Raw genomic sequence first — 58,154 nt, 5'->3', positions numbered from 1 at the left:
GACTCACAGCTGTCCATGGAGGTGCAGGTTAACTCTGTGTCCAGGGCAGCTATCTATCATCTCCACCTGATACGCAGGCTAAGAGGCTACCTGCCCGCGGACTGTCTCGCCAGAGTGGTGCATGCTCTAGTTATCTCCCGCTTGGACTACTGCAACGCACTCTGCGTGGGGCTACCTTTGAAGGTGACCCGGAAACTAAAACTAATCCAGAATGCGGCAGCTAGACTGCTGACTGAGAGCAGCCTCCGAGACCACATAATACTGGTCTTGAAAGACCTACACTGGCTCCCATTACATTTCTAAGCACAATTCAAAGTGTTGGTTCTGACCTTTAAAGCCCTAAACGGCCTCGGTCCAGTATACCTGAAGGAGCGTCTCGACCCATATTGTTCTGCCCGGACACTGAGGTACAGTGCCGAGGGCCTTCTGGCGGTTCCCTCGCTGCGAGAAGCCAAGCTACAGGGAATCAGACAGAGGGCCTTCTCAGTAGTGGCACCTGCACTGCAGAATGCCCTCCCACTGGATGTAAAAGAGGAAAAAAAAAACTACAGTGGTACCTCGGGTTAAGTACTTAATTCATTCCAGAGGTTCATACTTAACCTGAAACTGTTTTTAACCTGAAGCACCACTTTAGCTAATGGGGCCTGCTGTTACTGCTGCGCCGCCGGAGCACGATTTCTGTTCTCATCCTGAAGCAATGTTCTTAACCCGAGGTACTATTTCTGGGTTAGTGGAGTCTGTAACCTGAAGCGTATGTAACCTGAAGCATATGTAACCTGAGGTACCACTGTACCAGACTTTTAGAAGACATCTGAAGGCAGCCCTGTTTAGGGAAGCTTTTAAAGTTTAATAGACAATTGTATTTTAATATTTTGTTGGAAGCCGCCCAGAGTGGCTGGAGAAACCCAGCCAGATGGGCAGGGTATAAATGAATTAATAATGACAACAACAACAACAACAACAACAACAACAACAATGACAATAATAATAATAATATGTTTGAGATAGCTAAATTCCTGGTATGACTCAGCATTCCTCATTAAAAATATAGCCTTGTATTAGTGGAGTCATGATGTGATTAATGAAGATAGGGAAATTATTATGCTGTGCATATACAACATGAGTGGCTATACTATGTAACTAACACCTTTGAAATCTTTGCTCAGTATTTCCAAGATGATGTGTGTTCTAGCCACTTGAACATAGAAGGAAATATTCTAATAGCAGTCAAACTCCAATCGTCTCAAAGTGGTATTCATTCAGTGTACTTTCTGAAGAAGAGTGGTTCTGTAACAGTGGCTCCCATTGTGGTGAAATTGGGGTGGGATAGACTGGAAAGTTATTTGGCGAATTTTCATGGGCTTTCCAAAGGTGATTTAAGGATTTAAAATATATGTTTCTTATCCCTGAGAATGCAAAAGAAGAGGCAGCTGTCAGAATTTCATACAGTTCTCAAAAATGACTTAATGCACTTTCTAATCCATGCTTTGTGTTCCAATATAAAATTACAAGATGTTTGGGAAAGCATGCAATCTTTACTGTCATCATTTCCCACCCCCTCACTGGATCAGTTCTGCCTAGGGCTCCTCTTCTAAGCCTATAAATCCCCCAAGGCAGCCTCTTCCTTCATCAGTTGCCTGCTTCTTTGAACTGAGTTCTCCTCAGCTTTTGATCTCTCCAGCACTATGAAGATCTTCCTGAGTATTTGTCTCTTCTTGGCCATCCTTTCTGAAGGTGAGTAGGAAGCTGCAATCTTGAATTGCTTTTTCAAATGGAGGAGGGGATATGCAGTGGGCTAGAGAAGGCAAACTGATATTGGCTCTAGGAAGGATAAATGAAGCTAAAGATATTGGAATACTGAGAATATGGACTCCAAATTTTGAAAGACAGCTTTGTGGAGTGTAATTCTGTTTCATGAGGTTGGCTTTCTTCACATACATAATAATAATAATAATAATAATAATAATAATAATTTATTTATACCCCGCCCATCTGGCTGGGTTTCCCCAGCCACTCTGGGCGGCTTCCATAAAAACCAAAAATACAATAAAATATCACACGTTAAAAACTTCCCTGAACAGGGCTGCCTTAAGATGTCTCCTGAATGTCAGGTAGTTGTTTATCGCTTTGACATCTGCTGGAAGGGCGTTCCACAGGGCGGGCGCCACTACCGAGAAGGCCCTCTGCCTGGTTCCCTGTAGCTTTGCTTCTCGCAATGAGGGAACCACCAGAAGGCCCTCGGCGCTGGACCTCAGCGTCCGGGCAGAATGATGGGGGTGGAGACGCTCCTTCAGGTATACTGGACCGAGGCCGTTTAGGGCTTTAAAGGTCAGCACCAACACTTTGAATTGTGCTCGGAAACGTACTGGGAGCCAATGCAGGTCTTTCAAGACCGGTGTTATATGGTCTCGGCGGCCGCTCCCAGTCACCAGTCTAGCTGCCGCATTCTGGATTAGTTGTAGTTTCCGAGTCACCTTCAAAGGTAGCCCCACGTAGAGTGCATTGCAGTAGTCCAAGCGGGAGATAACCAGAGCATGCACCACTCTGGCGAGACAGTCCGCAGGCAGATAGGGTCTCAGCCTACGTACCAGATGGAGCTGGTAAACAGCTGCCCTGGACACAGATTTGACCTGTGCCTCCATGGACAGCTGTGAGTCCAAAATGACTCCCAGGCTGCGCACCTGGTCCTTCAGGGGCACAATTACCCCATTCAGGACCAGGGAATCCTCCACACCTGCCCGCCTCCTGTCCCCCAAAAACAGTACTTCTGTCTTGTCAGGATTCAACCTCAATCTGTTAGCCGCCATCCATCTTCCAACCGCCTCCAGACACTCACGCAGGACCTTCACCGCCTTCACTGGTTCTGATTTAAAAGAGAGGTAGAGCTGGGTATCATCCGCATACTGATGAACACCCAGCCCAAACCTCCTGATGATCTCTCCCAGCGGCCGCATGTAAATGTTGAAAAGCATGGGGGAGAGGACAGAACCCTGAGGCACCCCACAAGTGAGAGCCCAGGGGTCTGAACACTCATCCCCCACCACCACTTTCTGAACTCGGCCCAGGAGGAAGGAGCGGAACCACTGTATAACAGTGCCCCCAGCTCCCAGCCCCTCAAGACGGTCCAGAAGGATGCTATGGTCGATGGTATCAAACGCCGCTGAGAGATCCAGCAGAACTAGGAAACAGCTCTCACCTTTGTCCCTAGCCCGCCGGAGATCATCAACCAGTGTGACCAAGGCAGTTTCAGTCCCATGATGAGGCCTGAATCCCGACTGGAAGGGATCCAAATGGTCCGCTTCTTCCAGGCGTGCCTGGAGTTGTTCGGCAACCGCTCGCTCAATCACCTTGCCCAGGAATGGAAGATTTGAGACTGGGCGATAGTTGGCCATCGTGGCTGCATCTACAGATGGTTTTTTAAGAAGCGGTTTAATAACCGCCTCTTTCAGTGGGTCTGGGAAGGCTCCCTCACGGAGGGAAGCATTCACCACCCCGCAGAGCCCATTGCCCAGCCCTTCCCGGCTCGCTTTTATCAGCCAGGATGGGCAAGGATCCAGGAGACAAGTGGTTGGTTTCACTCGTCCAAGCAGCCTGTCCACATCCTCGGAGGTAACAGATTGGAATTGATCCCACTCAACTTGACTAGACAGAACTCTAGCACTCTCCCGCCCCGGCCCTGCTCCCACGGTGGAGTCTACTTCTTCCTGAATCTGAGCGATTTTATCTGCAAAAAACTTTGCAAAATCATTGCAGGAGAACATGTGGCCCGTACTGGGCCCCGATGTTGCAGGTGGTTCCGCTAAATTGTGAACCACCTGAAAAAGTCTCGTGCTGCTATTTTCTGCAGATGCAATAGAGGCGGTGAAGAAATTCTTCTTCGCCGTCGCTATCGCCACTTGGTAGGCTCGACGTTGAGCTCTAACCTGTGTCTGGTCAGATTCGGAATGAGTGATCCGCCACCGGCGCTCTAGCCGTCTCAACGATTGTTTCATTGCCCTCAGATCCGTGGAAAACCACGGGGCTGTCCGGGCTCCATGCAATCGGAGAGGGCGCTTCGGAGCCAAACAGTCGATAGCCCTGGTTAACTCCACATTCCAGCGGGCCACCAGGGAATCAGCTGAAAGGCCATCAACATGGGATAAAGCATCCCCTACCACTCTCTGGAAACCATTTGGATCCATTAAGTGGCGGGGGCGGACCATCCGAATTGGCCCCACCTCCCTGCAGAGGGGATGGGTCGCAGAGAAGTCCAGTTGCACCATGTGTGCTGCCTGTGTGCTGCCTGTGAAAGTATGCAATGGGACTGCTAAAATCCCATTGTGCACCTCATTGTGTGTTGTGGGGGAGGACATCCCTGCTTTAATGTATGCATTCATAATAGTAAAATGGATGAAGACTGTGTGTCTCTACATCTTTGTGTCTGGAGATGTTCCTGTGTGTGAGATAGGGGGAATATATGTGTCAGTGTGCATACCTACATCAACCCACCACTTCATGTGGATCCTGAGACCAATAAGGTTGCTCATGTCCGGCTTGGAAGATTGTATCCAGGTGGGAATGTAGATTCCATTTCTCAATGCCTGAGGAACTGATGTATTTGGTGCTGAATATTTCTTTTGTCTCTACAGTGACAGCTGAGACATGTAAAGTAAAGAAACTAAATGACAGTGTTTCAAATGGCACCTGTGAAACTTCCGAAGGTGGCAGTTGCTTTTTTCGTGTTATTGGCAGAAGATTTAGTGAGTATAAATCCTTTCTGTCAGATTAAACCTGAGTGTGTGGGTCCATCATTTGGACCCTGGCATATCTGGGGGGGGGGGGGACAGAATGCGGATCTCACCCAGTGTTGAGAAATTCCCCCCCAACAATTAATTAAATATTAGTAGAATTAAAACTATATGAAATGTGTGTAAAATGTATCAATGATTGCAATAAAAGTGGTATCAACCTTTTCAATAAAAACAGTAATTCCTCAAAAGCCTGCTGGGACAAGGTCTTCACCTGCCAGGAGAAGGACAAGAAGGGAGGCAATCTAGCTTCTCCTGGGAGGGATTTCCAGTGTTGGGAAGCAGGCAGTGAGATGGCTCTTTTCCATGTCAATAACTAATAAAGTGTGCAGCCTCCCCCACACCTTTCCATAGGGCAGCCTCTTAGCCTTGGAGAACCACTGGCAACCTTCTTCTGAGCTTTGCCACCTGATTACTGTTAATACATTATGCATGAATATTCAGGCCTCATCTTTCTCCGGCCTTTGCCTCACAGCTCCATCACCAACTGGTTTTCCCAATGGCCAAATCCTAAGTAACAATACCTCACTGGCAGGTCACTCTCCACTCATTAGTACCCAACATAATCAGAGTCTACTCTTTGTGGGTTCAAACACAAGTGATGCAGTGGTTAAGTGTGTAGCCAGTGATGAATACAAGAAGACATGTGTTCAACCAATGATCAACCAGTCCTCCTGTTGGTTGAAAGACAGTTGGGAATGACCAACATTAGAGTTCACCTATGGCAACATCTAGCAAACCGCAAGAAGCTATTGGTAAGGGTTGCTCTTTTTCCCTGATCCCCTGAGCTGGGTGTAGGGACAAAGATTGCAGTCTTTCCAGATGGCATGATGTTTTGGGGGAAAGGGGCTTCCAATCCCATTGTTGGGAAAATTGAAAGGGTTCATAGACTGGAGGTATGTCTCCCAGAAAACCATAGGTCCTAGGCTCAAAAGAATATGGAATAATCCAAATGATACAGTTCCATGAAATTAATATTTTCCCAATCGTTTCCCCATCTTTTTTTGGAAAGGAATGATTCCATATTCATTTTAAGGCAGAATATTTTATACTCACACAGGTGGAAGGACATACATTACATAACAAATGCGAATCAATATGGGGGAAATACTCAGACTCACTCCCCACATATCCAGTAGTGACATCTCAATATTTTCCAGCTTGCAGCAACCATATGATGGTTGGACAACATGGAATGACTGTGCTACTTATGCCACCCTGAAAAGTATTTTATGGGACCTACGCGGGTGGCGCTGTGGGTAAAAGCCTCAGCACCTAGGGCTTGCCGATCAAAAGGTCGGTGGTTCGAATCCCCGCGGCGGGGTGCGCTCCCGCTGCTCGGTCCCAGCGCCTGCCAACCTAGCAGTTCGAAAGCACCCCCGGGTGCAAGTAGATAAATAGGTACCGCTTACCAGCGGGAAGGTAAACGGCGTTCCGTGTGCTGCGCTGGCTCGCCAGATGCAGCTTTGTCACGCTGGCCACGTGACCCGGAAGTGTCTCCGGACAGCGCTGGCCCCCGGCCTATAGAGTGAGATGGGCGCACAAACCCCAGAGTCTGTCAAGACTGCCCCGTTCGGGCAGGGGTACCTTTACCTTTACCTTTATGTTTGATTTATGGGTGGTGTTTGCAGTGATTTTATTAAACTCACAATTTAAGATTTTATTTGGGATGAACCCAGAGGCATAACTTGCACACTGTACACAATTTACCCTTCCTTGACTAATGTAATTAGCAAAACCAAGAAATTACCTTGTGTTATGTGGCAACTATTGACAAACCCAGCATAATGCACAACAATATTCAATATTTATCATTTTCTTCCTTTTCCCACTCTTGTGGCCTATGAGATACCTGAGCATGCTTATGAACCAAGAGCAGGAATAACATTTAGGTTGACATAAACATCACTAGGACTAAATTAACAAAAGCATTTTCTTTATTTTTTCCCTTTGGGGGAGAAAACTGCAATCACTGAGGAATAGAAATCTTTTTAGTTATAAAGTATAAAAAAAATTCATGAAACAGCCAGGAACAGAGCCAAGAGCAGCTGAATGTTTGGCTCTCCTATTTCCTAAAAGCAAAATATTTTCATTTTAAGATATAGAAAAAGGGAATAAATGAGGAACCAAAGTATGTATAGAAAAATCCACAGAAATAAGAAAATTAATCTCCCCCCACATTTTGGCACACAGAATGGTACAGTATCATAAACAATTCTCCAGGCATGGTGTAGGCATGAATAGAAGTGATGACCTCAGGAATTTGGGCACCTTGAAGAATTTCATAGTCAGATACCACAACATAACCAGACATGAATTTATCACGGTCATTTCTTTTACAAAAGTCATCAATATACAGAATCAAGTTGAAGAAAGGAACATCATTAAGATATGGATGAGGTGTGACACTGAATCGGAACCTTGTTTGCTACTTTTACAGGAGCTATTAATCTATAAATCAAATCAGGTTCAGGGTAAAAACAAGAAAAGGAAAATGAACTACATTTTGTGGGGGGGGGGAGTTGCAAGAATAGGCTGATACAGCAAACAGTGGTTACAGTAGTAAAAGCTAACTAAAAATTAAATTAATTTTTATTAGTTTTCAGAATTTTAACAAATCAATCCAGATCATTTAAATTTAATACTTTTTTTTTTTTTACAAAAAAGGTTTCCTGCTCCTTTCACAAACATATGTCCATTGCTTCCTGATATTGCCACATTCATTCTTCTCTTTTAATCACCTCCTTCTATTAGTCATAATCCATTTCCCTAGCTAACATTCTTGGGTTTTTTTTACACACAGCACCATTGATATTTCCCAAACATATAAAATAACCATCTCACATGTGCAACCTTTTCAGAAGTCTGTTCACAGACTTAGAGTGGAGAGAGATTAATTGCCAACTTTCTCAGTCCATTCCATTCCTTTGAAAACATCCCTTCCGTTTCTCAAGGACGTTCCGAGTTATAAATAACTCCCGAAAAGATGCCTTCTCTGCCATTAAAATCCTGGGGATTGTTTTCCACAGCTCACAGTTAAAAATCAAAATCATATTTATAAACTCCTGGGAAGTCTAATTACCGTACTTTTCTCTCTATAACACACATATTTTTTTTCTTAAAAAGTAAGGGGAAATGTCTGTGCGTGTTATTGAGCGAATGTGTGTTCCCTTGAGCCAACTGGCCCGAGTGCAGGGGCAAAAATCAGACAAAAATCTGATCGCATGTGTGTCAGGGAGGAGGGATGCCTGAAGAGAGTAAGCTGTTGCTTTCCTGCATTCTGCCTCAGGGTCTTACTACCCACCCCCTTCTGTTTTGGTTGCTGTTTGCTCAAATGGAACAAAGAGCAGGGAAATCCCCTCCCCTCCAGGCAAGCAGAGGGGAACAGAAAGGATTGCATCCTTCCTTCTAATTCCTCTCCGTGCTCCGGTGCTGCTGTGTCCAGGGAAGCATTTTAGGGACTCGCAGGCAGCAGGAAAACATGCAGGTGGGAGGGAGGGAGAGAGAGAGAGAGAGAGAGAGAGAGAGAGAGAGAGAGAGGGATGGCTTGGGTGGTTGGGTGGGGAAAATTTTTTCCCTTCCTTTCCTCCCTCCTGTTAAATCCCTCTCCTGCATTCTTAGCCAGCTGCTTCTCTGCACACCCCTCTCGTGCTCCTTGTCTCTTCTGTGTTTTTCCTTCCCTCCCCACTTAAAACATGGTTACAAAGCATGGATCTGCATGGATCCTCAGGATCTTTGCATTGGGTCACCCCAAATTCACCATCAGATCACATAGCATGTCCATGGCTACAGCCTGCACCAAAAAAATCACGCACCCACTGTTGCCTGGGGCTGCAATGGTGCAAAAACGTGGTTACAAAGCACAGATCCACAGGGATTCTCAGGATTTTTGCATTGGGTCACCCTAAATTCACCATCAGATCACATGTCTGTGGCCACAACATGAGGCACAAAAATGATACACCTACTGTTTCATTCAGAATCCCCCCCCCCTTGTTTTCCTCCTCTAAAAACGATGTGTGTGTTATGGTCAGGTGTGTTATAGAGCAAAAAATACAGTAGCAGTCCTTAGGAAACCACTCTCTCATCCACTCTTTCTTCATCCAGTTCAAAGAAACTGTATATAAAATCCATTCCTCTTCAGTCGAGAGAGGAAGATATATATATATATATATATATATATATATATATATATATATATATATATATATGCAGGTTTTGGTGTCTTCGGGTGTCTTCCCGTGTAAGAGTTGGGGTGTCTAGGCGACGTTTCGACGAGGTCTCACTCGTCATCTTCAGGCTGGTGCTTTCGGCTTCTTGTTACTGGAACAGAGCAGGATCTTAGTGTTTGAGTTCCTATAAATACTGTTGAGGGGGTGTGGTGTATAGCCTCCAACGTTCTGGGCAGAGAGGAGGCTATGAGACCTCGTCGAAACGTCGCCTAGACACCCCAACTCTTACACGGGAAGACACCCGAAGACACCAAAACCTGCATTCCTGTACCCGTGAAAATCTACGAAAGCAAATATATATATATATATATATATATATATATATATATATATATATTTGTAAAACCCTTAATTGGGCATAAATCATTGGTCCTCTCTCTTCCTCCAGATAACAGATCACCTCTAAATGTCTGCACATTATTCTTTCGTGTTGCAGGAAAGGTCAACGGGGGGGGGGGGGGGAGCCATTTAGGAACCTTCAGAGTAAACATTGCTTTGCCTCCCCTCCCATTCTGGCTATTGTAAGTCTTTTTGCGCTTGTTGAAAATCATTAAGATAACTCCAGGGCTCAAGTTCAGTCCTTTTGGCAGCTGATTAGTTGCAGCCCTTTACCATATGCCATTACAGGAGTGCCCCATAATTAATGCAATATTCCGAATTCTTGAGGAACTGATCACAGATCATGCCAGAAATGGAGGTTTGTCCATGGCAGGGACACATTTCCCAGGCTGCACCCGCACTGCCTTTCAAGCTGGGAGATATGAGTTTAAGTGACACCGTGGGATACCGTGCACTCCCCAGACCCCTGGGAAGCATTGCCAGGAATTTTACCTCATAAATCCTGGCTTTCCCCTGTCCAGGCAGCTACCCTGCCCTGGAGGGCAGAAGAGCTCAACCACCATGACCATGATGTCAGGCCGGAAACCAAAACCTAATTAGTTTTAATTAGTTTTGCCTTTTGTAATTTTTAAATTATTTTTATTGAAAGTTTTCAGCATAAAATACAATAAAAGCCAAGCTAATCTAAAGAAAAAGGAAGCATACAAGGAAGAATAAGAAAGGGATAAAATAAAGAAGTGAAGGAACAAGAAATGAAGAAGAAATACAAAGCTCTCTATCACAGTTATCAGACGCCTGACATTTCAAACAAGTTTCTTAGAATGGAGGCTTTCCTCCCAGAAACCTAAAAGGAAAGGATGTAGGCGCCAAGTGAAAAGATAGGCCTGTAATGAAATGCAAATCTGCATAGGCACAGCCTCAAAAATAAGGAGGAGACTGTAAAGAACCACATCCAAATCAATGTTGGGTTTTTTAATACACTTCTAGATTACACGTGATTTCATTTCACCAATCAAAGGATCAAAGGAATCTTAATAGTTGAAACCAATTCTCTTTCTGTGCATACAATGGCCACAATAGATTCTAACAAGTTGTCCTTTTCACTGTTATGGAAATCACATTTGCTACATACCATACCCAAAAGTACCTAGTTCTGTACTCTAAAAGGCAGGCTGATTGCCTCCCTTGTTCTTTTGAGTTTCTCCTTCCACAGGAATGTCTGCAAGAAACCCATCAGACAACCAAACCAAACCCATCCACAGTCATGCCGGGCTGCAAACTGCACTCCTGGAAAGGAGGGATGGAATGGAGATTCTCAAACCAATCAGGAAGAATCTACCCGATCCAGGCCAGCCCACCTCTTGTCAAATAGGCCTGTAATATATAGAAGCAGCACAAAACTCCAGACCCTTTTGGTTACAATCTGACAGCAGCTGAACCTACAAAAATATTTTTCATGAAAAAGGAAAACTTATTCAGACATTTCCCCAAAGAAAGATGCATGGGAAAAGATTTATTCCCTTGAGATATGCAGTCAGAAGTTAGATCAAGAGAAGGAGAAAATTAGAGGAAAGAGAAAACTGTATTCTCCACTCTCTAAGAACGATCCTGGAATATTCACATGGTTTGGCAGAGTAATTTATACTGATTCAGGAAGAAACTACTTTAACGATTAGCTTGCTTAATTCAGTACTTGCCAGATTCTTTTACTTTATTCACCCATTTGCACAACGTATGTTTATAAGGGAGCATCGAAAAAAAATCATTCAGGAGAGTAATGATTTGAATTTTAGCTGATCTAGGTATTCCAATTATCTCTCACAGATGGCTCTACAAAGCTTGAAACTGAAATGGGATGTACTACAGATTGCACCTCAGGGAACTACATTTTCACTTCAGGAAATGATCATTTCTTGCGGGATATCAGGTTCTGCTGTCATGCTAAAGACTGCTACAAGAAATTTTTTCAATGTAAGTATATGCGTGTTTGTCTATATCCTCAAGCATAAATAGCATTGAGGCTTTAAGGGTTTTCCTTGGTTGCCGTTGGAGATCTTTGATGAAGACCAAGATAGATCACAGCTTCCCTGTAGCTGGTTAGAGGACACCAAAGGTAGTCCCCATGATACCTCATAGTAAGGAAAAATGTAAAGGTAAAGTACCCCTAGACAGTTAAGTCCAGTTGAAATTAACTATGTAGTGCAGCACTCACCTCACTTTTTTAGGCCGAGGGAGCTGACATTTGTCTGCAACAGCTTTCCAGATCATGTGGCCAGCATGACTAAACTGCTCCTGGTGCAATGAGACACTTTGATGGAAGCCTGTAAAGGTGGTGTTTCCCCTTCGCAGTAACACTCCAGCACAGTCAGCTTCGTATTGACAGTCTTTATTACATATATACAAGAAATAGCTACTGTTCAGAATAACACTTCCAAACCCGTTGAGTCAGATTTGGGGAGTGGCTTCCTATGATTCCCATGCCAACAAAGTAGGTGTGGGAATTGCGTGAGACATCTTTGATCCTTGTTTCATTTCCCTCCTTGTCTGTGCTGATTTGAAAGCCCCCTCCCTTCCTGAGTCTGAGCTTCCTTCCGAAGCCTCTGGGTGCTTGCAGGGCGCTTCAGCATTCCTGAGCCCCTGCTCTCCCTGGCGACTCTCCACCCCCTCTTCTGCTACCTCTGTCTCTGGGTGGTTGCGGGGCTCTTCAGCATCCCCGAGCCCCTGTTCTGCCTCTTCTGTCCTTTGCTCCTCCAAATCCTTCTTGACATAACCCTCCATCTCTAAGCCCTCCCCAATCCCCTTCCTCCTCTCTGTCTGCAGGGGGGAGGTCCAAATCTTCCAGTAGCTCTTTCTCTTTGTCACTGTCCAAACTACTCTCTGGCTCTGCCCAATTCCTAGGTTTGGGCTTGTGGGGGTGTCTCCTATGAAACTCCCTCTGCAATCGTGGCACATGGACATGCTCCAAAAGTTCCCAGGAGTTCTCGGCTGATGAAAAGCTTTTCCAAGCTACAAGGTATTGTAGTTACCTCCTGTGCCATCTGGAATCTAAGATTTCCTGAACTTCGTACTCCTCTCCTTCTACCAGTGTAGGAGGGGGAGGATGTTCTGTCCTCTCCCCCTGGTACCTGTGTGCTGGAATAAATGGAGACAGCAGAGCCCTGTGGAATACTGGGTGTATCCTCATTGTCTCTGGCAACCAGAGCCTAAAGGACACCTGCACCACCTCAAACGGCCCCAGCCTTCTTGGCTCTAGCTTCTTGCACCTCCCTTTGAATGGCAACCCCTTTGAGGACAACCACACCTTGTCTCCTACCTGGATTTTCTCTCCCTCCTGCCTATGTGCGTCTGAGGACCTTTTGTAAGCTGCCTTCGATGTTTCCAGGTTTTCTTTCACTATCTTATGCAAGTACTCCATTTCCTCCACAAACTCCTCAGCTGCTGGTACTGACAGCACCTCTTCCCTACCCAGAAAGGCCGTGGGATGCACATCCTAGTTTGCCACAAAAGGTGCCATGTCCATGGATGTGTGCACTGCGTTGTTGTCCGCAAACTCGGCCAGGTTCAACTTCTCTACCCAATCGTCTTGCTGGTAGCATGTATAGCACCTCAAGTATTGTTGCAAGGTGGCATTGGTCCTCTCTGACCTCCACCCCTAACAACTGCATTAACTTCCTCCAGAAATGCAAAGTAAACTGACTTCCGCGATCCGTGATTAGCCTTAATGGCATACAGTGCAACTTAAACACATGATCCACGAACGACCCTGCTGTCTCCTGTGCGGAAGTTATCTTAGAGCAAGGTACAAAATGTGCCATCTTTTTCAGCACATCTACCACCACCCAAATAACTATTTTTTTCTGTGACACTGGCAGGTCGGTAATAAAATCCATGGACACCACTTCCCACAGTTTACTTGGGGTGGGTAACAGTTGTAACAGCCCAGCTGGGGCTGTCCTTTGCCCTTTGGCTCTCTGACAGACTTCGCACCCCCTCATGTATTCTGCGGTATCCTCCTTAATCTTGGGCCACCAGAATTCCCTAGTGACTAGGTATATGGTCTTGCTGTGACCAAAATGCCCTGCAGTGGGGCAATCATGATGCTGCCTGAGAACTTTGGCTCGTAGCTCATCTCCTGGTATATACAGCGCCCCCTTGTAATAGAGAAAGCCTCCTCTCTCTTCAAAACCACCTTCTCTACTTCTCCCTTGGCTCAGTTCAGCTAACTTCTTCCTTGCATACCCATCAGCAGCAGTTAACGTCTGTAGCTCCCTATCATTTACTACCGTTGCTGCACACTGCCACTGCTCTGATTCAAACGTGTGCTTTACTGTTGGAGGCGACTGCTCCTCCAAATACTCCGGCTTTCTCAACAGCACATGTGCCCAAGCATTTTGCTCTTCTGACACATACTCTAGCTTAAAATTGAACCCAGCAAAGAATTCTGCCCACCTGATTTGCCTTTGGTTTAACTGCCGAGCTGTTTTCCAGTATTCCAGATTCTTATGGTCTGTGTGAACCTTTAACTGCCATTGCACACCTGCCAAAAATGCTTCCAATTTTTGAACGCTTCAACTATCGCTAACAGTTTGCTGTCCCAAATCATGCAATTCTGTTCAAAGCGGTTTAACTTCCTAGAGTGAAAGGTGCATGGTCTCCAGTTTCCTTCCCTATCCTGCTGCAGTAACAGCGCCCCTATGGCCTGATTTGATGCATCTGTTTCTATTCTCCCTGACAAAGCCAGAAGGCATGGAAAAACTGTTTACCTAGAAATAACTCCACTTCTGGAACACCAGCTACATTGTGGCATCCTGGCCCTTCTAATATGGTGTTGGCACAGTTTTTTTCTGAGGGGATGCAGGGGTACACATACTTAAGCAAGTGTTAAGAAACTTAATACATGAAGATCAGACAGGAGTTCTTCCAACAAGAGAATTAAAAGATAAAGGTAGAATTGTATGGAATGCTATTTGAAAAAGAAAAAGTGATTAGCAATTAGCTATGGTTTTAGATGCAGAGAAAGTATTTGATAATATTTCTTGGTGTTTTAGGGGGAAATTACTGGTTATAATGTGGTTTGGGGATAGAGTTGTGAGAGGAATAAAGGAATTATATATAAGGAGCAATTTGCAAACATAATAGTATTATCTATCAGAAAAATGCATTATTGTTAAGGGAACAAAACAAGGTTGCTTTCAATGTTAATGCTTATTATAGGGTAAGAAGTGGTGTGTATTAGAGAAAATAATGATATATGAAGCCTCCAAGTGGGCCTTCAAACTTACAAACTGAGGGCATTTGCAGTTGATGTGGTATTGTTCCTGGAAAACATGATGGAAAGTGTGGTTAAGGTATTGAATGTAATAAAGCAGTTTGGTAATTTAGCAGGAATTTTATATAACTAAGAATAAGACTAAAATGTTAACAAAAAATATAAACCAGCAAGGTAAAGAGAAGCTGCAAGAAATAACTATATTAAGATAGAAAAGAAGGTGATATATTTGGATATCTGGATAACAAATATGAATGCAAATCTGTTTCAAAATTATTCCCTGAATGTGTGGAGTAAGATTAAACAAGAAATAGGAAGAGGGAGTAGAATGAAACTTTCTCTTTTGGGAAGAATCTGTTGGGATACTGCCAGGGAGACAAAGTCCATCATGGCCCCCAAGCCGTGACAAACACACACGGATCAGCTTTGCCCTGGTGAAAACCTAGAGAAAGCAATGTCTCAGTGAGTTTTGTGTTCCAACACCTGGCACTCTGCTTGAGACCATATAAGGAGTTCTGCAGTTTACAGACCATTCCCTTCTGTATCTGCATTCCATCAGGTGGAAGCATAAACAGCTCCTCCCCCAAAATTCCGTACAAAAAAAGCTGTATTAATGTCATTATGGGAAACATGCAGTTTCTCCTCCGCAGCGATCTTGAGCATAAGCCGAATGCTCTCATATTTGACTGTGGGAGAGTAGGTCTCGCGGTAATCCTGTCCTGGTACCTCTGGCAACCAATCTGGTACACCAAACCTCTGGCAACCAATCTGGCTTTGTGTCTAACTACCTTGCCATTCTGGTCTGTATTGGCCTTGAAGACCCATTTGCTGCCAACCAGTCTCATTCCTGGGACTACCCGTACCAAGTCCCAAGTTTGGTTCCTATTCAAGGAATCAACTTCAGCCTTCATGGCATTTAGCCAAGGCTCAGCATCTTTAGAGGTTAACTCCTGAACCTCTTTGAAGCTTGAATGTTCCCACACCTTCTCTGAGCTACTAAGAACAGCAGTTGCTGTCTTAGCAAACTCATCAGCAAATCTCTTTGGAGGTCTGCCTTTGGTCGCCCTTTCAGATCTGCGTACTAGACGCAAGTCTTCTGGACTCATCTCCTCCTTCTTAGGAGAAAAGTGACCAATGGTGAACAGTGGTTCTTCCAGTTCATTGTCAGACGTATTGGATGGTCTGACTGAGGCCTTTGCGCTCTTGTAGTCTGCTGTGTCATCACTGTCGCTGACACCAGCAGCAGCGCCGCCCACTGAGCTGGAATCCGAACTCTGATCATCATCATCATCCTCAGCTTCCTCAGCTTCCTCAACATTATCTGCTTTCTTCACATCACCTTCATCTTCCTCTGGGTAACTCTGTAAAATTCCCACATTCCCCCCCCCTTAGGATTGTACTCAACACTCTTTGTGAACTTAATGGACTTAGAGTCAGTCATCCATACCCTGTATGCACCTTTTTCGTACCCCATGAACAAACCATGTGCCCCACGCTTCCCAAGCTTGTTGCTCTGTGGGGTGTGTACCTACATGTCACAACCAAAGATTCTCATGTGCTTGATGTTGGGTTTCTTACCAAACATCTTCTCATAGGGGGTACAACCAATAGGTGATGACAATCTGCGATTAAAAGTGTAAACAAAAGTCGACAGAGCCTCCCCCCAATACTTATCAGGGAGATTGGCATCATGCAACAATGTTTTCATTCCTTGCAGCAACGTTTGATTTGCTCGCTCCGCAAGTCCATTCATCCATGGCGATCTGGTCGTTGACAAATCATGCTGGATTCCCTTCTCAGTCAGGAAAGCTTCAAACTGCTGAGAAGTGAATTCCCCGCCCTGATCAGTAAAGAGACAGCTGATACGTTTACTGTGAACATTCTCCAACCAAACACAAAATGCCTTGAACCTAGGAAACGCTTGCGATTTCTGCTCGAGCATAAACACATGAATGTACCTGGAAAAAGAATCAATTAGAACCATGAAGTACCTTGCTCCACCCAAAGAGGGTGCAAGCAGACCAACCAGGTCTGCGTGGACTAGCTGGTAGGGTTTGGAAGCCTGCCTGCTAGACTCCTTGCCTTTTGGAGCAACCTTCACCTTGTTCTCTGCACAAGATACACATTTCATGTGAAACTTACAGGGTTTGATGTTCAAACCCTCAACCAACTTAGGCATCTTGGCCAGCGCCTGCCAAGACATGTGACAAAATCTTCTGTGTGCACCATGAATGCATTCTGCAAGAAGAACATTGTTAGTTTGTGCAACACAACAAGAATCAACATTAGACACAACAGCACCATCGTCATCATAAGTTATACAGAACAATCCATCTATAAACTTTGCATGCAAAATGTCCTCTTTGCCTTTCCTGATGACACAGACGCTCCTCTTGAAGGAAATCTCAAAGCCACGCCCAGTCAACTGTGGGACACTGAGCAAAATGTCTGCAGCGCCTGGAACATATAGTACTTCTTTGATGGTAGTGTGCAGACTTGTCAGTTTCACAGTCCCTTCTCCTGCAATTCATAACGTCTTTCCGTCAGCCAGGTGGATCACACCTTCTTGAGGTTTGAAGGAGATGAAGAGATGCCAGTCTTTTGTTACATGGCGGGTGCATCCAGAATCAATAATAAATCGGGCCTTGGCGTTTGGAGCAGCTTTTCCAGCAAGCAAAACCTTGTTTTCCACCAGCGTGGGCTTTTGCTGCTTGCCCCCCTGCTCCTGGCCATCAAACTTGCCTTTAGCCTTTGGTGAAGCTGTGCCAGCAAACAAAGCCTTGTTTTCCACTGGCGTGGGCTCTTCACCCCCCTTCTGCTTCGGGCCATCTGCAGGCATCTGCCTCTGTTTACCTCTGGCGTTCTGGCCTCTGCAAAGGCGATGACCTTGGTTCTCACGAGAAACAGAGTTCTCAGCTGCCGACTCCTTGGCTCCCCCTGGAGGCTGGAATGCTGCCTGGGATGACATCACAGTCAGCTCCCCCTGCAGCTTGCAACTGCTGCCCTCAGCATCCCTGCATTCACTCGCATTCTGGGAAACAGCCAGGACCTCCGATGCAGTCAAACTCTGGGCTGGGATGATTGGCAGATGGGCTACTTTCAAAGCATTCCACATCTTACGTGCAGTTGCATTGCCAGCTAACATTTTAATTTCCTCCAGAGAGACGGACAAGACTATTACGTCCATGGCCTTCGAATTTTCGGCCCTCCATCTATCTGTCAGAGGAACTGGAGGGGCTTCAGACACAGTATGCCACACTCCAAACTGACACAGCAAACTCTCACACCACACAGCCCAGGTCTCATAATTGTGCCCATTTAACTTTGGGCACTCAGCAGCTTCTGAGGAGTGTAAAAGATCCATCTCAGCTATTCACTTGAGCCAGGAGCCCTATTCACTTCAAAGACTCCTTATCTTGGCACCCATAAATCACGAAGCCTCTGGCGCAGCTCCCAGACCAATTAGGCCAGCCGGACATCAAAGAGACTTTGCCGCGGCAACGAAAAGCCTCACTTTCGCTTTTCCTCCACATACCTCTCAGCAGTCCGTCGCAGTCTTACTCTCCTGTAAGTGCCGTGAATCTGGGCCCAAAACCTGTTGTTGGGATACTGCCAGGGAGACAAAGTCCATCATGGCCCCCAAGCCGTGTCTGGTCCATCGATCTCCCGTAGACACGCAGTATCAGCAATTAGCGACATGAGCTCCAGAAATAGCCTGCCACATTCTAGAGCCGATGCACGCTCTCTATCAGCAGATAATGCACAGCAGAAGTTGCACGCAGGAGAGCATTATTTACAAGTTTTATTCAGCATTGATCAGGGCAAAGAAAAACATGACTGCCTGCTTCAGTGTCTCCAGACACACAGAGAGAAAACGAAAGACACAACAGAAACATCCTGTGAAACAGGAAATACGCAGACTCTGACTCACAAAGCCTGCTCCCTTTTAAGGTGGAACGGAAATATCCTAACAGGATCTTGGTGATAAAAATGAATATTTTGCCTAAGATGTCATTTCTACTTCACACAATTCTGGTAATAAGTGACATGGACTTCTTCAAGCAATGGAAAAAAGAATTATCGAAATTCATCTGGCAGGGGGAAAGACCAAGGATCAAATTTAATATACTAACAGATGTTAAGGAAAGAGATAGATTCTCATTGCCAGATTTAGAATTATATTATGAAGCAGCCTGTCTGATTTGGTTAAAGGAATGGATATCTTTACAGAATACAAATTTGTTAGATTTGGAAGGATATGGAAATCGGTATGGGTGGTATGTTCACCTGTGGTATGATAAGATAAAGGCACATTGAGAATTTTTAAATAATTGTATAAGGAGAAGTTTGTATAATGTGTGGACCTGATATCAAGACTTACATGAAAGGAAAACATATTGTGTTTTTTAGGAAATGCAGGTTTGGAAAAGTTAGAAGAAAATGGAGATGGGTGATACCCAAGCTCACATTTCTTCTGACTTTTCCAATATTTTCAAATTAATGCATATTTTTGAAAACATGTATTAAAAGGTCTTATGGATCGAATTTCTGACGTTGAAAAAGTTCTGCTTTAAGGAAAAGAAAAAATGATTTAAAATGTATGAAATGTTACTAGAATGGACAACAAAAGATGAGCTGGTTAAATCTGCAATCATGCAATGGGCTAAAGATCTAGCACATAATATAGAAATGGATGCATGGGAAAGGTTGGAAAAAATTGATATGAAATGTACTGCCTATTATATTCTCAAAGGAAATTACATGGAAATAATGTATAAATGGTATTTATCAAATTGGCTAATAGTTGTAAATAATTGTTGGAAGTATAAATGGGTACATGGAACTTTCGTTTATAAGTGGTGGACTTGTAAGACAGTGAAGTTTTTTTTGGAAAATGACATATGATGAGATAAAAAAGATGTCTGAAGTAATTACATACAAAAACAAAATCTGAAGCTTATGGGGAAAGAAGTTCAAAAAAATAAGATTAATTTGTTTCTGAATGTAACACCAGGGGTTAGGATTCTCTATGCACAAAAATGGAAGGAAATAGAAGTTACCACCAAAGAAGAATGGATAAGTAAGGTGATGGATTATGCAGAATTGGCAAATTAACAGGCAAAATAAGAGAATCTAAGAATGATTGCTTTGTGGAAGAATGGAAGCCCGTTTAAGACTATTTAAGGAATTATTGTAGGATGAACTCACGAGCAGGATTTGAAACATGAGCAGCATAAGAAATTAAAGAATAAAGTATTGATGTGTTCGTATATACGATAGAAGGTATTGTGCAGCAGAGGGAAAGAAGTAAAAATACCATGGAAAATGGGGTGGGGAGTCTGAAAAATTGATGCATAGATATCAATTTTTTGAAAAGGTAATAAGAAATTATTACACTGCAACAAAAGGAAGGTAAGGAGGGTGGAGAAATGGACCGAAACTGTGTGTTGATTTTAGTGGTTGTTTTCCACAGTGCGACAACCTGAGTTAAATGGGCAGGAGTGTCCGACCTGTTTTCCTTCTTTCTCAAAAGCCTGTAAGGGCTCAGAGACCATCAAGTGTTATGATGATCAGACCCAGTGCATAGAGTTTGTTGTTGATCATGGTAAGTAGCACAGCCAGCCAATGAGGTGGAGACAGGGTGGTGGGCTGCTCTCTTCCTCTGTTGGTGGCTTTCTGCCAGAAAATGCACTATGTGTTGGTAGGGTGAAATTCTCTTTTTCTGAAAATATAACTGCGTTAAATTATCTTTGTTCTGCATATATATAGATGAGACACCATATTTCTGGGGTAGGGGTATGAGAAAGGAAGCAAAATAATCTGTTTGTTTAATCATGTGTAAAACTGCCTTTTAAAAGAAAGTTTTCACTAACCTTTTAGAAGAAGTAAAGACAGCCATGGACCACCAATCTGGAAAGCAATATTGATGAAGATGGGCCCCTGTAACATAATAAAAAAATGGATATTTCTTTTTCTAAATTTTAAACATTGTGTCAAATTGATCTCATGTATGATTCTGAGATGCCTTCTATACTTGCTCAATACACTTCACAAAAATTAAAATGCTCCTATTCTCTCTTGTGCACACAAACTCACCTGTTACTACCCAGGAACTCATGTGAAAATGTCTCTTTTTCTTTACTAGATAACAGTGCAATTCCTGAAAAGGATTTCTACGGCTGTGCATCACCAACCTTTTGTCCAATGGCCAAGAATTCAATGCATTTTGATGCCTTTTCAGGCACTATAACCAAAGCACGATGCAGTGATACTCTGCCTCTCCTAGAGCAGCTGAACTTTGAAGGGTAGTTAGGAGAGAACAATGTCTTCTTCCTTTTGGTTCCCACTGTTTCTTGCAGCAGTGGAGGTAGAGGTTGCTTGCCTGGTGGTGGGAGAGGAAGAGCTACTGCACAGGACTCCTGAATCCTCTATTTGGCTTTTAATGGAGGGTGAAAGGGATTCAGGGATGCAGGGAATAGATAAGTAGGAATGTGGGGCTTGAGGGCTCTATCTCATGATAATATGGTATAGGGTTAAATTTATCTTTGTTCATAATCAAAATAAATTGGTGTGGCAAATAAAAACTGTGTTTTGTGTCTGTATTCATCAAATTAATAATATTTGTTAGCTGCAGTGGCAAAGAGGAGTGTTTTTAAAAGGAACAAATGGGTAATGATTAGTTATCTTATTGATTTATGAAATGTTTATACCACTCTATATTTCAAAGAAATATTTGAGTGGTTTACAATATCATAAGGGCATCACAAAAGATCAAACAAATACAGTAAAAAGGTTCCCACCCAACTTATCAAGAGGAAAGATTGAAGAAAGCTCTAAAATGCAGTCCACCGAGGGTATTTGTAGCTGCTTTTTTTTGGAGATTTGCACCCAGTGCTGCCTACTACTGTTTAGCAGAGCTCTGGAGAGCCAGCGAGAGATTCAGGAGTTAGGAACATAAGAGGATTTTTTGCTGGATTGCATCAAAGGCTCCTCTAGTTCAGCATTCTGCTCCCAGAGCGCCTAACAACAGAAAAGAAGACATGAGCCCAATAGTCCTCTTTCACCTGGGATCGCCACTAACTAGTTTAAAGAGTGGTGGAAGCTGGTCACCATGTGTGGCATAACCCTCCCACTGAAAACGTCAAGCAATTAACAAGAGGCACTCCCAGAAATCCCAAATCTACACACTATGTTTCCATTTCTGGTAATCCCTTATTTTCTGGCAGACCAACTTTTTGCAATACAGGAATCTTTAGCCCAACATGGGGTTCGCTCCCACAAACCAGTCTCATGCTCTGCCAAGTGAGCTATCCCACTGCTTGAGCATTTCCTCCTGGTCTAGTGCAAAACTGCAGTATTTCAAGTGCAGAAATCTTTTAATAAATGTATTGTTGCAATTAGGGAAGCATGAGGGGGGGAAGAAAGCCCCAGATTAATAAATGCAACTAAGTGTTAGTTTCTGATTGCCACTGAGCAGTGCTTTAGAGTCACAGGGCTCTGTTTCGATTCCACACATTCCATACTGTTGGAAGTCACACGGGAGACAGGAGACGGATGTGACGTTAGTGGTTTCCTGTTCCTTTGTTCCTTTGTTTCAGTTGCTCTCTGCTTTCATTGAGAGAGGATGTATTTTTCTTTGCTGTCTGCGTAGAAGATAATAAAACTCTTTAGCCATGTGGCTCATCCTTCCGCATGCTGCTGGAAACTCTGCTGAATGGGGGAACATGCCTTGGAGCCTTATCAGAGGCTCAGGTTGTTAATTATAGTCGGCAGGGTGATTCCAGAAGCTCGGCCGGAGGAAATGAGCTTTATCAGCTCGGTCATAGCGGAGATCCCGACACTAAGTGTGTGTATGAGAGAGTGTGTGTGTGTGTTTGTACACAAACACATTAAACAATAAATACAACTTTATAAAAACAAACATTAAAATGCAACATACATACATACATACATACATACATACATACCCTCCAACATTTCTCCATACAGCAGTCTTGAAAAAGGCAAATTCCACACCTAGGCTCATCAGGAAAGGAATTGAATATAAAAATGTCAATATCATTGAGACCAGTGTAGAAATATATGCTGTGACCATACTTGCATTATTGTGTACATTCACCTCAACTCAAAAAGGGTATTGTAAATTTAGAAAAGTTGCAGAAAAGGGGAATCATGATGCTGAAGGGGATGGAATAACACCCACACAAAGAAAGGTTACAAGATGTGAGACATTTTTTTACAGGAAAGACAAAAGAGAGAGATGGGAAACGTATTTAAGATTATGCATGTAATCTTCGACACCTCCCTTTCCATGGTCACCTCCAGACTGGATTATTGTAACGTGCTCTATGTGGGGCCCTTGAGACTGACTCAGAAACTCCAGTGGGTGCAGAATGCCGCAGTGAGACTCCTTACAGGGTCCTCACTGCGAGATCACATTCACCCGGTGCTATACCAGCTGCACTGACTCCCGGTGGAGTACAGGATCAGGTTTAAAGTGCTGGTTTAAACCTTTAAAGCCCTGCATGCCCTAGGACCCTCGTACCTACGGGACCGCCTCTCCTGGTATGTCCCACAGAGGAACTTATGGTCTTCAAACAAAAACCTCTTGGAGGTCCCAGGCCACAGAGAGGTTAGGCTTTTTCGCCTCTGGCTCCGATCTGGTGGAACACTCTGCCACAAGAGATTAGGGTCCTGCGGGACTTGACATCTTTCCGCAGGGCCTGCAAGACAGAGCTGTTCCGCCAAGCCTTTGGCCAGGGCACAGCCTGACTCCCTCCTTTGGCAATCTTCACAGAACTCTAGCCTGATGGTTGCCATCAATTTGATTTGAAGTAATTTTTTAATGAAATGATTTTAGAATGTTGTATTATTTTATTGTTGTTAGCCGCCCTGAGCCCAGCTTCAGCTGGTGAGGGTGGGATATAAATAAAAAAAAATATTATTATTATTACATAGGCAATATCAGTGAAAAAAATAAATATGGCTACGTATAGAAAGTTGTTAACAGAAATAGGAAACCAATTAAAATTGAAAGAATTTAATGAAATTAGGGAGAAAGTAACAAAGTGGCAGCAATATTTTCAGTTAAATGAAACGTTTAAGAATGATAAAAAGAAAGGATTTCAGTATGAAATTTCAACTTTTCAGAGAGAAATAATAGAAAATGATAGGAAATTAATATTGAAAATGTACAATCTGTTGCTAGAATGGGAAACAAAAGATGAAGAGGTTAAATCAATCATGATTAAATGGGCACAAGATGTGGGACACAATATACAGATGGAGGAATGGGGGAAAACTGGGGAAGAATGAGATAAAATTTACGGCATGTGTAGTGATGAAAGAAAATTATATGAAAATTATAGATAGATGGTATCTAACTCCAGTAAAATTAGCAAAAATGTACAAAAATAAAGAAAGTAAATGTTGGAAATGTGAATTAGCAGAAGGGACATTTTCCTATATGTGATGGGATTACAAAATTGTAAAGAAATATTGTTGTTGTTTAGTCATTTAGTTGTGTCCGACTCTTCGTGACCCCATGGACCAGAGCATGCCAGACACTCCTGTCTTCCACTGCCTCCCATCACTTTGGTCAGACTCATGTTTGTAGCTTCAAGAACACTGTCCAACCATCTCGTCCTCTGTCGTCCCCTTCTCCTTGTTCCCTCCATCTTTCCCAACATCAGGGTCTTTTCCAGGGAGTCTTCTCTTCTCATGAGGTGGCCAAAGTATTGGAGCCTCAGCTTCACGATCTGTCCTTCCAGTGAGCACTCAGGGCTGATTTCCTTAAGAATGGATACGTTTGATCTTCTTGCAGTCCATGGGACTCTCAAGAGTCTCCTCCAGCACCATAATTCAAAACATCAATTCTTCTGCGATCAGCCTTCTTTATGGTCCAGCTCTCACTTCCATACATCACTACTGGGAAAACCATGGCTTTAACTATACGGACCTTTGTTGGCAAGGTGATGTCTCTGCTTTTTAAGATGCTGTCTAGGTTTGCCATCACCTTTCTCCCAAGGAGCAGGCGTCTTTTAATTTCGTGACTGCTGTCACCATCTGCAGTGATCATGGAGCCCAAATCAAAGAAATATTAGGAAATTATTTACAATGAAATGAAGAAGATGTTTAAAATAACTTTTGTTAAAAAAACCCATCCAACTAGGAGCCTACTGAGCAGCCTACTTCCCCAAGGCATTTGGGGTAACCAGTCTCCTATAATTCTGCTCACCTTATATAGTGGACAGTGCTTTGGTTGGACTACGGGCCCAGTAATTCTTCTGGTACATCCCAATGATGTCCATTTGTTGGGCTTCAATTTTGAGGGCAACGGGTACATGGATAAGGGTATGCTTACGGGTTGTTCAATTGAATTCATGGCCTTCAAGGCTTTTGGAACATTCATTGACTGGGATCGTTTCCATATAGGCTTATCGGGGATCATCCATTATCAAAATGATTTTATACTGCTTGGGACGGCAAACTACCCAGCTTGTAGTAATGTCTTGAGGGGCTTGGCTTCTCTGGCAGAAGAACTATGAGTTCGCCTGGGCACAGTAAAAATGGGGAGGGGTGAGATAAAATTATGGAATGATTCTTCAACAGGTGCAGCAGGTGAGCACCACTTGGAGGCAATTAGGAGTTTGGCTGCTGTAAGAAGAGTTTCCAAAAACTGCAACTAGCCAGAACTTGCATCAGCCTGTTAAACCAGGCCATCTGCTCAAGAAAACTAGGCCAGGTAAACTTCTTGCTTGGCAGATAAAGAAAAAAACAGAAAGAGAGACAAATAAGCAAAGTAACTCATGAAGGGAAGACACTTGATACGGAAGAAAAAGTAAATACCATAAATGTTTTGTAAATTACTTTGCTAATCTATACAGTAGAGGATCAGAAACAGAACAAAAAATAATACAAATATACAGGGCAAACAAATTCCCAAAACAAGTGAAAATAAAATGGAAAAATTACATGCACCAATCACGATAATGAAAATACATCAAGCAATTATTAATCTGAAATTAGAGAAAGCACCAGGCCCAGATGGGCTTCCTGCAATACATTTTAAAAAGTTAGAAGATTCTATTATGTTAACTTTAAAAACATTAATGAATGCTATAATGAGGGAAGGAAGAACTCCAAATTCTTGGCAAGAAGCAAATATTACTTTAATTCATAAACAAGGAACAGACAGAGAATCAATTAATAATTACAGACCCATATCATTGCTTAAGGCATTTCCGTGCGCTGCTCTGGTTCGCCAGAAGTGGCTTAGTCATTCTGGCCACATGACCTGGAAGCTGTACGCCGGCTCTGTCAGCCAATAAAGTGAGATGAGTGCAGCAACCCCAGAGTCGGCCATGACTGGACCTAATGGTCAGGGGTCCCTTTACCCTTTATCATTGCTTAATAATGATTATAAGCAGGGGGGCCGCTAGGGGTACCTTGGAAGATGGCCAACAATACCATCTTTCCGGCTCGCACGAGGTAATTTAGAGGCTGATTATGGGGAGTATATCAGCCTCCCTTCTTCTTCCCAGGGAGTGGGAAGATTCTGCCTCGCCCATGGTTGCCCATAAATCACCCCTGAGTTCAAAAGAAGGAGGGGGTGGGGGTACTGGGCGGAAAGCCCTCGTGCGAGCTCCGGAGCTCCCGGAAGTAGCTTTCAAGAGCGAAACTAGTTGCATTGCTTAATATTAAAAAAAATGGAGAAAGCAAATGCACATGTTTCGAGTGAAGTCAGGGGTGTATTATCTGCTAAATAAATCTACCACTGAGAAGAGAAGAGAAGAGAAGAGTGATGGGACGGAATGAACAAAAGATTACATCAAAGAATCACAGCCATGTCAGTATGTTGAACGGAATGGAAAGGGGGGGGGCTTTCTTTTTCATTATGATTTACCTAACAACCCCCCCCCCTTAGATGAACCGTCGCAAAGACTGATAGCAAGTGAGACTGAAAAATAAACTGTGTGGAAACAAAATAACTAGCAAAAGGTTTTACTTTGTGAAAGATCTGGAAAGAAGAAAGGCTTTCTTGTGGCTTAGTTATTAATGCGATCCGCCATTAAGAGACAGACCTTGTTGCAAGATTTACAATCATGGGGGGGGGGGGTGAGCCACGGCTCTGGTATTAGGTTTGGATTGTAAATTTGAAAGGGAAATAACCCTCCTGGAAAGACTGATTTATGGTGCAACTGGTCTGGGAAAATTAGGGAGCGGACACCTAGACTGTATTTCACCGGAACTGACTAAAATGGCAACGGCCGCTTGAACAGGATTTTTGGACTTTTGGATCCACTTGAGATAAATTATGGGAGAGCATTACAAAGTTCACACAGAAATATAAACAACGTTCCTTTTAACTTGCTTGTGGAAACAACTCGGAGGTTATTAAGAAGAAAAAGGATATCAACAAGGAGATGGGAAGATGGGACTGTGAATATCAAAGCAGCAGAAATATAAGATGATTGGACCCCTACCGAACTCGAAGCATGGGTACCCCCCACAAAAAAGTAAAATTCGGTTGAATATTTGGACTGTATTGGTATAATTTGGAATAATTAATATGATATGATTGGTTTGGTAAATGGAAATTTAACAAAAAATATTTTTTTAAAAAATGATTATAAGCTGTTTGTGAGTATTCTAGCAAACAGATTGAAATTTTTAAAGGACAAGATAAACCAAGATCAAGCAGGATTCCTTCCAAACAGGCATATAAAGTCAAATATGAGAATAGTGATTGATTTATTGGAATATTTAGAATTAAGAACAAATAAAAGAACGGTGTTTATGCTGATAGATGCCAAGAAGGTTTTTGAAAATTTATCAAGGATATTCCTAAAGAAAGTATTGGAACTAGCATCATTGGGTGAAAATTATTGCAGAGGTATAAATGTGATTTGCGAGAAGCAGCAGGCTAGTCTAATAATTAATAGTGTCAAGACAGAATGCTTTCCAGTAGAGAAGGGCACCAGACAAGGATGTCCTCTCTCACCTTTACTTTTTATATTGACATTAGAAATATTGTTGTCGGAAATAATGAAAGACAAAGAGATCATAGGAATAACATTGGGGAAAGAAGTTTATAAGATCAGGGCCTTTGTGGATGATATTTTGTTAACAACAGAAGAACCAGAAGCAAGTATCGCTAAAACAATAAAAATAATATATGATTTTGGCAAGGTGTCTGGCTTTAAAATGAATATGGAAAAGATAAAACTTATGGTAAAAAATATGCAAGAACTAGCAAAAAGAACTTCAGGAAAAGGTTGGCTTACAGATTGTTAAGAAAGCAAAACATTTGGGTAAAGATCTAACTATGAAGAATATCAATCTGTACAAAAATATGTAAGTATGAGAAAGTTTGGAAAGGAATAATGAAAGATTTTGAAACCTGGAATAGATTAAAGTTATCATTATGGGGAAGAGTCTCCATAATTAAAATGAATGTTCTGCCAAAAATGCTATATTTGTTCCAAATGATACCAATTATAAATAAAGAGAATTACTTTGAAGAATGGTGGAAAGATATAATGAGATTTGTATGGCAAGGAAAAAAACCGCAGATAAAATTATAAATTATTGACAGACAGAAAGAAAGGAAAGGGGAGGATTAGCATTTCCAAATTTAAAATTATATTATGAAATGGAATGTTTAATTTGGGTAAGAGATTGGATTAGATTGGAAAAAACTAATATACTGGATCTTGAAAGTTTTAATAATAGAGCAATGGGAGAAACTCTGCTGAGAGGATATATGATTCACTGCCTCATACACAATTAAATAAAATTTTGTAAAGGTGTTCTATAGGTGGTACTTAACGCCAGTTAAGTTGGCAAAGATATACAAATTGAAATCCAACCTATGTTGGAGATGTGGTGGAGAAATAGGAACAACAATACATATGTGGTGGAGAAATAGGAACAACAATACATATGTGGTGGAGGTGTGAGGAAATTAAGAAATTTTGGATAGTAGTGCACGAAGAACTAAAGAAGATGTTGAAAAATTGTGCTTTAATGGGACAAGATTCCCATTCTCATGGATTTTTGTTGGCAGCAGCTCATTGGAAACAGATTCTGAAATGAGAGAGTGGGGGGATGATTTTGAGTTTGGTAGTCCTGGGTGATTTTAACATCCATGCTTCCACAGCCATACAAGGGACCACTCTGGACTTCATGGAAACCATGGCCTCCATGGGGCTGTCCCTGAATAAATCTGGACCTACTCATTGCCATGGACATGCCTTAGATCTGGTGTTTACCTCTGTGGTCATGGGTGATCTGACACTAAGTTTCAGTGGAACAAAAGAAGTACCATGGTCAGATCACTTCCTGGGGCAACTGGACTTCACCGCAACCCTTCCTCTCAGCAGGCAGGTGGGACCAACTTGAATGGTTTGCCCCCACCACTTAATGTAGGTTTCTTTGCAGATAAAGTCACAATATATGTAGGAATATTTATGTGTAAATGAATGGCGGAAGTAACACACTCTATTAGTTACTGACAAGGAAATGAGCCATCTCAGTGACTGCTCCTGGACTCCTGAGTGTTTTAATGAAAGACCATGCTGAGACCATGCTGTTTTTACTGTAATTATTGGTACATTTTAAACTGATTTTTAATATAGTTTTAATTCTACTAATATTTTATTCTGGAAAAAAGTTGAGTTCCTTGACATTGTGTGAGATCAGTATTCTGTGGTCACCCCTAAATACCCCAGAGACCAAATGAAAACTCACAAACTCAGGTTTAATTAGACAGAAAGACTTCATACTCACTGAAATAGGTTCGAGTCGTATTTATAAAGCAACTGCCTCCTGTGATCTGACATGTTTTATGTGGAGCTCTACCATTTTTCATTGCAAGACACGTTAGAATTCCCTCTGCAGAGAGTAAAGAAGAAATGTTCAATGTCACATACTTGAGTTTTTCCATCTTGGAGAAATGGAATCTATATTTCCAGTTGGATATAATCTTATTGGTCTCAGGATCTGCGTATAGTGGTGCATTGGAAGCTGCATGTACACCGACACACAACTGGCAGACAGGAACATCCCCAGACATAAAAATGGACAGACACAAAGCCTTCTTCCCATTTATTATTACGCATGCATGCACTAAAGCAGGGGCATCCCTTTGTTGGGCAGTGAGGTGCACAATGGGATTTCAGGAGTCCCATTACATACTTTCACATGCAGCACACATTTTGGGTCCTGGTAATTGTGCTCCTCTCAGCGAAACAAATAGCTTTTGGCTACATGAGGAGAGCATCAAGGCAATGGAGAGAATGGTACACCAAGAGTCTTTCATTCAGCATTTGGGCCCACCACAGACTTTTCTTGACAAAATCAGGGAGCAATGGGCCCTGAAATTGCATGTAGAAACCCAAAAACCTTTTCAGTATAGGAAGAATCTTCCCTATGCATATAACCCACAACAACTCCTTCAGGTATCCTAACTGACCTAGGGTTTCCCCAGGCGTGGCTTTTTCCCTTGAGCTTTCCTAACTCCACATCTGGCTGGTCTCACCCTGAGACAGGCTGTGAATAGATGAGGAACTCTGAAAAAGGAGCACTCATGCCTAGCTTAGGCTTGTCTGGGCAGTAAGTGCCTGTTGTCAGTTCTATCCCCAAATATGGTAAGTGCATGAGACATAAAATGGAGCCATCAGTCAGAAACCCTTTTCCTCATTGCAATGTAGGCTCAATAGTCACTCACTTATGGAGACTTCCGGAGGCGGCGCGAAACAGCAATGGTGGTCCTCTTCGGTCTCTGAAGAGGGGCTCCGCAGGAAAGGGTCGTCTGCTGCGGCACAGTGACGACCCATCAAGAAAAACCACGGGCAGAGCGAGCCCGTGGCCGTGGGACTCGGCAGGCACGTGGAGCGACCCCCAAAACGAAGAAGGGACCCCGTAAGGGGCTCCGGAAGCGTGGAGGGGAAGCGGTGCTGTGAGTTCATTGCTCTTTCTGCGGGAGTGAAGCCGCGCGGCTGCTGCTGATGAGCGCTGACCTTTCTTCCTGAAACATCAGGCTCCAAATTACTTACTCGTGAGTAAGGACTATTCTTTTTGGGATTATAAATTTTAAATTCGGCTGAAAGCGGGGGACGAAAAACAGGAAGTCCGTCTCCCGGCAGTGCTTAAAGATCAAAGGCAAAGAAACTGACAAGCGGGAAGCAATTTAAAAGGATTATAAATTTGGAACTATCGTGCGTTGGCGGAACTGGCACACAAAAGGGGAAAGGCAAGTTTCTTTTTTTTTATTGTATCGGACTTTAATTGGGACTCTCCTCCCCTCTATGGATTTTACAAATTTAAGACACCAAATACCAGTCTGACAGGCGAAAAGAGAACTGTCATTGCGGAAACTGTATCTAAAATAGAAACTGCTACAGTGGAGTGTTACTGGAAGATACAATTAAGGAACTGTAACTGGCATCTTTTAGATGAGACTTTGTGGCAACTTGGGAAGTGCTCTGTAAGTTAAAAAAGTTTAAAGGATTATTGTTAAATTGTTTGGGACTGCAGGGACTTTAATGGTGGACAAACTTCTTTCTTTCTTCTTTGAACTGTAACAATACTCCCCCTAGTGGATCTTTGGATTTACAAGTGCTTGGGAACAAACTTTATTTTGACTCTCTGCGGTTTTGTTATTTACATTTGGGAACTGTCTTTCCCATGGGATATATACAATTTGACCTTGACTCATAGACAGGTGTGGAATGAGTGGCCCACCGAAAACAAGATCTGCAAAAACGAAAGCAAGGCAAACTCAACTTGTGCAAACAACTTTGACTGCTCAGTCACGCAGATCATCTGTCCCAGCTGTATTGGGAGTACAAGAAAAGGAAGTTGAACAGCCAGCAACAGAGGATATGGCTGCAGGAGGATCTGATACATTATTAAAAGAAATGCTGGAACAATTTGCAATCTTAAACAAGAAGGTGGATGACCAAACGGCAAAAATTGACCTAGCCACGTCCTCTATCACAAAACTGACTGAACAAGTTGCACAACATACACAAGCAATTGGGAACCTTAAAGAAGCAACTGCTGAGAATCGGAAATTGGCTGAGGCAGCCAATTTAAAGGCAGATCAAGCACATCAGAAAGTTGAGGCCATAAAAGGGGAGATAAGGCCACTTCACAAACACATCAGTGACCAACAGGCCTACCTGTCTATGGTGGAATTGAGAAATCGGGAAAATAATTTGAGACTAAGATCTATCCCAGAGCTTGAGAAAGAAGATTTGATTGGCTATCTGACAGTAGAATTTTCTAAGTTCTGGGGTATAGAAGCAGACAAAGATTTTAAAATAACAACTGCGTTTAGACTGGGAAGAGCTGCAAGGAGGGACAGGCCCAGAGACTGTTTGATCATTCTGAGATCTAAACAGGAGAGAGACAAAATATTAGACCTCCATTTCAAGAAATCATTGGATAGAAGAAGAAGAAGAAGAAGAGTTTGGATTTGATATCCCGCCTTTCACTCCCTTTTAAGGAGTCTCAAAGCGGCTAACATTCTCCTTTCCCTTCCTCCCCCACAACAAACACTCTGTGAGGTGAGTGGGGCTGAGAGACTTCAAAGAAGTGTGACTGGCCCAAGGTCACCCAGCAGCTGCATGTGGAGGAGCGGAGACGCGAACCCGGTTCCCCAGATAACGAGACTACCGCTCTTAACCACTACACCATACTGGATATTCAAGACAAAAGGGCGGAAATCTACAAAGATATACTAAAACAACTTTTGGACCTTAGAACTGAATATACTGATCTAGCAAGACTACTGAGAGGCAACGGGATCCCTTACAGGTGGGAGTTTCCCCAAGGTTTATCCTTCAACTACAAAGGAAAGAAAGTTAAAATTAAAACAACAGAAGACAACCAGAAGTTCCTGCACGACCATGGAGAGGACTTGCAGAAGGGAATAGCAGGTCCTTGGCCACCGCCACAACCCGGAATAGTACCAACCCCTACACCTCCGGGTCCAGGCGAAAAGAAGGACACCCCATAAAGAGGAACAACAGATTGATTCAGGATGTCTCTGCAGCTATACAGCTGGAATATTCATGGAGCAAACTCCCCGGAAAAAGAAGAAGGATTTTCCATATTTTGAAAAAAGAACAATTGGACATTATTTGCTTGCATGAAACACACGTGACTAGACTCCACAGGAAAGTGTTAATCAATAAAAGACTAGGCCAAGAATTTATTTCTTCAGACAGAGTTAAAAAGAGAGGCGTGGTGATATATGCAAAGGAGAACTTGTCACCGAAATTTTTGTTTAAAGATGAGCAAGGAAGAATCTTGGCAATTGAAATACAAACCCTAGGAGAAAAATTTTTGATATTAGGAATTTATGCACCAAATGAGGGGAAATCAGAATTTTATAAGAAGCTACATGAGACATTGCTGGACTATCTGGATTATTCCAACATCATTATGATGGGCGATATGAACGGGGTGGTCTCTACTCACATGGATAAGTCACAAGGTCAAAATCTAACTAAAGATGGCAGACTACCAAAAACTTTTTTTGAATTAACTGACAATATGGATTTGATTGATATTTGGAGGACAAGGAACCCTTTAGGTAAAGAAGGAACATTCTTTTCTGAGGCCCACCTGTCATGGACAAGAATCGACCAAATTTGGATAACTAGAGGGCTGGCACCTAAGACTAGAAGAGTGGAAATCTGCCCAAAGACTTGCTCCGACCATAATGCTTTGAAAATGGAATTGAGACTTACTCCGGCCGGTTCCTTCAGATGGAAAATGAATGACAGTCTACTAAGAGATCAAGAGATTGTAAAGAAGGCCCAAAAAACCTTAAAGGGCTATTTTGAAATCAATTTGAACACCTCGGTGGAAAAGAGAACAATCTGGGATGCAAGTAAAGCTGTAACGAGAGGGTTTCTGATACAACAGAATACGATCAAGAAAAAATTTTGGAATGGAAAAAAAGATAAGATATTAGAGAAGATAAGAGATGGAGAGAAAAAATTGAGACTAAAACCCAAATCAAAAGAGATCATAAGAGAAATTAAATTCCATCAAGCACAATATGCGAAACTAATAAATCAAGAAGTGGAATGGAAAATTAAGCAAATGAAACAAAGATTATTTGAATCGGCGAATAAATGTGGAAAACTGCTAGCATGGCAGTTGAAAAAGAGACAAAAATTGAACTTTGTTACTAACTTAGAGGTTGAAGGGAGAAACATTCAGAAACCAGATGAAATTAGAAAGTGTTTCCAGAAATATTTCAAAAAACTATATACGCAAGGGCCTGAGGAAGTGTCTGAGATAGATCAATTTTTAAAAGGTAATGGCTTACCAAAACTATCTCAGGAGAAGAGATCAATATTGAACTATAAAATAACACAACAGGAAATTGAGGCAGCCATTCAGAATATGCAACTAGGCAAATCTCCAGGCCCAGATGGACTTACCTCCAAGTATTATAAGATATTAAAAGACTATTTGACACAACCATTACTGGAGGTTTGTAACCAGATTATGGAGGGAGGGAGGGCACCGGAAACGTGGAAAGAAGCTTTCATCACATTGATACCTAAATCGGAAACTGAAAAGACCCAGCTTAAGAACTACCGTCCCATCTCACTCCTAAATGTGGATTACAAAATCTTTGCGGACATTTTAGCAAGTAGACTTAAAAAGGTATTAAATGAAGTAATCCATAAGGACCAGGCAGGCTTTCTCCCAGGCAGACACTTGTTTGACAATACCAGGAACATTATTGATATTCTGGAACTTTTGCAAACCAACATTAACACCAAAGCAGTGTTAATTTTCATTGATGCGGAGAAGGCCTTTGACAACATTTCTTGGAAGTTTATGAAGAAAAATTTGGAAGGGATGGGAGTGGGACGGGGGTTTGAAAATGGTATAGAAGCAATTTACTCAGAACAAAAAGCTAAGTTGATAGTGAACAATGTGGTGACAGAAGAGTTCAAAATTGAAAAAGGGACACGACAGGGGTGCCCCCTATCTCCCCTATTATTTATTTCAGTCCTGGAGGTGCTTTTGAATATGATTAGGGAGGACCGGCTGGTGCAAGGAGTACGGGTCGGAGTGAAACAATATAAACTGAAAGCTTTTGCAGATGACCTGGTTTTAACACTACAGGAGCCAGAACCCAGTACAAAAAGAGTTTTAGAACTGATTCATGAGTTTGGTCGGGTGGCGGGATTTAAGCTGAACAAACAAAAAACTAAAGTTTTGGGGAAAAACTTGACACCTTTAGAAACAGATGGGTTTCAGAAGGAAACAGAACTAAATGTGGTCAAAAAAGTGAAATACCTGGGGGTTAACTTGTCTTCGAAAAATTTGAATTTATTTAAGGATAATTATGAAAAATGTTGGTCAGAAGTTAAAAAGGATTTGGAATCTTGGTCAAGACTGAAACTTTCCTTGTTGGGTCGAATAGCAGCTATAAAAATGAATGTGTTGCCAAAGATGTTGTTTCTGTTTCAAACCCTACAGATCGTGGACAGAGTGGAATGTTTTGGAAAGTGGCAGAAGGATATTTCAAAGTTTGTTTGGCAGGGCAAAAAGCCCCGAATAAAGTTTAAAATACTAACAGATGCAAAGGAAAGAGGGGGGTTTGCCCTGCCAGACTTAAGGTTATATTATGAAGCTGCAGCCTTCTGCTGGATGAAAGATTGGATGCTCTTAGAGAACACAGATGTCCTAGATCTGGAAGGGTTTAATAACTCGTTAGGATGGCATGCATATTTGTGGTACGACAAGGTAAAGACTCATAAAATGTTCAAAAACCATATTGTTAGAAAAGCAATATTTATGGTCTGGACAAAATATAAAGACTTACTAGAGAGTAAGACCCCGAGGTGGTTATCACCAGTGGAGGCTAAGGCCCGGAAAAAACCCAATATGGAGGCCGGCTGGCCGAAATATGGGGAAATAGTAGAAAAAAATGGAGATAACTGGAGGTTACAGAGCTATGAAAAATTAAAGAATAAGATGCAGGATTGGTTTCATTATGCTCAAATTCAAGGTCTTTAAGTTGGACAAAAAAACAGGATTCCAGGTGGAGAAATCGAAACTAGAGACAGAACTGTTAGAACCAAGGACTAAGGTACTTTCAAGAATGTATAACTTGCTGCTTAAATGGAACACTCAGGATGAGACAGTTAAATCAGCCATGATAAAATGGGCTCAAGACATTGGGTACAACATTATGTTTGAAGACTGGGAAAGGTTATGGACCACCGGTATGAAATTTACGGCATGTAATGCCCTGAAAGAAAACATTATGAAAATGATATACAGGTGGTACATGACCCCAGTCAAGCTTGCTAAGATATACCATTTGTCTGATAATAAATGTTGGAAATGTAAGGAGGCTGAAGGGACATTCTTTCACCTGTGGTGGACCTGTCCAAAAGTGAAGGTCTTCTGGGAAATGATCTACAATGAGTTAAAAAAGGTGTTTAAGTACACCTTTCCTAAGAAACCAGAGGCCTTTCTCTTGGGCATTGTTGGCCAAAAGGTGTTAAAGAAGGATAGAACGTTTTTTATGTATGCAACTACAGCAGCAAGAATGCTTATCGCAAAATATTGGAAGACTCAAGATTTACCACACTGGAAGAGTGGCAGACGCAACTGATGGACTATATGGAATTAGCCGAGATGACTGCCAGGATCCGAGATTTGGGAGAAGAAGCAATGGAGAAGGACTGGAAAAAATTTAAGGACTATTTGCAAAAACTTTACAAGTTATATGAACTATAAGAATCCGCATGATTTGGAAAGGTTAGCTCCAGCAAAGAGAGTGGATGACATATGAAACTAAGTTATATTAATGAAAGGATTAATGTTTAAATGTTTAAAATAATATATTTGTCTTTAGAGTAAATTAGTATCAAGTAATTTAAACTTAAAATGCAATAATTGGAAAGTACAAAAGAACCGCATGAAACAAGGTTATAATTTGCTGATATTTTTATTGTTAAGAATGCACGGTGAGGGAGATGCGGGGAAGTCCGGTAGAAGACTGAAAAAAGCCTTGAAATGATATATCTTTTTTTTCTTTTCTTGTTGTTCTTATTTCTTTGTATATCTGACTGTGTATCTCTATCTGGAAAAAATGCAATAAAAATATATTATTATTTTTTTAAAAAAAGTCACTCACTTATGAAAAGCCTCATCATGTGGATCAAAGTATAATAGGGATAGAGGGGGGCTGATGGGGGAATTGGAGAGAGGGCTCCAGGATTCTTCACTGGACATCAGTGAGGAGAGCCCAGGTCCTCCGCTGCCCACGCCCTCCCTGCGCAGGAGGCTCCCGCGCAGTGAGAGAAGGCAGAGACTGGGTGTCAAACAACTTTTATGCTGGAAGAGGTTCAAGAAACGCCCACTGACGGATTCTGCCAGCGATTGAGGCAGCCACTATGAGAAGGGGCTGCGCAGTCAGAAAGGTTTAACAAGGCAAATTAGCCTAGAGAGGCACCAGTTTATGCATGAGTAACTCATACCTACTACAATAGGCTTGCCACGTTTCACCCCTGGTGAACCCTATAAATCAAAACTAAATATTTGCAAAGAATAGGGGCTATTTGCTACTGGTGGATGCTAATGGATGAAGGCAGGGCATCCCATTTATCTCTGCAGACCAGGTGACTGGTCACATTCACCCCCACCCACCCCTGAGCCCCACAATTAATTCCAATCTGAAGCAGGCATACAGGGCAATTTCCCTTCCCCACTTAGGTTCATCAGACCATTCCTCAATTTTTCTATGTCTGAAGTACATCCCCTTAAGGAGAAGAACTCACCCAGCTATAAAAACAGTCAGAATCTGGCCAGAGGGTGCTTTCAGTCAGCTCCAGGACTGTTTTGAAAGCACTGATTGAGAGTGTTTGAACAACAAGATCTGCACAGATACACAGACGCTGTACTTTCCTATATCAAAGTGTGCACCGATAATGTAACAACGGAGAGGTGCATTAAGAGTTTATGGGAACAGCAAACCCTGGATGACTGCTGAAGTAAGGATACTTTTGAAAGCTCAGGATAATGCCTTCAAGGCAGGGAGCATTGACATATACAGAGAGGCAAGAACAAAGCTCAGGAAAGGCATTAAGGCAGCAAAACAACAATATACAGTGGTACCTCGGGTTAAGAACTTAATTTGTTCTGGAGGTCTGTTCTTAACCTGAAACTGTACTTAATCTGAAGCACCACTTTAACTAATGGGGCCTCCTGCTGCCACTGCACCACTACTGCACGATTTCTGTTCTCATCCTGAAGCAAAGTTCTTAACCTGAGGTAATATTTCTGGGTTAGCAGAGTCTGTAACCTGAAGCATATGTAACCCGAGGTACCACTGTAAGCTTAAAGTGGAGAATTGCCTAGCTGATAACAACACGAAACAAGTGTGGCAGAGAGTGCAGCACCCAACCAACTACAAGGGCAATACAAGGAACACGGTTAAGGCTGATGATGTGTTAGCAGAGGACCTGAACGTCTTCTTCGCCCACTATGAGGTAAAAAGATCAAGTATCATGGCTTATGCCCGCCAGCCTATAAACTCTCAGCCGCTTATTCTATATGATCATCAAGTGAAAGCTGCATTGTGGGCGGTGAATCCCAGCAAAGTTGCTGGTCTGGATGGGGTGCAGGGGAAAGTGGTAAAAAATTGCTCTGATCAACTAACAGGGGTCATGACAAGGATTTTCAACATCTCCCTGCAGACTGCTTGTGTACCATCATGTTTGAAAGCAGCCACCATTGTCCCAGTCCCAAAGAAAACAGCAATTAACTGCCTAAATGGTTACAGACCCATTGCATTAACATCTGTAATGATGAAACGCTTTGAGAGATTAGTTCTTCAACATTTTAGAATATGTTTTCCACTGGATTTTGATGAACACCAGTTCTTTCACAGGAGAAATAGGTCAACAGACAATGCCATAACCACAGCTTTTCACCTTGCAGTGAGTCATCTGGAGAGACTGGGGAATTATGTCAGAATGCTGTTTATTTATTATAGCTCAGCTATTAATACCATGCTTCTGGACAGTCTTATTAAAAAGCTGATGGATCTAGACCTTTCCTCTACCATCTGTGATTGGATTAAAGACTTTCTGAGGGATCGCACACAAATAGTGAGGATTGGTCCTGTTACATCTACCTCTCTGAAGGTCAGCACTGGCACCCCACAGGGATGAGTGCTGAGTCCCTACCTGTACTCGTTGCATACATATGACTGCATTTCTTCTGATCGATCCACTGCAATTATTAAGTTTGCAGATGATATCATCATAATGGGTCTAATTACAGGTTGAGATGAATCAGAGTATAGGGAGGAGGTCGAAAAGTCTCCACATGGTACCTAGAGAACAACTTGCACCTAAATATCAGCAAGGCAAAGGAGATGCTGTTGGACTTTCAGAGGAAGAGAGAGAGGAACTAGCCCCGTTGTATATCAGGGATGTGTGTGTGGAGAGAGTCCTTTAAAGGAGGAATTCCTTTAAATTCCTGGGAGTTCACCTTAGTGAAGACCGCACTTGGAAAATCAATACAACCCAGGTGGTTAGGAAGGCCCAACAGAGACTCAATTTCCTCAGGGTCTTGCGAAAGAACAATGTCAAACAAAAATTGATGATCTCCTTCTACCTGGCCACAATGCAAAGTGTCCTTTCATAATGTATAACTGTGTCCTTTCACAAAGTGTCTTTCATAATGTATAACTGTGTGGTACGCTGGTTTGACAGCTGCGGAAGTCCCTACAGAGGGTGGTGAATACAGCTAGATGACATCGCAGGAGACCGCTGCGTCAGGAGAGCGAGGAAAGTTCTTGGGGACGAGTCATGTCCTGGCCATCACTTCTTTAATCTCCTACCTTCGAGCAGGAAATACAGAAATATAGTCAGCCGCACCAACAGGTTAAAGAACAGTTTTTATCCATGGGCTGTTGGGCTGCTGAATGGCCAAAAAATAGTGGTGTAATTGACTTCTGACAAGCACACAGAGCATGAAGTCTGAGTGTATGTGTGTGTGGGGGGAGGGGGCTCGTATAATTTCACTGTTTAGGGAAGTTTTTAATATTTAATGCTGTATTGTTTTTAACACTTGATTGGAAGCCGCCCAGAGTGGCTGGGGAAACACAGCCAGATGGGTGGGGTATAAATAATAAATTATTATTATTATTATTATTATTATTATTATTATTATTATTATTATTATTATTATTATTACTCAACACAGGTGGTTTAGTGACAATAAAGGATTATTATTATTATTATTATTATTATTATTATTATTATTATTATATTACAGTCTGCCCACCAAGGTGGCCAACAAGATCCGCCTGTATAAGGGGGATCCTGAGGCAGCCTCAGCCACCACAGGAGGGGAGAAAGGACATTGGGCCAAACTCCAACCCTGACAAGCCCATGGCAATTGAGGGTGCCACCCTGCACAATCCCTTAGCAGGGAAGAAAATGCCTCACCTCTAGCAGTATCAGCAGCCATGACCGACTCCTGTGTGACTTCCATAGCTGGCCCTTCCTCTGTAGCAAAACCGGTACCTGCCTCCAAGGCATCCAGACATGCTAAAATTAAATCAACAACACCCTGGTTAGGCTTTTCTATTCCTGTTGCTGAAAGCTACAGGGCACTTCCCACTGCTGTTGCTAACGTGCTGTTGCTAACTTTTTCAGGTGGTCCGCAATTTAGCGGAACCACCTGCTACATCAGGGCCCAGTACGGGCCACATGATCTCCTGCAATGATTTTGCAAAGTTTTTTGCAGATAAAGTCGCTCAGATTCGGGAAGAGGTAGACGCCACCGTGGGAGCAGGGCCGGGGCGGGAGAGTGCTAGAGTCCTGTCTAGGCAAATTGCGTGGGATCAATTCCAATCTGTTACCTCCGAGGATGTGGACAGGCTGCTTGGACTAGTGAAACCAACCACCTGTCTCCTTGATCCTTGCCCATCCTGGCTTATAAAAGCTAGCCGGGAAGGGCTGGGCGATGGGCTTCGTGGGGTGGTGAATGCTTCCCTCCGTGAGGGAGCCTTCCCAGACCCGCTGAAAGAAGTGGTTATTAAACCGCTTCTTAAAAAACCATCTTTAGATGCGGCCACGATGGCCAACTATCACCCAGTCTCAAATCTTCCATTCTTGGGCAAGGTGATTGAGCGTGTGGGTTGCTGAACAACTCCAGGCACGCCTGGAAGAAGCGGACCATTTGGATCCCTTCCAATCGGGATTCAGGCCTCATCACGGGACTGAAACTGCCTTGGTCGCACTGGTTGACGATCTCCGGCGGGCTAGGGACAAAGGTGAGAGCTGTTTCCTAGTTCTGCTGGATCTCTCAGCGGCGTTTGATACCATCGACCATAACATCCTTCTGGACCGTCTAGAGGGGCTGTGAGCTGGGGGCACTGTCATACAGTGGTTCCGCTCCTTCCTCCTGGGCCGTGTTCAGAAAGTGGTGGTGGGGGATGAGTGTTCAGACCCCTGGGCTCTCACTTGTGGGGTGCCTCAGGGTTCTGTCCTCTCCCCCATGCTTTTCAACATCTATATGCAGCCGCTGGGAGAGATCACCAGGGGGTTTGGGCTGGGTGTTCATCAGTATGCAGATGATACCCAGCTCTACCTTTCTTTCAAATCAGAACCAGTGAAGGCGGTGACAGTCCTGTGTGAGTGTCTGGTGGCGGTTGGAGGATGGATGGCGGCAAACAGATTGAGATTGAATCCTGACAAGACAGAAGTACTGTTTCTGGGGGACAGGAGGCGGGCAGGTGTGGAGGATTCCCTGGTCCTGAATGGGGTAACCGTGCCCCTGAAGGACCAGGTGCGCAGCCTGGGAGTCATTTTGGACTCACAGCTGTCCATGGAGGCACAGGTTAAATCCGTGTCCAGGGCAGCTGTGTACCAGCTCCATCTGGTACGTAGGCTGAGACCCTATCTGCCCGCGGACTGCCTCACCAGAGTGGTGCATGCTCTGGTTATCTCCCGCTTGGACTACTGCAATGCGCTCTACGTGGGGCTACCTTTGAAGGTGACCCGGAAACTACAACTAATCCAGAATGCAGCAGCCAGACTGGTGACTGGGAACGGCCGCTGAGACCATATAACACCGGTCTTGAAAGACCTACATTGGCTCCCAGTACGTTTCCGAGCACAATTCAAAGTGTTGGTGCTGACCTTTAAAGCCCTAAACGGCCTCGGTCCAGTATACCTGAAGGAGCGTCTCCACCTCCATCGTTCTACCCGGACACTGAGGTCCAGCACCAAGGGCCTTCTGGCGGTTCCCTCACTGCGAGAAGCCAAGTTACAGGGAACCAGGCAGACGTCCTTCTCGGTAGTGGCGCCCTCCCTGTGGAACTCCCTCCCACCAGATGTCAAAGAGAACAACAACTACCAGACTTTTAGAAGACATCTGAAGGCAGCCCTGTTTAGGGAAGCTTTTAATGTTTGATGTATCATAGTATTTTAATATTCTTTTGGAAGCCGCCCAGAGTGGCTGGGGAAGCCCAGCCAGATGGGCGGGGTATAAATAATAAATTATTATTATTATTATTATTATTATTATTATTATTATTATTATTATTAAGCTGCAGCTGTGACAGATGTTGATTTCTGCCTTTCCAAGGCCTCAAGGCACATCAATATAGCCCTCCAGTCTGGCTCTTCCTCCTCCTCAGAGGGGGTTGTCAGGGTTGGCTGTGCCTGCATCTTCTGGGGTGCAGGAGCTTTTGGTTGGCCTTATGGGCTCCTCTACTCCTGCTTTTACCTGGAGCCATGCTCAGAAACTGCACCCTTCTCCTAACAAGAATCCTCATGTTGGAGAAGAATTCGCAAATATAAAAGATTCCCCTCTGCCTCAGTCACTATGAGACAGAAGCACACTTGCAAAATGAACCCTCCAGAGCCAACCACTAAACGATACTTAACATGAGCTTTGTGGTTGCATGGGGAGTTTTGAATCTGATCTCTCTCTACTCCTGGGCTTAGGACACAAACCATTATACAACACTACTTACCAATAAATATCAAAACTGTTGTCTAGCCGCAGCAAAAATGGGTGAGGAGGACCTGAAGAAACCCCTTTCAACCATCCCTGTACCACTCCTCAAGCCCAGGCTTCAGGGATGATATTCCAACCGCCAGCCCCTGCTAACTGCCTAAATCCCCCAGTCTGTACTAAAATGATTTTTTGCCAGTATTTAAAAGTCCTGACCCAGCCACTAGAATCTAAGAGTTGCTGACTTAGCTCGTTACATATTGCCAGAAACTTTAGAATTCCTAAGATCTATCACAAAAGGATGCCTGGATGTGAAACTATTTTCTCACTATAGGCCCTAACTACTGCAGGCACATTCTGATCACCCTCAAAAAAAGAAAAATAATTTAATTTGTGCTTATGACAATTTGAGCTTAGCTAATTTAGCTAAGTTTGTTATAATGTTATGATGGACCACTCATCTTAGAATGCAATGGAAGGTGATTCCTAAGTACCTGAAACTTCTTACTTCTTTGATTTCTCAATCACCAATGCACCATTTAAAGGAATGAAGTCTGAATGAACCAGAGGCAGGGGGTGATGTCTATATGTGAAAACATACCCAATGCCAACCTCATGAAACATTCTGTCAGACCTTCTCCCATGCGTTTCTGGTCTCCTCCCACCCTCCAAAATTTAGAGTCCATTTCCCCAGTGTTCCAATATTTTGAGCTTCCTTTATCCTTCATAGAGCCAATATCAGTTTGCATTGCCTATCCTACTGCACATCCCCTCCCAGATTTGAAAAAATAATAATCAAGATTTCAGCTTTCTATTCACCTGGAGAAAGGATGCCCAAAGGGAGACAAGTACTCAGGAAAATTTTCATAGTGCTGGAGAGATCAAAAGCTGAGAAGCACTCAGAAGAAACAAGCAGGTAATCAATGGAGGAAGAGGCTGACTTGGAGGGATTTATAGGCCAAGAAGAAGGTTGATGTGGAAAGAACTGATCCAGTGAGGGGGTGGGAAATGATGAAGGCAAAGATTGCATGCCTTCCCAGACAGCCTGTAATTTTATCATGGAACAAAATGCATAGTGTGAAAATGGAATTAAATATTTCTGGGAACCGCATGAATTTTGCCAGCTACCTTTTCTATTCCACCCCATTCTCGGTACTAAGAAACATATATTTAAAGTTATTGAATCCCTTTTGGGAACCCCATGAAATTTAACCAAAGAACTTTCTGTGATTTAACGTATTTGACTTGTTTGCCACCATTACTTCTCATTTGTGCGCACGCACTCACAGACACAAACCATTGTCACCTTCACCTAGTCCTTTTTTTTTCTTAATAAAAAGTGCACTCACCACCTCTGTCGCCAACCCAGATTCCGTCACCACCCACTGGTGGAAGAAGGGGGTGCGGTGGGTGTGGCATGCCCCAGTTGTCATCCTTGGGGGTGACATTGTTGCGCTGGGATGTTCACTGTGGGCAGCGCCCCCCTGGGATACTCGCCCCGCCCCCACAGGCAGCTAGCCCCACCCCCAGGTGCACAGCCAGAGCAGGGTGCCGGAGCAGCTAGCTCCACCTCTGTCACCACCATCTTGAAACCAAAATCACGTGAGAAGAAGCCTGGCTTCACCATCTTCTAGGGAGATCTTGATTGTCTCCCAACCCCAAGTATTTTTGTTCATTAACAGGCAGAAGGTCAACATGTACTCCCCTGGGCTGCTGTTTAAAATCCTGCTATTTTCTACCCTTGTTTCTTTGTGGACGAATCACTGTGTGAAGCTTACCCAGCAGTGCTACTTGGTGGGCAACATCATATTGCACTCTACCATTACAGCTGCTGGACACTGCAACCTTCATCTTCCGCCTCCTTCATCTTCTGCCTCCATGCATGCACCCTGGCCTCTGCATGGCTTGCGCTGCTGAAGCACCCTTAGTGGGGTGAGCCTCAACCACTGGTTCTTTGCATCATGAGGCAACTGTAGTGGCCCCTTTGCCTCACTGCTGCTGCTGCTGTATCTCTCCATTGTTCTCACCAACCACTCAGAGGCAGAATGTCCCACAGAATGATATTGTAACCAAGCAGCACTGTCATCGTCAGGAAGCCAGACTGCAATGGTGTCAACCCTCAAGATGCCAGAAGTGCATTCTGGCGTTCCGACAGGGAAAACATCCACCCTGCCTTCACCTGTTTTTCCTCCTTTCCCCACTTTAATGCTCTCTTGCACACAGACAACTCCCCTTTCCAGGTTTCCTTCTCTCTGCTATACTGCAGTCTGCTTTGTGCACATACCTTACATTGATATGTTATTCCACTTATTTCAAATCCTAAGAGGAATCCTGTCAGTTAGTTCTTCAGTTAAAGGTAAAGGTAAAGGTACCCCTGCCCGTACGGGCCAGTCGTGTCCGACTCTGGGGTTGCGTGCCCATCTCGCTTAAGAGGCCGGGGGCCAGCGCTGTCCAGAGACACCTTTGGGTCACGTGGCCAGTGTGACGAAGCTGCTCTGGTGAGCCTGCACCAGCACAGCACACGGAAACGCCGTTTACCTTCCCGCTATAAAGCGGTACCTATTTATCTACTTGCACTTAAGTGTGCTTTCGAACTGCTAGGTGGGCAGGAGCTGGGACCGAACGACGGGAGCTCACCCCGCCGTGGGATTCGAACCGCCGACCATGCGATCGGCAAGTCCTAGGCGCTGAGGTTTTACCCACAGCGCCACCCGCGTCCCTAGTTCTTCAGTTAGAGAAGGTGAAGTCCAGTTTATTGAAATTCTTTGCCTCCGTTTAATTAGATATTTCTTATAAATTACTACATTGAAGCTGGAATTTCATGTTGAAGACAACACATTGTTCCACAAGGCAAATACAGTGCACAAATGTCCTATAGAATATTTGAGGGCTCAATGTCATTTGTCTCTTTCACATGAGGCAGCACAGGAATGGAAGAAAGACATTTGGGTACAGCAGAAAAAGTCGGACAAATAAGGTGAAAGAAGGGCTTGTTTGAAACAACAGCAATACTCCATGAAATATCACGAATTGCCCTGCCAGTCTATCCCCACCTCAGTTTCACCACAATGCCCATGGGCATTGCAGATGCTGTCAATCAGGTACAAAGTTGGAACATCACATTCACATATATTTATCTTTCCAGTGATCTTGTGATGCTGGAACCTGTTTACATTCTGGTATCCCACCAATTCTACGTTTAGTTTCCAGAGCTTAACTATGAAAAAGCACCTTGCTCCATCTGTCCTGAATCTTCCAACATTCAATTAAGTTCTATTGTTATCAGAGAGGGAACAAAAACTTTTCTCTGTCCATTTTGTCCAGCCATGCATAATCTTATACACCTCTCACATCTGTTTTTTGCTTCTCCTCTAAACTAAAATGCCCCAAATTTCATAAATTTTCAGGGGGGGGGGTAATTCCATTCCCTTCAGCATCTTGATTCCTCTTTTCTGAAAATTTTCTGAATATATAATGCCCTTTTAGTGGTGAGGTGACCATACTCATTATTGCAAGTATGGTGTCATAATATATTTCTAGGAAATATTGGGGAAATTGGGGTGGACCTTGGGGGAAAAATTTTCTTTTAATGATGAGGGATGGTGGAATGTAAAGGGAAAGTGGTTATATAACTAAATTGAATAGTGGGTTAAACAAAATAAGTTTTAAATTGGGAATAAGAACTTGTGGAACCAAATTAATGAAAGGGGAATACAATAGGGAGGGGGATGGGGGAGTCCTGGAAAGATGTTAATGAAAGTAAGGCTTTAATTGTAAAGGTTTATTTTTTCTTTTTCTTTTGTTTTTTTCTTTTTTGAGTTTTGGAAACTTCAATAAATATGATTTTTTAAAAAACAACATAATATATTAATATATTTCTATAGAGGTGTCATAGATATGGGCAGTTTTATATTGTATTACTTTCCTAGTGAGCTTAGGTATGGAATTTGCCTTTTTCACAACTGCTGCACACTTAGGTATGGAATTTGCCTTTTTCACAACTGCTGCACACTAAGCTGGCATCTTTATTGATTTCTATCTGCTATGACCTCAAGACCCTGTTCCTGGTCAAAAACTGCCAATTCAGATTCCATGAATATCTGAAGCTTTAAAATTAAAATTAAAAATTAAAATTAAAAAAGCTTTAAAAATTACACTATTCAAAGGTAAGAGAGAGAGATTTTTTTTAAAAAAATGAGTGACTAAACAACTGCCTTGTTTGAAACTGCTGGAACCACTTCTTCATTTTCTGAAACATCACATTCCTTCTGGGGGGGGGCCACAGCATTCTTTTTAATCCTCATTTTTCAATTATCTTTTTTAAAAAAGCCAACAATCATTAAATATCATTTATGATTAAAATACAGCAAATTAATATTCATTTCTTGTAGAAAGGGGCCCCCAAAGCTCCAGTGGTCGACATTTGGATTTTAAAAAGCAACTGAGAGGTGATTGGGGTGACTTGATCCTCTTTTTATTTTTAATTATATTTTATTAGTTTTCCAAAAATAACAAAGACTAAACAACAACAATACATGCTCATAATTAAACAAAGCAAGAAAAGAATTGACTTCCCCCTGGTCCCTTTCCTGGTTCCATTGTTTATCATCATACCGCATGTCCATTTTAAATTGAAAAATCATTGAAAATTACTCATTCTCCCTTCATAGTATCATTACAAGTAGTTCTAGAAGCCGGCTAATGTACTAACCTGTGTACATTGCTTCTGTATATATGCAATAAAGTCCTTCCAATCTTCCTTAAATTTGTTATTGTCTCTTCCTCTTAGTTTCAATGTAAATTTTGCCATCTCAGCATATTCCATTAGTTTAACTTGCCAATCTTTTTCAGCTGGGACCCTTCTTCTTTCCAATGTTGTGCTAGTAGTATTCATGCAGCTGTAGTTGCAGACTTAAATATGTGCTGGTATAACTGCTCCTGTAATACCTATTTGGAAGGTTTTTTAACAAAAGTTATTTTGAACATCTTCATTTCATTGTAAATCATTTCCTAATATTTCTTTACAATTTTGTAATCCCACCACATATGGGAAAATGTCCCTTCTGCTAATTCACATTTCCAACATTTACTTTCTTTATTTTTGTACATTTTTGCTAATTTTACTGGAGTTAGATACCATCTATCTATAATTTTCATATAATTTTCTTTCATCACTACACATGCCGTAAATTTTATCTCATTCTTCCCTAGTTTTTCCCCATTCCTCCATCTGTATATTGTGTCCCACATCTTGTGCCCATTTAAACATGATTGATTTAACCTCTTCATCTTTTGTTTCCCATTCTAGCAACAGATTGTACATTTTCGATATTAATTTCCTATCATTTATTTCTGAAAAGTTGAAATTTCATACTGAAATCCTTTCTTTTTATCATTCTTAAATGTTTCATTTAACTGAAAATATTGCAGCCATTTTGTTATTTTCTCCCTAATTTCATTAAATTCTTTCAATTTTAATTGGTTTCCTATTTCTGTTAACAACCTTCTATACGTAGCCATATTTATTTTTTTCACTGATATTGCCTATGTACGATAGTCACCATGGTGTTTTTTGTTCCAGTAATCCTTTATACTTTCTCCAAACTTTAAATATCACTTTCCTTATTATATTATTTCGGAAGCCTTGATGAATTCTTTGTCAGGAAAAAGCAGCAACGCAAGAGCGAGCTGCAGGTGTCTGCAAAGCAAAACAGGATGTTGATGTTTGGGACTGTACCATGGGAACAAAGGGCCAGTCTATTCACTGTACTGAGCACCGGATGTTAGCTCAGAGTGTCATCTGACCTGTACTGGAAGTACAGGGGTGGAGTTTTATCTCTCTACTGTTGGAGACTGGAGAGTGCAGACGTGTTTCTCTGTACTGCTGCAATGACAGAAATAAAGACATGTAAATAGATTTCTGTCTGTCTCTTTCCCCTCCCTGAGGGAAGCAGGGAGGAGGGAGGAATGGTGTGTCCCTCTCACGCTGAGTGGGATCGCCGAATGTGACCTTGCCTGTATCCTGCCGGGAGACGCAGACGGGGAGGTCAACAAGGATCTCAAGCCGAGTGCCTGGAGAGTGGCCAGCTACCTCTGACTGAGGCCTGAGAATCCGACATCTGGTAGCATTGCCGGTGGTTTTGACCCATCAAAATCTGCATGAGAGGTTGATGGATCGTTCTTCATCCTCTGCACCACGGGAGGAAGATAAGTCTGCGTGCAGCTAGAAGCTAAACAGACGGCTGGGCATCAAGACAGATTGAAAGCCAAGCAACGGAGCCCCAAGGTATGGAGAATTTATGGCTGTGTGAAGTGAACGCGTAAAGAAAAATATCTTCGGTTCGCTGTGTGTCTGCGTTAGGCTGAAAGCCAGCACAGGAAAACAGCCGAATACCTTGCATTCCTAGATAACGCTGGAATGTGCTGTTGCTAAGCAACGGGAAGTCAGTAGAGTGGAAACTTACTGGCTAAAGGGGCTGGAACACGGAGAGTATTTTGACTATCTCCCTGTTCTGTGCAAGGACATTTTATGCAGCTTGCGGTTTATCTGCCAAGTGAGAAAAAGGCAGTAAACAACCAAGAGTGACTGTTGGATTTTACAGGCTCGAGAGTGAAAGCTGCGGCTTGGAGTCAAAATGGATGCCAAGAAGGGGGGAGGCTTACCTTACCCACCTCCCCTGACTAATGACAATTACTCATCTTGGTCTATAAAGATGAAAGCTCTGCTACAGAATCAGAGGATTTTTGGGGTCATTGAGAACCCCATTCCTGCAGCACCAACGCCAGGTTGGAATTCACAGAATCTGAAAGCCAGGACGGCTATAATTCTGTGTGTCTCAGATCAGCAACTCATGCGTATCCGGGATTTAGTGAACGCACGAGAGATTTGGGAGACGCTGCGTAGAACACATCAGAGAGATGCTGGTTCTTCAGCGTTGCTGCATTTTGAAAAGCTGACCAATCTGAGGCTTGCGCCTGATGGAGATGTACAAGCGCATTTGACTGAGATGAAGTTCCTGTGTCAGCAGATGGCGGAGCGCAATTTCCGTCTACAAGAAGAGGTCTTTTGCTTCATGATTATCAACAGCCTTAATCGGACTTACAAAACGGTTGCCAGTCAGCTTGGTTCCCTACCGGCCCAGGATCTCACTTCGGAGAGGGTGTGTGCCGTTGTTCCAAATGAACACGATTGCCTTGCTGCACTGGATGTGAAGGACAGGGGAAGAGAGGCACGGAGTTCTGACTCCCCCACTGATGTTGCTACTGAGGAGCATGCTGTAGCCTTGAGCGCTGTCCGATGTTACAATTGTGGACAGACTGGGCATCTTCAGCGGAACTGTAAGAAGCCACGTCAACAGAAAGGAGCCCAGGGGAGCTCTGCGAAGCCTGAGGCGTCAGGCAAAAGTCGCACCAAGTCCCAGGTGAAACCTGAAAAGGCTTTGATGTCGAAAGGAACCACGCCAGAGGTGGAGAACACGTTCATCATTGACACGGGTTGTTCGAATCACATGACATCACACAGAGGTCTGTTTTCGACGTTTAAGAAGCAAAGCTTCACTGTGAAGCAGGCCAACGGCCAGGAGCTGGAAGCGACCGGGATTGGAACTGTGTATCTTGAGAGTCTGAACTTGACTATACACAATGTGTACTTGGTTCCTGAGTTGAAGTTCAATCTGCTGAGTGTTTCGCAGATTGCAAAGAAAGGTCTGAAACTGTCCTATGATGATAAGAGCTGCAAGATCTTCAAAGATGGAGAGCTGTATCTTTCTGCCAGAGAGAAAGATGGACTGTATTTGTTGACTTTTGATCAAAGTGATTACATGAAATGTAATGCATTTGATTCTAACGAAATTTCTCTCGCAGGTATGACCAAGGACGCCCGAAGGTGACCGGGGTCGACAGAGCATTTCAGCGGGTGTATGCTGATGTGATTGGTCCTCTAGCACCATCTAGAGGCAATGCAAGATATTATCTTGTGTGTGTGGATTGTTTCTCTCATTATGTGTGGGTATATACATTAGAGAAACCAAAAGAAGCCTTAGAAAGGTTTAAGAAGTTTTGTGACAAGGTTAAAAATGTGCATGATGCTAACATAGATTGTCTTTTCACAGATGAGAAGCCAATTTTTCTTTTACAGGATTTTCAGGAGTTCCTGCAGAAGAAAGGGATTAACCACAAGGTTGCTGTTTCAGCGGAAGCGTGGAACAGGGGTGTCTGTGTACGGGTGAACAAAGAATTGCGGAGTCGTTAATGTCTTATGTTCACACGTGGTTGAGAAAGGTCTCAAAAGAGTTGGGAAGTTCTCCTTTTGAGAAGCTGTTCCATAGAAAACCTTCTGTTGCCTATTTTAAGGTTTTTGGGTCTCATGTGAGAACAGAAGCTCCAGGTGGAGTAAAGAATGCCAGAGGCATTTTTGTGGGATATGAAAAGGGTCTCCAGAGTAATTTTGTCTGAATCTGGTCAGGTGATTCTCACAAAATTTCTAGAGAGTGCTCCTGAACAGGAGAGAGTAATTGTTCACACATTTCCCACTGAGGGCAATTCAGATGATGATGATAATGATTTTACTGATTACAGTGGTGATGATGACAGTGATAGCTCACAGAGCTCAGTTGACACAGTCATTGAGAGGAAGTCTTACACAATGGATAGGCCTTCACAGATGAAGGAAGAACCACTGTTTACTATTGGATCAGGTTCTCCTAAGAGTCCAGAGGCTGAACCAGTGAGCAGAGAGGATCAGCACCTCATACACAGGTCTGAGAGAATTAAAAAGGGTGTACCACCCAAGAGGTATTCAAAAGAGTTTGCTAACTTAGCTGTTGCATGTGTTGCTATTGTTAACAACTCAAGACAGGTTGAAGCTGTGTCTAAGTCAGAGACAAAGACACAACAGAGAGTTACAAGCCAAGGTAATGCAGATGCACTCATTCCTTGGAAACCAGACAACCAGAGAGGTACACTGGGGAAACCAGTGGCGGGGAGTTCCAAGGGTGGAACTGAAACAACAGGGGATTGTTATATGTATAACAACTGTTTGTATTCTTCTCTGGATCACACTTTGCTCGCAACGCACATTGATACTTTTGGGGCAGGATGTCAGGAAAAAGCAGCAATGCAAGAGCGAGCTGCAGGTGTCTGCAAAGCAAAACAGGATGTTGATGTTTGGGACTGTACCATGGGAACAAAGGGCCAGTCTATTCACTGTACTGAGCACCGGATGTTAGCTCAGAGTGTCATCTGACCTGTACTGGAAGTACAGGGGTGGAGTTTTATCTCTCTACTGTTGGAGACTGGAGAGTGCAGACGTGTTTCTCTGTACTGCTGCAATGACAGAAATAAAGACATGTAAATAGATTTCTGTCTGTCTCTTTCCCCTCCCTGAGGGAAGCAGGGAGGAGGGAGGAATGGTGTGTCCCTCTCACGCTGAGTGGGATCGCCGAATGTGACCTTGCCTGTATCCTGCCGGGAGACGCAGACGGGGAGGTCAACAAGGATCTCAAGCCGAGTGCCTGGAGAGTGGCCAGTTACCTCTGACTGAGGCCTGAGAATCCGACATTCTTGCCTTTTCATACCATAAGTAACTATGCCAACTCAATCTATTATCATACCCATCCAGATTTAATAAATCTGTATTTTTTAAAAATTTGATTCATTCTCGAATTCAACAAATACATAAGGCTTCATAATAGCGTTTCAGATCTGGCAGTGAAAAGCCTCCTCTTTCTTTAATAGCTGTTAATAATTTGTATTTTATTCTTGGCTTCTTCCCCTGCCAAATAAATTTTGTAACATCTTTTCGCCAGTCTTCAAAGCAAGGGTCAGCAAACCTGTTCAGCAGGGGGCCATTTGTCAACCTGGGAGGAATCCTGCTTGATCTTGGTGGATTATTTCCAACAATAGACCTTTCATTCCCTTTGCTAAAATATTAGCAAATATTTTACAATCACAGTTTAGTAATAAAATTGGTCTATAATTTTCAACTTCTAATCTATCTACCTCTTGCTTTGGGATTAAAGTAATGTATGCCTCTTCCCATGTCTATGGTGTCTTTCCTGTTGCTAATATTCCACTCAGTACATTTTGTAATGGTTGCACTAGCCAGTTTTGTAATTTTTTTAATAATATTTTGCTGTTAGACCATCCGGGCCTTGGGCTTTACTTGTTTAATAGCTTCTAGAATTTTTGGATTTACTAATTAGAGTGTTTAATACATTTAATTTTTCATTTAGAATTTTTGGCAGCTTATTTTGTTGTAAATATATTTCAATATCTATTTTATTTTCTGGGCCTTTGGGGTATAAATCTGTAAAATATTTAACAAATGGATTCCTGACCTCTTTCAGATTATCTTTTATCATTTGCTTTTATCTCATGAATCAAATTATTTCCTTTTATTTAATTGCCATGCTAAAAGTTTCCATGGCTTATTTCCATACTCAAAATTCTTTCGCTTTAATATTTTAATTTTCCACATTACTTCTTGATTATCATTGAGTATTCTGATTGCAATATTTTAATTGTCTGTTTAATAGTCTCCTTTTGTGATTTTTTACTCTTTTTCTTGTTTAATTATTTCGTCCAGAATTGCTTTTTTCTTCTGATCTCTAAGTTTCTTTTGATATGCATTTTGGCTAATAAAGAAGCTTCTAATTACTGCTTTACTGGCATACCATATTATATTGTCTTCTGTCCCTTTATGGCTATTTAATTCAAAATAGTCTTTTAAGATTTTTTCTGCCATCTTAGTTATTTCCTGATTGTTTAATAAGTCTTTGCTTAACCTCCAGCTTCTCAAGGTATTACCTTCTCCTTTTATCTGTATAAGAACTGGGTTATGGTTAGAAAGGCTCCTTGGTAGTATATCTGCTGACTTTACCATTAAGGTAATTTCCTTAGATATCCACACAGCACCGATCAGGTTGCTTGATTGGTGTACTTCTGATAGGAAAGTGAATTCTCTAATGAGTGCTTAAATCTCCAAGCATCAATTAAATTCATATTTTCATTCATTGCAAAGAAGGTTAGTGGTAATTTCCCTTCTTTTGATTCTGAGTTCCTTATTGTTCTATCCATTTTCAGTGAGAATATACCATTCATGTCTCCTAGCATAATAATCTTTTGATCCATATATTCCATTAATTTATTTTCCAGGTCTTTAAAGAATTCAACCTTCTTTTCATTAGGAGCGTGAATTCCTATAATGATAGCTTCTTCTTTTTTTTTATAAAATTTTTATTGGTTTTACAAAAAATTTTTAGAAAACAAACAAACACTTAAAAAGACAAACATACACGTATAATTTCATAACATATTTTCATAAACCTCTTTTCTTGGACTTCCCCATACCCCCCCTTTCTGCATCCCAATGTCCATAATTTTATAGCAACTCCCAATTATTACTTTCCAACCTCTGTCCTCTTAGTCCTCTTTATATTCTGGCCTTATATCACTGTATCCCTTTGTTTCTGAAAACCACAACACTTTAACATTCATTAAGTTTATAATAGTCCTTAAGATAACTTTTAAATTTTCTCCATTCTTCTTCCACCGTCTCTTTTCGTTGGTCACGGATTCTGCCTGTCATCTCGGCCAATGTCATATAGTCCATCACTTTCATCTGCCATTCTTCCAGAGTGGGTAGATCTTGTGTCTTCCAATACTTCGCGATAAGTATTCTTGCTGCTGTTGTAGCATACATAAAAAAAGTTCTATCCCTCTTTGACACCAATTGGCCGACAATGCCCAAGAGAAAGGCCTCTGGCTTTTTAGAAAAAGTGCATTTAAGTACCTTTTTCATTTCATTATAGATCATTTCCCAGAAAGCCTTAATCTTCGGGCACGTCCACCAAAGGTGGTAGAAGGTACCTTCAGTCTCTCTACATTTCCAACATTTATTATCGGGCAAATGATAAATTTTTGCCAGCTTGACTGGGGTCATGTACCACCTGTAAACCATTTTCATAATATTTTCCTTTAAGGCATTACATGCCGTAAATTTAATACCAGTGTTCCATAACCATTCCCAGTCAGCTGACATGATGTTATGCCCAACATCCTGTGCCCACTTAATCATAGCCGATTTGACTGTTTCATCCTGTGTACTCCATTTCAGCAACAAGTTATACATTCTAGATAAATTCTTAGTATTGGGTTCTAACAATTCAGTTTCTAGTTTTGATTTTTCCACCTGGAAGCCAATTTTCCTGTCCTGTTTAAAGAACTCCATTATTTGACGATATTGAAACCAATTTTGTACTTTATGTTTCAATTTCTCATGACTTTGTAATTTGAACTTGTCTCCATCCTGTTCCAAAATTTCCCAATACTTCGGCCATCCGACCTCCATATTGAGTTTCTTCACTGCTTTAGCCTCCACTGGTGACACCCATCTAGGGGTTTTGTTTTCCAACAGATCTTTATATCTTATCCAAACATTAAATAGTGCTTTTCTAACAATGTGGTTTTTGAAAGCACTATTGGCTTTGTCATACCATAGATATGCATGCCAACCGAAAGCATTGTTAAAACCTTCCAGATCCAAAATGTCTGTGTTCTCGAGGAGCATCCATTCTTTCAGCCAGCAAAAAGCTGCTGCCTCATAGTACAATTTTAAGTCCGGCAGGGCAAAACCCCCTCTTTCTTTAGCGTCTGTCAATATTTTAAATTTAATTCTGGGCTTTTTGCCCTGCCAGACAAATTTCGAAATGTCTTTCTGCCACCTCTTGAAACATTCCATCTTGTCAAGAATCTGCAAGGTCTGAAACAAAAATAACATTCTAGGCAATACATTCATTTTAATCACAGCAATTCGGCCTAACATTGACAATTTCAAATTTGACCATATTTCTAGATCTTTTTTAATTTCTGACCAACATTTTTCATAATTGTCCTTATACAAATTCACATTTTTAGATGTCAAATAAACCCCTAGGTATTTCACCTTCTTGACCACTGTCAACCCTGTCTCCTCTTGGAATTTCTCCTTTTCCATATCTGTTAAATTTTTTCCTAAAACTTTGGTTTTTTGTTTATTCAACTTAAATCCAGCTACCTGGCCAAACTGTTGTATTATCTCTAAAACCTTCTTCGTACTAGTGTTTGGCTCTTGCAAAGTCAATACTAGGTCATCTGCAAACGCTCTTAACTTATAATGTTTAGCTCCGACCTGCACTCCTTTAACCTGCTGGTCATTCCTAATCATATTCAGCAACACCTCCAGAACCGAAATGAAGAGTAATGGGGAAATTGGGCACCCCTGTCGTGTTCCTTTTTCTATCTTAAGTTCCTCAGTTACTACATTATTTACAATCAATTTAGCTTTTTGTTCAGAATATATTGCAGCCATACCATTCTCAAAACCTTGGCCTACCCCCATCCCATGAAGATTCTTTATCATAAAGCTCCAAGAAATATTGTCAAAGGCTTTCTCCGCGTCCACAAAAATCAGTACTGCTTTAGTGTTTATATTCACCTCTAGCTTTTCCAAAATGTCTATTATATTCCTTACATTGTCTGCTAGGTGTCTTTTGGGGAGAAAGCCTGCTTGGTTCTTATGAATCTTTTCCATCAGCACTCTTTTGAATCTTTTTGCCAAAATGTCTGCAAAAATTTTGTAATCCACATTAAGTAGTGATATTGGGCGGTAGTTCTTCAGTTGAGTCTTTTCAGTCTCTGTCTTTGGTATGAGTGAAATATATGCCTCTTTCCACGATTCAGGTGCCTTTTTTCCCTCAAGGATCTCGTTACAAACTTCTTTTAGTGGTTGAATCAACCATTCCTTCAGCGATTTGTAGTATCTGGAAGTCAGTCCATCTGGTCCCGGAGATTTGCCCAGTTGCATATTCTGAATGGCAGCCTCTATCTCTTGTTCTGTTATTCTCTGGTTCAGATCCATCTTACTTTGATGAGAGATTTTTTGTAATCCATATTTATCAAGGAATTTGTCTATATCTTCTTCATTTTGCGGGCCTTGAGTATAAAGCTTTTTAAAATAACTCAAAAAGCAATTTCTAATTTCATTGGGTTTAGATATATTCTTTCCATCCACTTCTAGGCTTGTAACCGTATTTAATTTCTGCCTTTTCTTCAATTGCCATGCCAGAAGTTTGCCACATTTATTTGCTGATTCAAATGTCTTTTGTTTCATTTGCTTTATCTTCCATTCGATCTCTTGGTTCATCAATTCCATATATTGTGTTTGATATAACTTAATCTCTCTTAAGATCTCCTGGGACTTTGGTTTTGTTCTTAATTTTTTTCTCTCCTTCCTTTATCTTTTCCAAGATCTTTTCTTTTTTCTCATTTTGTTTTTTCCTCTTTATTGAGTTTTGTTGAATCAAAAAGCCTCTCATCACCGCTTTGCTTGCGTCCCAGATCACTCTTTTCTCCACGTCGGCCCTCAAATTTATTTCAAAATAGTCTTTTAAAGTTTTTTGGGCCTTCATAAGGATCTCCTTATCTCGAAAGAGGGTGTCATTCATTCTCCATCTAAATTGACCAGTTGTTGTAAGTTTCATCTCCATCCTCACGGCATTATGGTCGGAGCAAGTTTTTGGGCAGATTTCCACCTTCTTAATCTTTGGAGCCATACCACTAGTAATCCAAATTTGGTCGATTCTGGTCCAGGTCATCATTGCTTGAGAGAAAAAGGTTCCCTCTCTCTCCAGAGGGTTCCTTGTTCTCCATATATCTATCAAGTCCATGTTTTCCGTCATTTCAAAAAAAGTCTTAGGAAGTCTCCCTTCCTTGCTGACTGTTAGTCTTTGTGCCTTGTCCATGTTAGTGGAGACCACACCATTCATGTCTCCCATGATTATCATATTGTAATCCAAATAGTCCATCAGGGTTTCATGGAGTCTCTTAAAGAAGTCAGATTTACCTTCATTTGGTGCGTAGATTCCAACAACTAAAATTTTTTCTCCTTGTACTTGTATCTCCACTGCCAGATATCTCCCTTGTTCATCTTTAAATATCATTTTTGGGGCCCATTTCTCTTTCACATATATTACAACTCCTCTTTTCTTAACTTTATCTGATGAAATAAATTCTTGTCCTAGTCTTTTATTTATGAGTAGTCTCCTGTGGGCTCTAGTTATATGAGTTTCTTGTAGACATATCAAGTCCAGTTGTTCTCTGTTCAAAATATGGAATACTTGTCTTCTCTTCAAAGGCCCATTGAGCCCATTACAATTCCAGCTAAGGAGTTGCAACGCCATCTTGTTATTTTTCTAACACTCCTCCAACAGCCCCGAGTTGTTGCTCTTCTTCTGATGGTGGTGGTTTTTGTCCAAACGAGAGATTCAGGATGTCTAATGCTCTCCTTTGTTCTGCAATTGGATCCACAGTCCCCTTCTGCAGGTCCTTCTGGTTTCTTCCCAAAAATTTGTCTTTGTCTTGAATTGTCTTTATTTTCACCTTCTTTCCTTTGTAATCAAAAGACAGCCCTTGTGGGAATTCCCACCTGAAGCGGATGGAGTTTTTCTTTAACAGAAGAGCTAA

General features: G+C 42.3%; 2 protein-coding genes across 3 annotated transcripts; one reads left to right on the top strand and one right to left on the bottom strand.

The window, feature by feature from the left end:
• Positions 1–1,637: 1,637 nt before the first annotated feature.
• LOC310710510 (phospholipase A2 inhibitor and Ly6/PLAUR domain-containing protein-like) lies at positions 1,638–21,196 on the top strand. Of its 2 annotated transcripts, XM_083511380.1 has the most exons (5): positions 1,638–1,734; positions 4,629–4,739; positions 11,183–11,329; positions 20,101–20,232; positions 20,773–21,196. In XM_083511380.1, exons 1-5 carry the CDS (start codon positions 1,686–1,688, stop codon positions 20,934–20,936), a joined length of 603 nt encoding a protein of 200 aa, XP_083367506.1. In that variant the 5' UTR covers positions 1,638–1,685; the 3' UTR covers positions 20,937–21,196. The 2 variants fall into 2 exon arrangements, with proteins under 2 accessions (XP_083367506.1, XP_083367507.1); XM_083511381.1 differs by lacking the exon at positions 20,101–20,232.
• Positions 1,768–3,398, bottom strand: LOC310711099 (uncharacterized protein; the record flags this gene model as incomplete). Its single annotated transcript, XM_083512572.1, has 3 exons — positions 3,197–3,398; positions 2,367–2,863; positions 1,768–1,821 (listed from the first exon to the last, which is right to left on the bottom strand). The coding sequence occupies exons 1-3, from the start codon at positions 3,390–3,392 to the stop codon at positions 1,768–1,770; spliced, it is 747 nt and encodes a 248-aa protein (XP_083368698.1). The 5' UTR covers positions 3,393–3,398.
• Positions 21,197–58,154: the final 36,958 nt, after the last annotated feature.

This window comes from Podarcis liolepis (assembly GCF_965112155.1).
Source record: "Podarcis liolepis genome assembly, chromosome: 7".
Taxonomy (NCBI): domain Eukaryota; kingdom Metazoa; phylum Chordata; class Lepidosauria; order Squamata; family Lacertidae; genus Podarcis; species Podarcis liolepis.
Note: the sequence above shows the minus strand (reverse complement) of the source record. Positions and strands in the feature narration are given on the sequence as shown.

What these genes read in the sequence shown, in the direction of transcription:
- LOC310710510 (XM_083511380.1), top strand. Translation starts at nt 1,686, where the DNA reads ATGAAGATCTTCCTGAGTATTTGTCTCTTCTTGGCCATCCTTTCTGAA. An exon ending in TGTTATTGGCAGAAGATTTA is followed by an intron (nt 4,740 to 11,182) that starts GTGAGTATAAAT and finishes TATCTCTCACAG; the next exon opens with ATGGCTCTACAAAGCTTGAA. An exon ending in CTACAAGAAATTTTTTCAAT is followed by an intron (nt 11,330 to 20,100) that starts GTAAGTATATGC and finishes TGTTTTCCACAG; the next exon opens with TGCGACAACCTGAGTTAAAT.